Source organism: Pinus tabuliformis, chromosome J (genome assembly GCF_031772625.1).
Source record: "Pinus tabuliformis cultivar Carrire ecotype Pingquan chromosome J, CPIR1, whole genome shotgun sequence".
NCBI classification, from domain to species: Eukaryota; Viridiplantae; Streptophyta; class Pinopsida; order Pinales; family Pinaceae; genus Pinus; species Pinus tabuliformis.
In genome coordinates this window covers 1,036,348,215-1,036,420,303 of record NC_142295.1, presented here as the reverse complement: position 1 = coordinate 1,036,420,303, position 72,089 = coordinate 1,036,348,215, and the positions used below count along the sequence as shown (strand labels likewise).

The 72,089-nt window shown below is 37.5% G+C and overlaps 3 pseudogenes; 2 read left to right on the top strand and 1 right to left on the bottom strand.

The window, feature by feature from the left end:
- Window positions 1–13,861: 13,861 nt before the first annotated feature.
- LOC149230405 (histone H2A pseudogene) lies at window positions 13,862–14,455 on the bottom strand (annotated as a pseudogene).
- A 1,229-nt stretch (window positions 14,456–15,684) lies between these two features.
- On the top strand, window positions 15,685–23,849 carry LOC149230404 (putative alpha-amylase 2 pseudogene; annotated as a pseudogene).
- A 21,002-nt stretch (window positions 23,850–44,851) lies between these two features.
- Window positions 44,852–68,064, top strand: LOC149230403 (putative alpha-amylase 2 pseudogene; annotated as a pseudogene).
- Window positions 68,065–72,089: the final 4,025 nt, after the last annotated feature.

The following is a 72,089-nucleotide window of genomic DNA, read 5'->3' as shown; positions in this document are numbered from 1 at the left end:
AAAAACAAAGACCTTGGGTAATAGATGAAATATGCCCTTGAACTATGATGGGCATCCAAATATTAAATCATAACCTATTTTGTTTGTTATAAAATAAATGATTTTGGATAGTCACCCATAGCTAAATTACATGTGCTATATTTGATGAATAAGTGAAGGTGGGAATTTTAAAACTCTTTACCATCATAGATGAGAGGATCGTTAGCATATATGACCATATGTAAAGTTATAGCTCTTATATTATTAACTTAGTTGAGAGGATCGTTACAATATATGACCATATGTAAACTTTGGCTCTTATATTATTAACTTAGTTAATATATTGTTAGACCATTATGTGTTTGATAATGAAATCACCAATGAGATTGTAGTAATGTTGACTAATTGTAGTGTTGGATAACACATTTTTTATATCAAATTAACAACTATTTAGCATTTTGCTAACCACCTCTTTGGAACATTAAAGTATACACATAGGAGAAATACTTTCAAATGTGTTTTAAGGGTGTATAAAGGTACACCAAGTACACTTGGGTTGGAAGATACACATGGATTAGTTAAGAACTTAGACCATTTGAGCTAAATTATTAACACAGATTAGAAATGCAATATTAACTCATTCATTAAACCATCTATTAACCGAAAAATCACATAAGGAGTTGTTGGGCATCATCCAAGTGATTGAAAATAACCAACGAATAATTTTAAAAAATTTATATCATTACAACCATTTAAATATCTTTTAACATTGTATACCAAATATAAAAATTTCATTGATGCATTTTGTGGTTTATTTAATAGTTTCAATAACAACTTTATATGTATTATATTCTTAAAATTGTGGCAAAAATCATAGCTAAGAGGGTGAAGGGTTGTTTGTTTCTATTTCTAATGAAGTGTTTGGTTTCCTATCAAGTAGACATATACATGAAGTTATAGGTATAGTTCAAGAGGGATTACATTCTATTGAGGCAAAAAAGATTACAAGAAATGGTGGTTAAATCAGAAATTTTGAAGGATTATTATAGGGCTAGTTGACTTTATTTTAAATGATGTTTTTCCACAGAAAAAATTCCAACCTTTTGATTAATAAAAAGGGTTTACATAAAGGAGTATGTAAAGAAGACACCGAGCCAGAAACGCCATCATAGGCGCAACTCAGCAAAACAAACAGTCTCTGAAAGAGACCCGATGCAGGAGTGGAGAAACTCCCATGGCACTCAAAGGACAGGTGAGCAGCATCCTATCACCCACGACGAAGTAAGCCAACGCATGGACAGCAGCGAAAGAGCCATCGCATGGACTGCGCAGATCCATAATAGAAATCCACAAAGGAAAAACGCTAATGAAAAACTGAAAACTCTGCCCAGGCATCCACAGAATGGGAAATCAACCCAAGAAAGACAGCAGAGTATAAAAAAGAGAGCGAGGAGAAATGGAAAAAAAAGAAGACGACAACATACAAGATATATACAGGAACAGAGGAAGCGTGAAGGAGGATTAATCAAAAACAGGTTGATCAACAGTCCGAACAGACCCGTTGTCAACCTCTGAAACAGACCACAGCCCCATCTCATGCGCTACTCCTTCCTTAGAAAGACGATCCGCTTCTGAATTTCTTTCCCGATAAATATGGCTAAGAGAAATCTCCACAAAACGATTCCTGAGCCGGGAGACATCTTTAAACAGAGGAAGCAGAAGAAGATTATGACAGCGATGAGTCCCTTTGAACCATTTAACCACATTCATGGAATCCCCAAAAATCTGAACTTTTCGCACATCTCGGAGGATAAGCCAACTGAGGAGAAGATGAAAGGCCTTTAATTCGGCAAAATTATTTGAACCCTGTCCCAGACCTACTGAAGCTTTAAGAATCTTTACTTCTGAGAAATGTATGATCAATCCAGCCCCACAGCGTCCATTATTATCCGATGCCCCATCAAAATAAGCCCACGGCATGGAAAGACTTATGATTTCTTGACAAACAGCTCTGGAGGGATTTGGAGCTTGAGGAATGGGGATGCTTTCATAGATGGCCGCACCCTCAGCTGCAAGCCTTCCTATAGGAAAAGCAGCGTCCTTGAAGATGGCATGGTTCCTGGCCAGCCATGTCCCCCAAGTAATGATTAAAGGGATGGATCTTTCCCTTTCGTTTAAAGAAGAAAACCACCAGCTCTGCCAGGCCTCTAGGAGACCCTGCCCTTCCCATCGATGAGGCACTTTTATTAATCCAAGCGTTGCTGCCCAAAGACTGGAGTTAAAGGGGCACAAGAGAAAAAGATGCTGGGCAGTTTCGTCACTGTCTTTACATAGAGGACATCTACCAGGGCCGATTCTGCCTCTTCTTTGAAGGAAATCCCACGAAGGGACTTTTTGGGAAAGGACACACCAGAAGAAAAGTTTTGTTTTAGCAGGTCCTTTTAGCTTCCATAGGGATTTAGCCCACCAGCCCGGAATTTCCCACCCCTTTTGAGACATCATCCATTTGTAACCTTCCTTTGGAGAATAAAGGCCATTCTGTGCAAAAACCCATTTTAACTCATCCGCAGAGTCTGAAAGCCGCACCGAAGAGTTGACGAGGTTCCTTATATATCTGTCCCATTCCTCCAACCTGTCACCACTCAAATCTAAGGCTCGACCTTTAAGCCATCCTTGATTCCAAATGGAAGAGGCCCTGGGATCAGCGATCTGGTTTAAAGTGATTAATCCTCTGTCTCTTAAGAAGGCCACCAAATCTTGAGAAAGATGAAAATCTCCCGAACAGCCAATCCAAGGATCACACCCCAAACGGATCTGAGTTCCATCTCCTACATACCAAGCCAGCCCCTTTTCAATGATGTTAACCGAAGCAAGCACAGCTTTCCAGACCACCGAGGAATTTTTGGACGATTTATGCGGCAGTCGAATCCAATCAAGTGTAGATAATGGATCTATATATTTCTTCTTAGTCACTGTAGTCCATAAGTTCTCCGCTGAAATGATCCTCCATGTCAACTTTGCTGCAAGGGAATGGGAGAAGCTAGCAAGGTTTTTTATACCCCAGCCCCCCCATTCTTTAGGCCGGGTAATTTTGTCCCATGCGATCCACGGGGTAACTCTCTCAGACTTAGACCCTGCCCATAGAAAGTTGCTGCAAAGCTTCTCAATAGAGTTTATGATACCTTTGGGCACCCAAGTCAAACTCGCCCAATAGACTGGGATAGCCATTAAAACAGATTTTATTAAAACCAGCCTACCTGCCCGGGAGAGCCACTTGTGGCTCCAATGCTTCAGATTCGATTCCAATTTTACAAGGATCCACTGCCAGTCTTTTATCCTATAATTGTCGGGCTTCAGATAGAACCCCAGATATTTGAAGGAATCCTCAAGCGATTTAACATCAAAATTCAGAACCAAAGACACCCGGCGCACCTCCTCTCTAGCCAGACCTGCACATGTAATAGAAGATTTTCTATCATTAATGCAGAGGCCAGTCGCTTTCAAAAAAAGGTCCAAAATCCTCTTTAACGTCCTGCAATCATCAAGACTGCCGTTGCTGAAGAGTATAATATCGTCCACAAATAGAAGGTGAGTGACCCAGAGATTTGGAGCAACTTCTATTCCTTTCAATAAACCTTGACTTTTTGCTTCATGGATCAAACGACTGATTCCGTCTGCTGCCAACAAAAACAGGAGGGGAGATAGTGGGCAGCCTTGGCGGAGGCCACGTTCAGGACGGAAGAAACTGGAGGCTGCTCCATTGATCAGAACAGCTATGGAGGAAGACGAGACACAACTCATAATCCATCTTACAAACTCAAAACTAAAGCCCAAATGAGTTAGCAAAAGTCTCAGGAACATCCAGCTGATTCGGTCATAAGCCTTAGATCAATGCTATTACACATCAATGTCTTTTTGTACCTTGATTAATCATTCAACATAATCTTTTTTAAGGGACTACAAGGGATTGAGATAGGGGAGCCTTGTCACCCCTACTTTTCTTCATTGTGGATGAACCTCTCAATAAGGCTTTATTGGAGGCAAAGATAATAGGGTAATAAAAGTATCAAAATAAGAGATTCATTTTATCTATCACAACTATTATTTGTAGATGATATGCTTATTTCATTTTCTATAACAACTTTAGAAAGTATGCATTAAAATTCAAGGGGATAATAGATTTATATCCTATAGTAGTAATAATGAAGATAAATGTAGGTGAGTCGACCATTTCTTTTTCATGATGATGATATGAAAGGCGTATTTCTCAATTATTCCCATTCCAATATATTTTAATACATATTAATGGTTTAAAGTGTCTTGATTCTTATATAAAACTCAGTGAGTGTCTTAAGAAAGAGACTCAAACTAACTTGTGGTTAAGGTAGAAAAATGGTTTAATAAATGGTTATCAAGGTGGGAAAGGCTTATTCTAGCCAATTCAATGTTAGATTTTATATCAATTTATTGGATGTATTTTGGCAATCATTTTAAAAGGTGTTCTAGAGAAGATGAGGATCAATTTCATATTCCTCTCGTCAAGAGGGTTAAGGGAAAATATGTAATTGGAAGAAAAATGTAATCCCCAAGGAATTGGGAGGATTAGGACTCTCAAAAGTATTCATCGATTTTCAAAATGTGCAAAAAAGGATGGGGATTAATTTCAAGGGGTGTTAGGGCCAAGTTGTAATCCAAAAATAGGTGTAGTTTGACAATGTTGAAGATTGAAGTATTAACAAATCCATTGATTGGTAGATGGCTTGTATGGAAGGTGGACAACAGATACAGTTAAATTAGGAGAGGATCCTTGGATAGGATGTGAAGAAAATTAAACTCTTAGGAAATTTGGTGAACACAACACATCAAAAAGGAATATCCACTCTCAACCAAGTGGAAGATCCTCATCTCACTTAGATTTGGAGGCAAGAGTGGAAACCACCAAAAGTAATTAGTTTATAAAATGAGGTGATGTAGGAGCATTAGAGCTTACAAGTCATCCAACTTTTTTTAATGACAAAACAAGTTTCAATGTAGAAAAGGAATCTTATTTCCTTATTGTAAATAATTTTAATTTCTTTATTTCTCAGATAATAATGGATAGAAATAAGATTGAATAGATAAGATTTTTAAAAAGAAAATGTGTCTTTTTGGCATGAAAGATTTAAAAAATAAATTATGAGAGATCAAATGTGAAATCAAGTCATAAGAAGTGAATAAAGAGAATGAATATTTCTAAGCATATGTATGTACAAAACTAGTTTAATAAATGAGTTCACGCACAATTGGGAATCTAAGAATTCTATGTGAAATGTGATCTGATTATTTCATTTCAAATAAAGCATGGAAAAAAATTTTGTGATTGACATGTCAATCCAATCCAATAAATTTTGCATCATTAAATTAGCACAAAATTGTAGATTAATAATTTTAAGACTCTTGAAAAAAAAATATCATTGTTTGCTATTCTTAAGATCCCAAGTTCATGAGAATTTTTTTTTCGCGCCCTGGAGCGATGGTGTAGCCCATGAAGACCTAGTCTTCTGCCTGCACTTCGGTACCTCTTCTGCGCCCTAGGTCCTCCTGCCCTACAGCCCCGCAACCCTAGGCCCTCTGCCTTGCTGCAATTGCCCCTGAGGTTGAGAGCATGCGCTCCTGTTAGGCTCATTTGTTGCTGAGAGGGGCTTGTAAGCTAGGGTTTGCCCCCATGGAGGCCCCGGGCTCACCCCAGGCAAGCCACCTCCCTCCCTCTCCGCCTCCATCTGCCGAAGCCTTCTTTCGGCTCTTGGCCAGTTTGTCGTCGAAGAAAAAGAATGAAGCAGCCAAGTTTGTTAAGAGGCTCGAGGATATTCCTGAAATTTCCCTGCCACCAGAAACCCCGATCCAAGTCGCCCTATCCTTGGCTGAGCAAGCCCTCGTTGGTCAATTCACCGGTCTATGGCCTTCTCCTAAGTCCACTAAGATCTGGGTCAATAAGAACTGGACACCTTTGATCAAGAATAGTGTCACTTCTTATTTCTTAAGACGAGGGTTTTTCCTCTTCGAATTCACCTCTAAGGACGACAAGGATCTGATCTTCCAGAATGGCCCCTATTTCATGGGCCCCCAGGGTCTCTATCTCAACAAATGGACGTCGGATTTCAACCTTGCAGTCGACGTTCCCACGATTGTCCCGGTGTGGGTCAGGGTTCCAAACCTTCCAGTGCATTGCTAGAACTAGGACTCGCTAAAACACATCGACAACGCCCTCAAGAAATTCATAGATAGGGCAAATAACAAAGATCAATATGACTATGTCCGAATTTGCGTAGAAGTAGATCTAGAGGTGGGACTTCCAAAAGCCATCAAAATCAAAGTAGGAAGCTGGACCCACTTGCAGAAGCTAGATTATGAGCAGTTGCCCTTCAAATGTCGAAAATGCCATGTCTACGGACACTTCACTAGAGGATTCCCATCCAATGCTGAATTAGATAAGGGTAAAGAAGGTTGGAACCAGGTCAAGCGAGCCAAAAAAGCCCAAAAGAATGTCCAAACGGAAGAGGCCCCCAATAGGCCCCTCCTCAGCGACCCCCTTCCAGAATGGAGCAAGAAAATAAATTCGCCCCTCTAAGCTCGCAAATAGAGGAAACACAGGAACCGGATGCCCAAAAATCATCCCCCCTGGCAAAAGGGCAAGCCTTGCCGAGAGCTCCAAAGGAAACATTGTAGAAGTCGAGGAAGCTGAGCAAGAATCTGAAGGCTCGGAGGAAGAAGGCGAAATAGGAGAATCCCAAGCTTCGGTAAGGAGATCCACAAGAGGCCGCAAAACAGATCAGGAAAAAAGGGAGCAGGAAACTTTCAAAGATAAGCTCCAAGGCAGCCAGCAAACTCTCTAAAAACTATTAGCATCAAAACAAAAGATGGTGAGAAACCAGCCCCAAGGCTCCAAGGGAGCCAACCAAAAATACAAATGATGAAGATTGTCTCTTGGAACTATAGAGGTATGGGGAGCAGAATCAAAGAAGAAGCCATCAGAAGTTTAATAAGGACAGAAGCTCTTGACATACTCCTCATCCAGGAGACCAAACTAGAGGACTCCGTCTTCCTTCAAGTAAGTAAGAAACTCTGGAATAAATGTGAGGCGAAAGAAATCTCAGCTCGAGGGGCTTCCAGTGGGTTGGGCACCCTCTAGAACACAAGTAAACTCTTAGTCATTTTTGAGACCCTCAATACTCACTGGTCGTTCTTAAAATCGCAGCACTTAGACTCAAAAGAGATTTTTAGTCTCTTCAATTTGTATGTCCTTGTGAATGCTAGAGAAAACAAAGACCTATTGGGAATCCATAAGAAACCAAGCAAACCTCGTTAATCTTGAGAACACCATCATTGCCAGAGATCTTAATCTCACTCTCCAGTCAGCTGACAAGAGAGGAGGCAACATTGTTCGCGACCCGGCAAGGGAATGGACAGAGGACCTTATGCAACACTGGGATCTGCTGGACATTAAGCCAATTTCTGGCAAGTACACTTGGACTAATAAAAGAATGGGACCCGATCACATCGCTACTAGGTTGGACAGATTCTTTCTTCAAAGCTCTTTTCTTCTGCTTGGAATAGAGGCTAGAGTCCACATTCTCCCATGCAGCACTTGTGATCATAAACCCATCAAGCTGGAACTCGTGTCTCAGCGTGATCTCGGTCCTCTTCCCTTCAAATTTAGCCCGCTCTGGGCTAAGGAATCTAGCTTCATGCAATTAGTTAAGGACATCTGGTTGCAATAGGTTAAAGGCTCCCCCTTTTTCGTCTAGGAGGAGAAGCTCAAAAGAGTGAAAAGGGTTTTGAAAAGTTGGGCCAAATCTCTGCCCAATCCAGCCAACAAAAGAAAAAAAAATCAACGCACACTGGAAATTCACCATCTCCAAGCTGAAAAAGCTGATATAACAAAAGAGATTCTAAATAAAGAAGCCCAGCTCTAGCAAAATTATCACAAGGCTTGTCTAGTTGAGGAAGCATATTGGAGGCTTAAGTCACGTAGCCTCTGGCTTAAAGCAGGGGACAGGAACTCTTCCTTCTTTCACAAACAAGCTCAGGCAAGGAAATGTACCAACTCCATCTCCGAAATCAAAGATGGCACTACCATCCACAAGGATAATACAAACATCAAAAAAGCAACCTCCTTTCATTTTAAAAGTCTGTATAGTGAAGATATAAATCTGGACCAAAACTCTGATATGATGGATGTGGTCCCCTCCTTGATTACTATTGAAATGAACCATCTCCTCGAAGCTAAAGTCACCAAGAATGAAGTCAAGGATGCCCTCTTTGCCATGGACCCAGACAAAGCCCCTGGGCCGGATGGATTCTCAGCCAGATTCCTCCAAATTTGTTGGTCGATTGTGGAAAAATATCTTTACAAAATGGTTCTAAAGTCCCAAGTTTGCCAGAAAATCGAAGGCAGCACGAACTCCGCTTTTCTTGCTCTCATCCCCAAAGAGAAAGGAGCCAACTCCTTCAGCAGGTTTCGCCCGATCTCGCTTTGTAATATTGGTTATAAATTGATTACCAAAGTTATCGCTAATAGATTGAAGCTCATCCTCCCCAAAATCATTTCGGAAAGCCAAGGAGGCTTCATTCAAGGTAGACAGATTGTGGATAATTTCATTCTGGTCCAAGAGGCAATCCATTCAAGTCTGAGCCGCAATGAAAAATGTATGGTTGTCAAACTTAATTTAGCAAATGCATTTGATCGAGTTAGGCATAGTTTTCTACTGGAAGTCTTACATAAGCTTGGATTTGGTGAGATTTATAAACTGGATTCGGGCTTGCATTTCGGAGCCTTGGATTGCCCCGTTAGTAAATGGCAAAGCTGCTGATTTTTTCAAAGCCACGAGAGGGCTCAGGCAGGGGTGCCCTCTCTCACCACTTCTATTTGTTCTTCAAGCCTTAGTCCTCGGCCTTTATTTAGACAAAAAAATGATGGATTAGGAAATCGTTGGGCTCTGCATAGCAAGAGGCATTAAAAACATAAATCATGCCCTCTTTGTAGATGACACCTTGTTATTGGGAGCTGCTTCTGTGCTCATGGCCTCCAGATTTAAAGGAGTTCTGGATGAGTTTTGTATGGTCTCGGGAAGCAGTCTAAACTATGGCAAATGTCATATCTATTGCTGGAACACCACTCCCAGCTTGCTCAACTCCATTTCCAGAACCTTTGGCTTCGCAACTTCCTCAAATTGGACTTCCTTCAAGTACTTGGGCCTCCCTGTTTTTCTCAAAAGAGCCTACAGCAGAGATTGTCTCCCCCAATTGGAGAAATTCAAGATCAAATTGCTTGCTTGGAGCTTTTCTTGGCTTAACATTGCTGGTAAGTCTGTTCTCATTAAATCTATTCTTAACAGCCTTCTCTTATTTCAGTTTTCTGTCCTTCTTGCTCCCACTGGGATTCTTAGAAAAATGGAGGAGATCATTTGGAGAGTAATTAACAAAAGAATAAATAAATAAATAAATAAAAAATTGGAAGGGGGGTAAGCAGAATGAGAAAAAGATTTCGTTAGTCAACTGGGAATTCATCTCCAAACCTCTATTGGAAGGAGGCTTAAATTTCAAAAATCTTGGCATCCATAATATTGCAATGGGAGCTAAATTAATCTGGAGAATTATTGCTCCTAACCCTCGCTGGGCACAATTAGCTCTTTGGAAAAAATATTTCAAAGGCCAACACTCTCGCTGCCTAGACCACCCTCAGACGCATCCAAATATGCCCTTTCTAAAGCTCTATTTCAAAACCTCCCCTCTCATCAATGCTCATGCCTAATGGATTCCCGATAATGGAAAAAAGATCGACCTTTGGATAGACAAGATAATGAACAATGAGTCATTGGGACACTGTAGCTCACTCCAAGCACTGCAGAGATAGATGAACGAGGCAGGAATGTGTTCCCTGTGGGACATTTTCGTCTGGCAAGATTCATGTTGGGCTGGCTGGAATCTTCAAACGCCCCCATAATTGTTTATGGAGCGCGTGATCCTATTATCCAAGCTCCAAAGATTGGCTCCAACACTGGCACGAAATCGTGACTCAAGAGGATGGGGTGCACAAGATGGTGGATACACAGTATTTCGTGGTTACGCCAAGCTGTGTGAGCGCCCTCATGTGGCCACCAACCCATAACAGTGGAAAGGGATATGGCATAATCCCTCCTTGCCAAAAATCGACTTCTTCAACTCGCTACTATGCCACTCCAAAATTTTGACTGATGATAATCTTCAGAAGCGAGGATTCCATGGCCCTTCAAGGTGCTGCCTTTGCAAAGAAAACCAAGAAAGCGTAACTCACCTGATGCTTAAATGCACTTTCACAATGCATATTTGGACCGAGCTGTTGGGATCTTTGAGTTCCAGCGTCGCTTTGCCTTCCTCCATTCTTGATCTTTTTGCTAAATGGCTGCAAAGGTATTCCGGTCCCCCTCCAAAAAATAAAACTATCAGAGCTGTTTGACAAGTTTGGCTTGAGCGAAATAAAAAAATCTTCAGAAACCACGAACAAGATGCCAAGCTCGTGGTAGTTAAGATTAAATGCCAGCTAAAAGAGTGCCTGAGAGAGTATAAAAACGATTTAAGCCTAAGCTAGCAAGATATAAATTGGGACTCTTCTCTTGATCTTCAGTTCCAAAAAATTGCAAATAGTATCTCCCTTCCCAAAGATTGGCAAATAAGAGTTACAACAAAAGAGTTTCAACAATGGATTACAAATCAACCGAGACACTATTTTTTGATGGGGCTGCAAAGGGCAATCTTGGAAGAGCTAACGCTAGAAGTGTAATATTGAATCCAAATGGCATAAGGATCCACAATTTCGCCTGGGGTCTGGACATCGCTTCTAGCATTCAAGCTGAGGCTTTGGATCTTTTCCAAAGACTCAAGCTTTTAAAAGTGTTGAACATCAAGGAGGCTAATGTAATTAGAAATTCTCAGGTTATTATTAACACTATGGTGACACATGCTAAGCCAACAAACCTAAGACTTGCAACGCTGATTTACAAAATAACAAATCTCAAAGACTCATTTCAAAAACTGAATTTCTAACACGTGTTAAGAGCTAATAACAAGGAGGCAGACATTGAAGCCAACAAAACAACCCTTCTTACAGCTAGAGGTTTGCTCAAAGGCGGACAAGAAACATGGGAACCATTTCCTTAATTTAGAGAGCTGTTATGTTTTACTGTCTATTGTTAAATCAGTATGTATGTATCCACAAACTTGGAAAAATCTCTTAAATTGACCACATAATAGCAACTAAAAAGAGATATGAGCTAAGCATAAATACACAACCTTGCAAGATTGTGCAATCCTCATAGCATTAAGCTCTCTTTTTGTAATCTGCTTTTTGGCATTAAAGCTAAGTATCTAATATATCCACCACCCATTTCTGTAAAAAAAAAAAAAAAAAAAAGATCCCAAGTTCATGAAAGTGAACATAGCAAGAGTTAATTTTCCTACATCATAAAGGCATTTCAATTTGAGAAGAATACATTACTTATTTAAGATTCAATCATGTCCTCAAAAAAAGATTCCATAATTAAGATTCAATCATATCCTAAAAAAAGATTCCATAATAAATTGATAAGGTCAAAAACCTTAGTCAATGAACTTTATACACACTCACTATAAGTTTTAATGTTCTATGATTAAGATATGATCTCATACATCTAAGGTTTTAAGATTATATAGAATTTGAAATACCCTCTTAATTCACATTTTTATGTGTCTTAAGCTTAAAAAAGCAAAACAATTTGATCAATAGGCAAATTCAACATTTTTTCTCAATTTTATATAATATTTAAAATAAATTAATTAATTAATTAATTAAATACATTTTATTTTATTTATTTTTTCCATATTCTAATGATTTTATGATATAATAAATTTAAAACCTTCAAGAAACTTTTAATTATAATACAAATTTGAAAAATCAAAACATTATATCCATAATCCCTAATAACATATATCCTTCATCCCTAAGAACATAACACAATACATTCAAATAAAGATTACCCAAAGATAATATATAAGACATAACCAGCAGAACTTACAAATAAACCAAATACTGACAAATAAATCAATCTTAAACAAAATACTGACATGACAATTTACGTTACCAGATCTTGTAAAAAAGTTATAATCAAATGAATCCAATTCCAATAAAATAATAATAATAAAACAGCATTTAAAGATTGAGCTTCTGAAAATGGTAAAAACAAAAACAACCAACCATACAAACAAGATTAGCACAAAAAACCAACAAACAATCAATGTTAAGGCGCCCTAGGAACAAACACAAAGGCATAACTCTGTGCTTACTGGACTCTGATGCATGTTGCAACTGCTTTTAATATTATGTCATTGCTAGTTTTTTGTGATTCCATGCAGGTTTTTATTATTCCATGTGATGTATGTTGCAACAGCTTTTAATATTATGTCATTGCTAGTTTTTTGTGATTCCAAGCAGGGTTTTTATTATTCCATGTGATGTATGTTGCAACCGCTTTTAATATTAGGTCATTGCAGGTTTCTGGGGATTCCATGTGATGCATGTTGCAGCTACTTTTAATATTATGTAACAGCTTTTAATATTATCTCATTGCAGGTTTTAATATTAGGTCACTGCAGGTTTCTGGGGATTCCATGTGATCATGTTGCAGCTACTCTTAATATTATGTAACAGCTTTTAATGTTATCTCATTGCAGGTTTTAATATTTTCTCAGTGCAGGTTTTAATATTAGGTCATTGCAGGTTTCTGGGGATTCCATGTGATGCATGTTGCAGCTACTTTTAATATTATGTCACTGCAGGTATTTGGTGATTCCATGGGATGCATGTTGCAGCTGCTTTTAATATTATGGCACTGCAGATTTTTTTGTGATTCTACTTGCATCATTGAGTGGCTTAATAGAAAGAAGGGCATTCAGGTCATTGAATGGCTTAATAGAAAAAAGGGCATTCAGGTCCTCAATCTGCAGTCCTAGTTTGAGCACATTATCCAACTTCTAAATAGCTGGTTGGACATAACAGGTTGATCATCTCTTCAAAAACACTCTCATTGGCTATGGGGCGTATCTATTTGGAATATAAAATGGGAACACAGCTTATCCTTCAAGAGGAAAACAGACTTTCAGATGGCCAGATGTCCTAGTGGACCTAGCTAGGTTAAAGGCTTTTTACTACATTGCCACTTCTTTGGAGGATGCGTAGAACATAGTAAAAACGGCTATGTATCATTAACAGAATGTTTCATTTTGTTAAAATCCTGTTATTCTTTTCATATTCTCATGACTACACTCTTTTTTTAAATGGAGTTGTCTATAATGCAATTTTTTGGAAACTTTTCTGGTGGGTTTTTCCGGTCAAAATCCAACGGCAATTTATTGGAATCAGAAATTCGATAACAGTTTCTGCACAATCAAAGCATCCCAAAGATTTTCCACAGTGCTGAATCCAAATATGCAGTTAAAAAACCATTTTAACTGCAACAAATCAAAATTTAACCTCAATTTCTTCTGCCAGATTCCATCACCAGAATCTCCAAAAAATCACATTATAAACAACTCCTACTCCTTTAACAACTCCTACTCCTTTATAAATAAGAAAGGGCAGTTTGTTTCCTATCACTATTACTAAATGTTAATATTAAAGTAACAACAATGATTTAATAAATAAACAAAAACACTTCATTTAAAACTATACACGTTAATTTAAAAAAACTTCTAAACTACAGAAAAATAAAAGAAGCATACCTCTAAACCAAAATAAATGAGCTCCTCTAAAAATCTCCTTCAATCCTACAAGTTCAATAACACCAATGAAATGCTTGCCCTAAATTACAATCGACAAACGCCCGGCCAGTGATTAATCCAAAGCTTTCCGACAAGAAGAGGTGGTGTTAATAAAACACCATTTTCAATTAATTCACAGTCGAGGGAAGATGAATTTTTCACTTCTTGGGGGACTTTGGCGCAGAAGCCTTCTCCGTTTTCTCCGCGGTCTTCTTGGGGAGCAGAACCTGATGAATGTTTGGCAGCACTCCGCCACTGGCGATGGTCACCTTCCCCAAAAGTTTTCCCAACTCGTCATCGTTTCTCACTGCCAGCTGAATATGGCGAGGGATGATTCTGGTCTTCTTGTTGTCTCGGGCTGCGTTTCCGGCCAATTCCAACACCTCGGCGGCCAAATATTCGAGGACGGCGGCAACGTAGACGGCTGCGCCGCCTCCAACCCGCTTGGCATAACGCCCCTTCTTGAGATACCTGGCGATCCTCCCCACCGGAAACTGCAGTCCGGCCTTCGCGGTCCTGCTGACCGACTTCTTCCTGGAGCCTGCTCCCTTCCTTCCTCCCTTTCCACTGCCCTTTCCTGAACTCTCCATTTTTTCAATGCCGCTCGTTTCCCTCGTTTGATGCCAACAGAGACTAAAACACAGACCACAAAAACGAGAATAGTGTGTAATATGTTGAGTAGAAGAGAGCTTAAATAGTGGGAAGGCTACAATTTAATATGCATGGGCGGGCAATATATCCGACGGTTTTAATTTCAACGCCAACGAACGGCTATGATTATCCCTCCATCGATCCGCGTCATGTCTCATCGGCCAATCGCAATGATTTCGCATTTGTGAAAAGTGTGTCCATCATAGTCGGCTTAGAGCTCATTTTGCATGGCTGGGCGGGGAAACTAAATTCAAATTTTTTTTGACCTAGGAGTATGAAGCCAAGCTACGCTCCTAATCACATCCCTTCTTCATCTTGGCCATTTATGGGCATTCCCAAAGCACGATGTAGAAAATCCTTGTAATGGTGATGACCTTCCGAAAATTGTTTTCACACCTCGCTAATTGTTTTGGGTGTGATATGGGTATCACATATGTGATTAGAGATTTCCATAGTTATTCATGTCGTTGAGAATTTCCAGAAGAGAATTATGTAGAGGTTTCAGTTCGTCTAATGTTTTGGGTGGACGCTCTACCTATCATCAAATTCTAGAAAGCTTACAAATGTATGAATGAGTGTTGAGGAGTCCTTAAATAGAGAAAGATATCAAGTAGTTATTAGAGGAAATTAATAATTTAATCAAAAGACCATATGAAAGTCCAAATTTAAAAAATAAAATATATTGTATAAATTAATAAGAGGGAATATAGATTAAGATTATCACTAATGGGGAGTGATAAAGAGAATTTAATTTAAATTGGAGAATAATATGTCAAATGAGCAAATTACGGGAGAATATTCAAAAAAATAATCATGAATACACACACTTGCGCAGGCGAAGCTGAAAGGGACCCAACTATGAGGAATGAGGGGGAGGGGAGGGGAGAAAATTAAAGAGAAATAAAATAGGAGGAATTAGATCGACATAATGAAAGGAAAAAAGAGGAAATCTGAGAGAAGGGAAAGAAAGAGGAAAAGGTTAAACATGGGTGGGGGAGCGGAAGGGAGGCGACGCAGGGAGCAATAAAGAAATTAATGAGTGAGTTGATGGATTATCAGCTTCCACGATTGGCTTAACCTATAGCCATATTTCCTATTGAAGTTATTGGGGTGCTTCTCAATCTCGAGATCTTCCCGGATGATTCGATAATTATAAAATGGGACAAATTCTAGGATTTTAGATTGGTCAAAGCAAATGAGATGTTTGGAACTAAAAAAATGTTTGGCAATGGCAAACTTAGACAAATGGCGATGGTTTCTATCAACTATATGTTCTTTAAGGTTGACTATGAATGGTCGGCTTGTTCGACCAATGTAAGAATTCCCACAAGAATAAGGAATTCGGTACACTCTTGATCCTAGCATTGGGTCAAACTTATCTTTGGCTTACCAAAATACCTGTTTGAGTGTTTTATGGGATTTAAACACGGTTTTTTATGTTCCTTTTGGCCAAAATCTTAGCAATAAAATCAATGGTTCCTCTTATGTATGGGAGAGAGACCTAGCCACAAGGAGGAGAGGAACCAAAATCGTTGGGCTTAGGGTTAGAGGTGGCTTAGAAGGCTTTACTAATCTAAGAGGAGGTGTAGCCATTGGCTCTGAATGTTTCGACCACATGGTTTTTTCCAAAGGAAAGGAACTGGGGAGCAAAGATTTTAAGGGCCTAGAAGATAAGAGTTATTAAAACAACAGAATTTTGGGGTGTGTGCGAGTGAGAATGGGTGTGAAGATAACGGTCGACGTCGGTCTTTTGTTTATAAACCTAATGGGTATCACATGAAAAATTATTTTGGTTGCAACATGGGTATTGTATGACAAATTGTTTTATGTGCAACATGTGTATCACATTGCAAATTTCTTTAGGTGTGACATGTGTATCACATGGAAAATTACTTTGGACACAACATCGGTATCACATGGCAAATTGTTTTGCCCACGAGATGGGTATCACACAGAAAATTGTTTTACATGCGGCACGGGTAACATGAGTATCACATGGAAAATTGTTTGGTTGCGAAATGGGTATCACATGAAAAAAAAATGTTGTAACATGGGTATCACATGAAAAATTATTTCCAGTACATGATTACCAAAACAATATGAAGAGTATATAAATCGTGCACACTTCCATATGCATTTAGAGAAAGTTATTTGCCATTTTCTCTATCCAAATCAAGCTAAAGTGGAAATTTATATCTATCATTTATCGTGATCATTGTGTATTATGTGAAAACGTATTCAAAGAGCTTGAATTTAAGTTATATTATAGGTGGAAAATCAAGGAAGTTAGCACCTTTTCTTGCATCATGTAGTCCATACTACTCTGCAATTGGTATTGACCATTTATTTTGACCATCGTGTCTTATGTGAAAGAGCTTGAATTGGATATGTGGTGCAAGAGGTCAATGGTATTCACTTGTGCTGGTATTCATGTAATGTTTCAAGTGATAACATTATTGCATCTAATAGTCTTAAACTTTGTGAATTCAATATTAAGATATTCAGTTGACCAATGTCTTGGATCTATGCATTGTCATGCAGCGTATCTAGGAGTTTCCTACATTGATTGAGTTAGGGTATTGCATAAGACCCTGACTCATCTTTATCTCATGGAAAATTGTTTTAGGTGTGATTTGGGTGTGACAATTGTATCATATACAACATTGCTTTCAATGGGATGTATACCATATGTAAAATTGTTTTAGGGGCAACATGGGTATAACATGGCAAATTGCCTTAGGTGTGACATATGTACTACTTAGAAAATTGTGGTACAAAGGGTTGATGGTGTTCACATTTACTAGCATTCTTGAAGTGTTTGAGTTGATAACATAATTGCATTTATGAGTTTTAAACTTTGTTAATTTAGTATCAAGATGTTCAATTAACTAGAGTCTTGGACTTGTGCCTTGTCATGCCATGTGATGTGTCATGGAAATGGAACTTTTTGGTTGAGGCGATACATCATCCAAGTGGAAAGTTTGGGCCCATGTGATACATCACCAAAGTGGAATGTTTTTACCCATGTGAGACATTGGGGAAAGGAAACTTTTGGCCCATGTGGTGTGTCACATAATTGGAAAATTTTGGCTAATGTGATAAACCAAGGATAAGGAAACTTTGGGTCCTTGTGATGTACCATTGAAGTGGGAAGTTTTGGCCTATGAAATATATGCGAGGTTGAAGATTTTTAACTCCACACAATAAAAAGATTTATTTAGAATGAGTCATGTGTGCTTGTGTGTGTGTGTGTGTGCGCGCGCGCGTGTGTGTGTGTGTGTTCCCTTTGGTTTCATCTTCCAAGGTATGATTACTCTTCATATTCACCCAACTCTTCATATTTATCCTAAATTAAAACTACAAAAACATTTACAAAATGTTATAATACCAAGGATTAGGTATCTAACATCCCCCCTCGATGCAAAGGGGTGTTTGTAAATTCAAGCATCTTTCTCAAATTTTCAAACTTTTCTCTTCCAAGATCTTTAGTGAAGATGCATGCAATTTTCTCACTTGTAAAATAATGTCTCAAATGAATAGTATTGACATTTACATGATATTCAAATCAGATGGTACTTTGTGTTGATGTGCTTAGTGTTGGGTAAATTTATTGACTATAAATTCAGAACATCAATATGTCAATCCAGGAGCATAAGCTTAGAGACAATACACTACACTACGACAAAAAGGATTCTATCATGTATTAGAGGTTTGGTCTCTAAACAATAGACTTAGGCACACTTGCTTCTCTAAGGACAGTCAAGTTCCTACAGGTTGTCTTTAGATCTTGCCTTTGGTAGATCTTACCTTTGCACTTAACAATAATATTATTGGAAAGAATACTCTAAGAAAATTATAGTCAAATAGGTACATGTTAGAAGGTTGTCACATGCTACAACTCACTTGTTAACCACTTATCACCAATCACACATGGAAAGTTACCTGCACTTGGGCTCCTTCAATGACAGATTCATTAATATACTTAAATGATGAAAAACCATAAGTTATTGGGACCACTCGATTCGTATTGGAGGGCCCTTTCCTTTAAGACTTGTAGTCCCTCACACTTCAAGATAGAGTATATTCCCATAGCCTTGAAAGGTGTTGTAGTCGCTACAACAACACCCAAAAAATTTAACCTATATATCTAAATTTTAGGTCCCCTTGTGCTTTTCAAGGTCTTAACACATGAGGCATAAGCTTGTCAGTCCCACTTCATCCTCGTCGTTGGGGTTTACAGTATTTGCATCCAATCAATTTTGCAAAAGGTCTTTCAACATTATTTCTCTAATCATGATTTCGTAGGTGAAAGGTACTTTGTTTTATACAGTTGTGAGGACTATTCTTATACATGTCCTATATGTTCAAGTTGTGGACAAAGTTGTGAATGGACCATAAGGTTCACTCCATTAGAAGCAATTCTTAATTGGAAGTTGATACTACTAGGAGAGTGAGATCTGAAGATTCATCATGGTTCACTGGTGATCCAATTACAACATTGCAAAATTTCCTTGGCAAAAAGAGTGTTGTTTATGAGGCATTGTTGGAAGCAGACAAAATGGCAGGAAAGAAAGCCATTTTATCTGTTGCAGAAGATGGGCATCAATGGCTTTAAATACAATGTTGTAGTTGGATCATTCATTGTTGTTTTACCAAGGTTTTGTTTCCATGTTGTGCACATGAGCCTTGACAATGTTGTCATTGTAAACTTTAGCTTCCCAAAGTGATAGAGTTTCAGGTTCCTTCTAGAATCTTATAGCTTGATTATGTTGGACAAGAGACTTACAAACATGTGTATAAATCTCATGATCTTGATAATGGAAAAATTGTTCCCCTGGAGAATGTATGTTTTAACAATTTGGATGTTGAAAGTGTATGATTTATGGCACAATAAATATTGGTTTTACACAAATATTGTCAAATTGGAAGGATTGTTTACTTCATAGATTATTGTGAAGTGGTGACGGTTGCAGGTAGGAGCACCTTGTTGTGCATCTTATTTCTCATCTCTATGATATTTTCTAGGAGGCAGGGCTACTACTTTGGTTGCATCCTTATGAAGTTCTTGTCACTTCTTCATATACTACTTTGATTGAAACAATTCTAGACATGACATCAATGCATGCTATTAAAATAAAGCATCCAAACATCACAAGCTTGCGAGAGTTCTTTTCAGACAAATACACGGAAAACTCACCTTCTTTCAAGCTTGCTCAGAGAAAATTTGTTGAGCATGGTTGGATATTCCATATTGTGCTACCCACTTGAGGTGAAAGATCAACATAATGGAAACTTGTTGATGGGTGAGGAAGGACATATCATACATATTGATTTTGGTTTTATGCTATCCAATTCGCTCATTGGTTCTATCTCTCATCAGTAGCAGTTTAGATGCCTGAAGGACAAGGCAATATGATTACTACCAACGCGTGTTGAATGGTATCTTGTCAGAATTCATATTGCTCAGAGTATTTCATTCTCAGGTTTCTTGGTTTTGTTAGCCATATTTGTTGAGGAGCTTTTACTTCACCTTTAGGGGTAGGAATTTGTATCATAAGCTTCAAGTTGAACAATTTAATATCTTGTTAGAGAAAGATTTCGGCGCATATCACATAGAATTTCATTTGTCGACGCGTTTCGAACCAACTAGTGTGGTTCATCGTCAGGACAAGTTGAAGAAACAGATCTAGCTCCTCATGTTAAATAGTCTGAGCTGAGCCTCCAACAACTATCATCTCTAACGGCTAGTTTGACTCAAGTACAGGGTCAAAAATAATTATAATATTTTAATTCTTAAAAATATAAATTAAGGACCTAATAATTTAAAACTATAAGTTAATTAATAACTAGTTAAATAAATGACCCTGAAAAGCCTCAAAAATATAAATAATATTAATTTAAAAGTATTAGAAATAAAGACAATCAAAATAAATAATAAAAATCATAATTTAATTAATAATTAAAAGGAAAATTAGTTAATTAAATGACCTAATGAATAAAAATGAGACCTACAAAACTTTATAAGTTAAATAATAATTGGTTAAATGAAGAAAATAAATTCCTATTTAAAAGTATTACTAAAATGAACATTAATCAAGGTTAAAATTTTTAAGTTAGTTACTAATTTAAAAGGAAAATTAGTAATAGTAATGAATAAATTAATTTCATATAAAAGTATTATTAAAAATTTTAATTAGGCTATAAGCTAAATGAATAAACTAATGATAATTAATAAAAGGTAATAAAGAAATCAAAAGGAAAATATGATAGATCTGAAATTAGATATAAGGAGTAAAGAATTAGAAATGAAAATTAGTTACATGGAGGCCCTTAAAAATAAACAATAAGCAGTAATAGGAATTAAAATGGAAATTAGGTAAAGGACCTTGAAATATCAGAAGAAATAGGATGCTATACATATGAATGAAAAAATAAAAAATAAAAATTAAAAAAATAAAAATAAATAAATAAATAAATAATGAAAATAAAAATAAAAATAAAATACATAAATGAATAAATAAACCAATAAATTAATACATAAATAAAAAAAGAATAATACAATAAATAAATAAGAAAATAGAGATCAAAGACACCAAAAAGGACGAAAAAACGACTAGGCAGAGAGGGCTGGGACCCAACACCTACTGACTTTCCAACCATCGTCTCTATTGAGATTGCTTGGTCACTTTTCGATCTCAAGCGCTTCCCTGAATTTTCGATGATGGAAATGCGAAACCCTAGCAATAACACTGGCTTCTTCAATACAAACATGATGATTGGTTTTCTCCGCATGTTCAGCCAAAGTGGAAGACTTAGATCTCCTGTGCTTCAGATCGGCTGCGCGCTCGCTAATCCTCTGATTAATGGAACGACCAGTCTCCCCAATATAGGGGGTCCCACAGGAACAGGGGATCATATAAACACCCTTCATATCTTTAGGGTCGATGGGGTCCTTCACCGATCTGAGGGACGAACGAATGGTGTTCAGGGGCCTAAAGGACACAGGGATACTATGCCTCCTGAGAATCCTACCAATTCTATCAGTGGTCCCTTGAACATAAGGAAGATGGACACCAGGAACATGATCTTTTGGTTCTCTTTTCGCCAGCAAATTCTTGGAAGCTTTAAGAAAAGCCCTATGACCCATGTATCTACTGTAACCATTCTCCACAAAGACATCCAGCAGATGGGATTTTTCCTTCTCAAAGCTCTTCTTGTCCGAGATCCTCAGGGCCCGAGTAGCAAGGGTACTGAGAACACCCATCTTTTGAGCCGGGAAATGGTGGGAATTGGCATGAAGATACTGTTCCGTATGAGGCCCTCTCTGCCTAGTCGTTTCGTCCTTTTTGGTGTCTTTGATCTCTATTTTCTTATTTATTTATTGTATTATTCTTTTTTGATTTATGTATTAATTTATTGGTTTATTTATTCGTTTATGTATTTTATTTTTTTTTTTTTTTTCATTTTTTTTTTTTTTTTTTTTTTTTTTTTTTTTTTTCATTCGTATGTATAGCATCCTATTTCTTCTGATATTTCAAGGTCCTTTACCTAATTTCCATTTTAATTCCTATTACTGCTTATTGTTTATTTTTAAGGGCCTCCATGTAACTAATTTTCATTTCTAATTCTTTACTCCTTATATCTAATTTCAGATCTATCATATTTTCCTTTTGATTTCTTTATTACCTTTTATTAATTATCATTAGTTTATTCATTTAGCTTATAGCCTAATTAAAAATTTTAATAATACTTTTATATGAAATTAATTTATTCATTACTATTACTAATTTTCCTTTTAAATTAGTAACTAACTTAAAAATTTTAACCTTCATTAATGTTCATTTTAGTAATACTTTTAAATAGGAATTTATTTTCTTCATTTAACCAATTATTATTTAACTTATAAAGTTTTGTAGGTCTCATTTTTATTCATTAGGTCATTTAATTAACTAATTTTCCTTTTAATTATTAATTAAATTATGATTTTTATTATTTATTTTGATTGTCTTTATTTCTAATACTTTTAAATTAAAATTATTTATATTTTTTGAGGCTTTTATTTGACTATTTATTAATTAACCTATAGTTTTTAATTATTGATTTTCTTTATTTCTAATACTTTTAAATAATATTATTTATATTTTTGAGGCTTTTCAGGGTCATTTATTTAACTAATTATTAATTAACTTATAGTTTTTAAATTATTAGGTCCTTAATTTATATTTTTAAGAATTAAAATATTATAATTATTTTTGACCCCTGTACTTGAGTCAAACTAGCCGTTAGAGATGATCGTTGTTGGAGGCTCAGCTCAGACTATTTAACATGAGGAGCTAGATCTGTTTCTTCAACTTGTCCTGACGATGAACCACACTAGTTGGTTCGAAACGCGGCGACAAATGAAATTCTATGTGATATGCGCCGAAATCTTTCTCTAACTTGATATGGATCACAGAAGCCTAAACTCTATTAATTTAATATCTTGTCGCCAAGCCTATCTTGCTGAGAACAACACCACCTCAAGACTATTGGAAGGAGTCAAAATTACCACATGCAACAACATTCAAGCCACAACATTCTTATTTGCAAATCACAATTGTAAGTCACAGTGATTTGGCACTGCTCTCTGAATATGCGACCTACGAGTTCATTGTCTCTAGTGCATGCAATAAAACTAACGCACACTTCAGTCTTGCAACCTCCTGGGTTTTAACTAAGAGTCACATATATACAAGTGGCCACCAAATTTAGAAGAAAATATCTCGCACATTGCTAAAGTAAAATTTACATATGTATGGCTACCACTTGCTTTTGTTCCACTGCACCCAAAGGTTACTTGCCCTAAAACATTTATTCTCTGAACTTTGCATACGATTCAAAATATCGGCTGAAAATCTTACTAGTGGCAATGTGAAATAAAAATGTGAGAGCATGGTTGATATAGTTATCAATCATCATGTCAGAAACTCTCAGGGATTTTGGAGGCTTGTATAATTGCTATGATGGCTTATCACTACCTTGGGATGAATGTGTTGTTACTCGTTGTACTAGTGGACTTATAAACTGGATCACGGGAAATAATTTCCATGGAGTACCAAACGTTGATCACACCTAAGATTTTGTACACAAAGATATCAAAGATTGGTTAAAGTGGCTTTGGAAAAGTGTTGGTTTTAAAGATTTTTCTATTTTGCTTTTCCAATGATCTTGCAACGAAAATTGTGAAAAAATATATTGAGGCATTAGCCCTCATGTTTATTCTTGGGGAATATTGGGATTCGTGCAATTATATTCCTCCTAGCTATCACATGGATAAGAACTAGGATATCCATAAATAAAGAATAACTAATTGGATAGATGGCACTAGTGACATCTCTGCGACATTTTATTTTTACAAATCACGTGTTTAGAATCCAGTAATATTGAAACCCAATTTTGCGAACTCATATAGGTAACCTCTCCCTCAGATCACAATTCACATGTATATGTCCAATGAAGCTAGGGTTTAATTCTATGATAATGGTTCACTCTCTTTCTCTCTCCTTGGATTTATAATTGCATCCCTAGTCCACAAAATCTACAATCTCAAGGTGCGACTAACACTATAGCCTTGAATTGTTACTAGACTGAGGTCACAAATTGCACTCATATCCCCTATCAATATTGTTGTATGGAAATGTGACCTTCTCTAGAATTAAAAATTATGACCAGACCGAGATCGCAAATCACATCTATAACCCCATCAACACTGCGATTTGGAAATATGATTTGTGTTGGAGATGTAAACTACAATTGCACTATAAGCCAAACTTGTGACTAAGCCCAAATGCACCTACAGGATCATTTTATTGGACATAAAATGCATTGTCTAACACTATTAAAGGGCCACCAAGGAACATCACATAATTTTTTCATCACATGTGCAAATTCCAATTGTTGAAGATGTCTTGAAGATTGCACAAAGACTGATTATAAGGGTACATCAGGAATGGAAGGAGCCACTAGTTTTAATGATATTATTGTTGGTTGCTTGTGCCCAATGGGTGATTTGTCTAATTATACCATTATTGGAATTAACTTGGGAGTTGTTGAGAATATTGTAGCTAAGGAAGAAGTCTATGATTTGATATGTTTTGGGGAAAAGAATCATCAATGGAAACATTGTTCCTCAACCTTTACTCTTATGCATTGTGAAGAAAATATATACTAAAGAAAAAGCTACTGTTGAATCAAGACATAATTAGTGGAATGTATAACATCAGTGGATGTAATAGCCATGATGTTAATAAGAATCAATTCCTTCTAAATCTATTGCAGGTTGTAAAAATGGGAAAACGTGATAATAGTTGCACATTGTTGGACACATTCCCTAAATTGTCCAAAATTTGCTCAAAAGGGCATGATATAACAACTAGTGAAATAAAAAATTATTGGTCATTGATCAGCTTGAACATCTTTGTAAAGTTTCGTAGTCACTCATAGTTAAATGCTAAAACTCAAATGTTGTAGAGGATGTTATCAAGGTTGCAGTTCCTCATATACCCAAGCATGAAATCCCTCATACCAAGCAAAGTTTAAGAACAATACTGGGAAGAAACAAGTCAACCATGTCACTACATTCCTATCAAAGAATTTGCAGAGACATTTCAATACAAGGAGTCAACTCACTTCTCTTCCATTGGACAAGTATGGTGTCACCAAATATGAAGAGAGAATCTATATTTCCAGAAAGGACATGTTGTCGTCTCAGTATCATCACAATGACAACATTTTACGTATACGAATGCATCAAAATGATGCAGACGATGGAAATATCTATATGGGAGCCCTTCCCTTGAATTGATGCACTTGATATTCAATGATTCCTGAGATATAAATGATGATAGATTGCATCTAGTTTTCCACGAACAAAGAAATTGGCTACTTTGACCATCCTGGGCTTATGGTTTGTCAACACATATTATGAAGATCCCTCTCTCGTAGTGGAAACAATGACAACTCTATTTAAACTCATGACCTCACTATCATCTCATGTCAAGATAGTTGATATATATATTATACACCAGTTGGGATTAATTGTCACAAGATGACTCCTTGTGATTACCCACAGTACTATTTCAACCGAGTTGTGGGGTGTCGGTGTTGGTCTTAAGATTAATCTATGTGATGGCAAGTGTAGTAGCAAGCAAAAAGACATCTAATACTGCAAATGAACATCACAACCCTTTTCATCAGTTCATGCAAGTATCCATGACTTTGTAACAACATTGTCAACGAGTTCTCTAGGGTTTCCAATAACAATCTCTATTCTCCTCATAATTTCCCTTATATCATAGTGTAAATACTTCTTATCATAATGCCAACAACTATGTAGAGATCGATTTGAGCATGTAATAGGCATTAGACATTCAAAAGTCATAAGGAATTTCAAGAGTCATGAGGGTAGATGAAAGGTCATGGGAGAACGTGCAATATCACCCTCCTCATTTCTATAAATCTAACCTTATGCCTTATTCACGAGGACTTTAGCACTTGAGCTAGACTAGCATTATATAGTTGATTTGTGCTAAGGAGCTAGAGGCATTTTGTTCTTGGAAAAAAGTAGGGCGAGTTGTGGTGAGGCTAGGGTTTGGTCTTATGGATGATACGAACTTTTCCCATCCCACTACTAGGTTTTGGTGGGCTTATGGCACATGTATTTGAATTGGTAGCATTATCAATGAGAAGTTCTCCAATTTTGGCACAAGCTCCCATGCATTCCTTTCTTGGTTGTATTAGCTAACTGATATTTCAATTAAGTTTACATGTATACTTTCATGTTGGCTTTATGTCGACGAACCAATTCATGACTATGGCTTATATGCTTGTTTTGAGTTTGAGATTGTATGCTTTTATGATTCATGATATAATGCTTAGATTTTCCGAAGAAATTTGAGCATTATATCATGAATCACAGAAGCATATTTCTTTATTCCATGCATGTTAGGAACTAAGTGTGAACTAATTTGTAGCTAGTCTTTAGAATCTTCTTGCTTGTATGTTTTAATTTGATGTTAGCTAATAGGTGTCTCTTAAAGCATATTGTTCTTATTGTTTTGTCATTAGACTTTTATACATAGTTCTACTAGCTTTTTAATTGGGAGCTTATTTCATCCTCATTCTTCGGGCATCACACACTTGGCCTCACACTCATTTCTTCGCATTTGTTGGCCAAGAGAAAAAATTACAAGGTGGTAGTCGGTACCACATACCAGATGGGGCTCCTATACCAAATGGTGTGAGGTATAATTAGGACTTCACACCGGGGAGACCCCCTAACTGTTGGCGGGACATATTTCCCCGCCAACAGATTTTGGCACTAGAAGGAGGTCTAGATGACAAGATGACCCTGTGGAGTCTAGTTCTACGTATTTGATATTATATTGGCTCCTTCCCATATCCTTATTCCAGGTTTCTTTTATGATAAGATAATTCTTTCAATCTCTAGGGAGTTAATTCAATCTCTTGTAATAGAATAAATTTGATGGTGAAGGAAAATTATCTGCATCTGAGCATATCCTTCGATTTTTTATTTCATTTTTGTGTTGCTAACGATGTTTAACATAACAATGCCATATGCATACTTTTCTTTTTCACCTTTCAAGGTCGCGCCAAGTTATGGTGTAAACCATTGTCACATGCTTCTAATTATTCTTTTGAACAATTCATTAATGGGTTTATGTCTACTTTGCAAGAGTCTAATGTTGAGGATTTATTTAAGGAAATTGATGAACTCATAATGAGACCAAATGAATCTACAGACGATTTTTCCAATAGATTTCTCAACATATATTATAAAATTCCTAAGAAAGATAGGGATAGGTATGGTCTAATGAGAGAGTTTCATCATCTAGTTGGCCTTTCTGAGAGGGAATCTAAAACTGAATTGAACTTTGACAATCTGTCATTAGAGGATTCTAGTATTCTGCTCCCTAATTTTATTATGCCAACTTTTGCTTCAGGTGTAAGTCTAAGAAAACCTCACATTGTAGAGGAGGAAATGGTCCCCCCTAATTTCCTCCTTCATCTTCATTATCAATTGAAATTTATTCTTGCCCTAATATACATATATTTGTTGTTGATGAAGCGGGTAATGAGGAAACTTTCCCTGAAAAGGAGCAGAGTTGTCTTGATTCATAAGCTCAAATAAAGTCTACTAAAGTGAAGCAAGTCCAATATGATAATCACATTGGTAAGAAATCCTCTGATAATCATGTTGATGGTTCTCAAATCGATCATACTTGTCTTTAATATTTCCATGATATGCTCTTACATTTGCTTCCATGTTAGGACAAAGGCTCTATATTGGGTGCCAACAAATATTCAACTAGTTCCCTAGATCATAACATGCATGTTGATCCCTTGATCCCTCAGGATAATAGTAATGTACAAGATCTGAGTTTTGGATCTGATTTAGTTGGAATTGATGTTTCTTCACCTAAATCATTTCATCTTCCTTCATCCTTAAAAAATTACACACAGTACCCTGATTTATTTGATGAGTCTGCTACACCAACGATTTATCTAAACCATTTATATCTTTATCCTATTGGTTTCAATTGCAATCAGGCACATGGTGGTGATGTCTCACAATCAAAAATTGAAAATATTGAATCCCTTGATCATGATATTTTAAATTTGCAATCTTTAACAGGTGAAGAGGAAGGTTCTACATCTTGAAAGGTTCAAGAAAGTCCTCCAATTGATTCGTTCTTATTCTTAATCCTTGAAGAGCCTCATGTGTTAGATGCAAAATCTAATCAAATTAGTGGCTTTAACGTTTGTCATCCTATTGACGGATACCCTTGATGATAGTTTTTCATATTCACTTTTTGATCCCACTAAGCCGCCGAAATTTGATGATTCACCTTTTGAAAGTTTAGGGACTTGTCAGAAAGTTGAGGCACTTCATCTTCTGCTGATGGTTATGTCGGGTTCTCATGTTCCTGGTGAGATCTTTGAACTAGGTCAAATTAGGGTCTCCTCACAAGATTCTATTTTCAACACCATCTCGCCAAATGAAAGCTCATTTCTAGAAAATTATGATTTGAGTGATGTTTCTTCGAGATAATATTTCCATCTAATGTTAGTTGTTATGCATTAATCCTTGTATTCTAATTTGTTCACTGAATAAAGTACACCAACCATTGTTTTAAATCCTTTTGGTTCTCACCTTGCTGGTGCAGTTTGTGACTAGGTGCAGTTTGGTGTTATCTTTCATTGGAAGAGGAAAAGAATAAGTGTTGCCCACCTTTCTTCTGGTTGGCAATCCCATGTATGCAAGGGAAGAAATCACATGACTCGTATCTTTCTTGAGACTCATCCATTTGAGTCATCTCCATCTTGGAAACTAGAAGAATCTTTTCTATTGAACAACCATCCTAGAAATATTGAAACTTCTAATCAAGCCAATAATGATTTTTATGTTGTATATGTTGATGGTTGTATGCATTCAGATGTTGATCTTACGAAGTCCTCTATTGATCTTATGAAGTCATTGATGGTCGTATGCATTCGTCTGTTGATCTACCTTTTGAAGGTATAAAGGCTTGTTAGGACGATAAGGAACTTTCGCTCTTGGTGATGGTTATGTCAGGTACTCACAGTTGAGAAATCAAGTACAAAGTGTACTAGCATTATTTATTAACTACTAGAGTTATTTGTGAATTTATTAGACCTTCTTTACAATTTTATTCTTCTTCATCAGACAATTACACTTAAAAAAATTCAACAAATGGCAGTAAAGAAAGGAAGAAGAGACCACAATGCACAAATAATGAGAGACACCAATGTTTAGGTCAGAGGCCAGGGAAAAACCCTACAAAGGAGAAAACCCAACCAAGTTATTCCTTAGAGAGATCCTTCAATAGTACTTCAAAACATATACAATATTGACCACAAGATGGCATCCACAAGTGCTAAGTCTCTAATGTAAATTTCTACAACTCAATATCAAAAAGTTGTCCAATAAAGTATCCAATGAGTTCACCACTGAGAGGTTGATCCTCTCATCATATCATAGAATACAAAGCTTGGATGATAGACTTCTTGAAGCTCAAACCACTAATAGTATCACAGTCAAATTAGAACTCGGATCTAGGCTCAAATCTTTGGCCCGAACTTCATATCACTATAACAATAAGCAGATATCGAACACCAAACTTCAAATCACAATGATACTAAGAAGATCTCAAATACCAGACTTTAGATCACAATGATAATAAGCAAATTGCGAATACCAAACTTTAGATCACAATTATAATAAGTAAATATCAAATACCATACTTCAGATCATAAGTATAATGAGCAAATATCGAAGCTCCGACATCATATCACAAGTAGATTGAGCAGATCTTGAACCTTTGACTTCAAATCATAAGTATAGTGAGCATATCTCTAATAAGTGATTTCAAATCATAAATGTAATGAGTAGATCTACAGATATCATACCACTTCACATAGTAGAGCAACTGATTAGATATGTATGTTCCAATTACATAGAAAGGAGAGTGAATTAAAATATCTATACAACCATAATGTGATCTGAATGGGTGAGTTTCTAGGCAAGCCAACTAGACATCATGTGATCCAAATGAGATAGTTTTAAGGTAAGCCAACTAGCCATCATGTGATCCGAATGAGAGAGTCACAAGGAAAGCCAACTAGTTTTCATGTAATCTAAATGAGAGAGTTTCAAGGCAAGCCAACTAGCCATCATATGATCCAAATGGAAGAGTTTTAAGGCAGGTCAACTAGCCATCATGTGATCTGACTTAGAACCTCTGGAGCCACTTGAAAATATCAATAAAATAATAGTTTTCTTCTTTCCAAAAATAAATTTTGACCAAATGAACAATAATAATTATATTCTTCTCAATCACAATGATAATGATGAAGATTGACCATAGTTACACATTCTTCAACACTCCCTCTTAGCTAGGGAAGTATTCATAATTATAGTCAGGATGTCATACAAGTTGAAAAGGTTCTCTAAGGAAAGTTTAAGATTTAGATAAACATCAACAATAGTTCATCACCACCAGCATCAAACAATCAATACCAAATCACCATAGTACTATCCATATATGTTCTCCCCAAGAAACATCAATAAGTGTCCCATAACCATGGTCCCATCATATCCAAACATAGCCTACCAAAGAGACATAAATCAATCAGCTAGTACTTCAGAACTAGAGTATTTCCATATCCATGCATGATAACAACAAGCTCTCTATGAAATGAGATCCGAGCTAGATGTTGGGAGGCTCCTCTCCAATCAGGTAGCTTCTAAACCCATTTTCCTATACTGGTCATTATACTAGACACAGGGACAACAACCCCATAATAGTCTTAGTACAAGGCGCAAGAAAATGTCCATCTTCCTATATTGGTCAATGTGCTTGACACATGGATGATCCCTGTACTAGTCAAAGTACAAGACACAAGAAGATTTCCATCTTCCTATACTGGTCAATGTGCTTGACACAGGTGTTAGCACTCTGTAAATCCGTTAAGGATGTGGAAAGGGATCCTAGAGGTAACCACAAACCACTTGTAGGTTAAGGTTGAGTCCCCCTAACCTTGGAGAGGGCTCTCTCGTTGGATCAACTATCAATAAAAAGATTGATAAGATATGGATTTTAGACTGATTATTAAGCTTATGAGGTAGATGATATAAATATTTGATAAAATTGTTGGGAGTGAGGGCCATTGAAGTATAGGATTATAGCACATTAGGGCATGCGTGAGCCATCAAGAAAACAAAGGAAAGGTAGGCACGTATCTCAATTCAATTGTCGGTTGTAGTATATCGAATAATGGGGGGAAACACATAGATATTCAGTTAAATGTAACAGAGCATAAGGTTATGAATTCTGCTACACAACCTATAACCAAATATTGAGAAGAAACATGATAGAGCAATAAAGAATTCTATCATGTATTAGATCCACAGTTGCCCTGAGCATACAAAGATGAATTTAAGACAACAACTTTAGAAATGGATATTAATTAACATAAGGAAAACACAGACTTAAGACCACACACCACAAGAATCTCTGAGACTAATAACAAAGTCGACTATGAGATTTTATTAAAATGTTTACATACAGTTTCTTTTCCTCTCAATAATTCTCCATCATCTATTACATTGTATATTTAGCCTTTTTATATTATTTAGGCCAAGGGCCAGATACATTGCATTTTATCCAGCTAAGTGGTCAAAAGGTGTGTCTGATCGTTTTTAACAAAAACAACAAGATTCAGGTCAAATATAGGAACAACATTTTTATCCTTATCTTCCCGGCCTGAACAACAACAATCTCACCAAATTTGCTTTATATAGTTGTTTTTATTCCTCTTGAAAATCTTGACCTACCTGCTATGATGCCAAAAATCTTGCTAAAAATCCCTCAGATGTCTTATCGAGTCACTTCCGAATATTCTCGACCATAAAAACATGGCGGATTATAATGATTGTGGAAATGATGTGAACGCCTTTGCCTTAGCACCTTTATGTATTTCTTAGTTTTGGGACCAGAGGCGAGACCAAGAATTATTATATCAGAGTTTTGGTTGTGTGCCACTTTGAACTACCAGGGGTGTGAAACTCTGCGATGCGCCTAGCCCCCGGGGCTTAGATGGAAACCCAAGGTGAAAGACTTTTGATATATTAAACCCTTTGGCTTGAAATGGGGCCGATCCTTTATCATATTGCGATGCATGGGACCATAGTATACGGGCCTGAGTCCTTGTGTCGATAACTCCCAACTCTTTGTACTCTTTATAACCGTGGGCTAGCCCCCACATCGAAGCTCCTCTCCCGACGATTTCTAATCGACGGTTTCAACTTGGTACGTAACACACCTCCTTCAATAGTTTATCATCATTTCTTCTTAGCGCCCAGTCTTTTGCTCTTCAAGCGACCACTTTCCATCCCCCTTATCGGAGCCCCTCTCCCGACAATTCCAATTGGTAGTTGCATTCGATGCACACATTGCATTTCACTAATTGTGATCGTCGATCACCTTTTGCATGTGGCCCTTGGTCCTGTGACTCTTCATGTGCCCATGTTCAACCCTATTATTGGAGCCCCTCTCCTAGAGGTTTTCAATCGGAGGTTTCACTCTAATGCACAACAAGCCTCAACCTCCGATCGTCGATATGTGATTGCTGATGTCATCAATGACACATCATTGCCATGTCATTTCCATGTGCCAGTTTGTGAGTGGTGACACGTGTCACCAAATTTTGGCCCCTTCTAACCCTTGAAAATGTTGAATCTACCTGCCACATGTCCACCATATGGTGACATCATTGCTGATGTCATCCTCCACGTGGCCCTTATCGAATCCAATCGGTGACTGCCACACATCCCTTTGGGAGGAGAGAGAAAAGGCTCAGCCTGCCCTGTTCTGCGATGAATTTCCTTTATTATTTTATTTTTGGACTTCCCGACACTTTAGCACTAGAGTCCTGTCCCTGACAGTTTTATCACATATCGCATTGCGCCACCTCCGAACTGCGGGATCTCTGATTGTCGACATGCGACATACAAGACTCGCTGATACGCTAAACACCTCCGAAATGCAGGATTTGAAACCTTCGATCACTAATTTGTGATATCAATGATCGCTAATTGGTGTTTTTCTCTGACCTCCACTACTTGCCTCTTCAAACCTCCGATATGCAGGATTCAGGACCCATACTTAGGCATTTTCCCTCTATTTTCTAGTTTTGAAAGGGGAACTTCAAACTGCTATAACTTTTGATTCTGGTCCTTTTGGGGATTTCTATATACCATTGGAAATCTTATTTAGAGAAATTTCCAATGGAAAGGGCCCGATGAAACATTGGGTCCTTCTGATATTTTAAAAATGACCTCAAACTTTTGTGTCTAGCCCATAAGACCTCAAGGACTAAATAACTCCTTGGACAAGCAAACCTTTAGGCTATGACACCTAGTGATTCATAGGCTAAATTGACCACAATTAATAGTGAGAGGATAATACCACTTCTTCCTATTATAGAGCTCTCACATCGGCTCCACTAGGGATGACATCCTCCCTGTGAGGTGCCAAGAACAAAAAGCATACTAGTGGCCTAACCATTGGGCAACAGAGTCAACATAAAAGCTGAAAAATTAACTGAATGACTGGAAATTGAAAACTTTAAAGGAAATAAAAAAAACTTTACAACACATCACCAAAGTCTTAGGGCCTTCTCCTCGGGCTTCAAACCATGATGATAGTTGTATGTTGTTGATGAAAATATATACACTAGGTGATCTCTTCCCTCCAATGTAACCAGTCAAGCAAATGGCTACTTGACTGAGTTTTGCTCACAGTTCCCATGAGCAGGCAGAAGGAAAAAGAGAGTGGAAACTCAAAACTCAACTGATCCTGAAAACCAGAATCCATAAATAGCACAGCTTCCCACAGATCCTGCAATAAACTGGCCATGGGAAGACAAACCTCTTCTTTTGATGGCTCTAAAAGGCCAGCAAAAGAATCTTCAAAAACATAATTGGTTACCTTCACTTGATGATCAATAAGAGGACTATGTTATGGAGGAAAGGGAACATCCAATTCATTTCTCTTGTCCTCTTCAATTGAGGCAACCACCTTATCCACAACGATGATGTGCATATCCAGGACAATTTGTTGTTCTTTAGTAGACTCTTCATTTTCTGTAACTGGAGGCAGATCTTCATGTGCAAGAGGTTCTAAAACAACCCCTTCTCTTTCACTTCTTTCCTCTCCTTTAGCTGGATTGGTGTGTTGAATTTATTCCCTAGGTTCAAGAAGACAAACCTACTGCATTTCATCATCGACCTTTATATGATCAGTTTCATCTTCGGTTGCAAAACTTTGTTTCCTGTTGGGAATCTTCATAAATATCTAGGCAACATACCTCTTATGTTTTCTGTTCTTGACAATGGGAAGAAAATTCACAAAGGGATTCTTTAATTTCATCATCCATAAATTCTTCATCCCCGTAAATATTCTCCAGATATTGGAAGAATTATTTAAAACATGCACAACATTTTTCAGCAGGAGGCAGGTGCAAGCAAAATTCTTTTAAATGCTCATAAAAGACCGTGTGAAAATCTGTAAGAGAACACAGACTGGTAGGTGACAAAGCTTCATACTAGGATCTAGTTTTGTCTTCTAAGGTTTCCATAAACATTTTCATTAAACAGTCCTCGGGAAGCTTAATCCCAAGCTTATGTACATGCAAATGAAACTTGAATAGATGTAAAGCAACATCGTCTCCTTTTTTATCTTTAAATAATGGGAGATAGGTCAACCAATCAACACGAGGCATATGATTCAGAAAACCAGGAATACCAGATCTATCCATAGGTGCATACCTGGAATTTATTTGTGCAAAAACCATATTAAAAACTACTGATAAAAATTAATGTCCTCTGATTAGTGGAGTCACTGTGAATGTTTAATCTTCTATATCCTTTGAATTTCAAAGTCCCCAGGTGAATGATTCAACCATTTATGCGTCTGTCTATTGTTCACCACCAACAAGCAGATTTGCAACTTTGATAATCTTTCCCAGAGAAGATTAACTTTTGTTTGTTCCCCGACAACGACGCCATAATGTTAGCACTCCGTAAATCCCTTAAGGATGAGGAAAGGGATCCCAGAGGTAACCACAAACCACTTGTAGGTTAAGGTCCGACCCCCCTAACCTTGGAGAGGGCTCTCTTGTTGGATCAACTATCAATCAACAGATTTATAGGATATGGATTTAGACTGGTTATTAAGCTTAGGAGGTGGATCATATAAAGATTTGATGCAATTGTTTGGAGTGAGGGCCATTGAAGTATATGATTATAGCACATCAGGGCATGCATGAGCCATCAAGACAACAAAGGCAAGGTAGGCACATAACTCAAGCAATTTTCGGTTGTAGTATGGGGAAGAATGGGGGAAACACATAGATATCCAGTTAAATGTAACAAAGCATAAGGTTATGAATTCTACTACACAACTTATAACCAAATATTCAGTTTAAACATGACAAACCAATAAAGAATTTTATCACGTATTAGATCCATTGTTGTCTTGAGCATACAAAGATGAATTCAAGACAACAACTTCAGAAATGGATGTTAATTAACATAAGGAAAACACAGACTTAAGACCACACACCACAAGAATCTCTGAGATTGATAACAAAGTTTGTTCTAAGCTTTTATTAAAATGTTTACATACAATGTCTCTTCCTCTCAACAATTCTCCATCATCTATTACATTGTATATTTATCCTTTTTATATTATTTAGGCCAAGGGCTAGATACATTGCATTTTATCTGGCTAAGTGATCAAAAGGTGTGCCTAATCGTTTTTAATAGAAACAACAAGATTTAGGTCAAATATAGGAACAATTTTTTTATCCTTATCTTCCCGGCCTGAACAACAACAATCTCACCAAACTTTCTTTATACAGTTGTCTGTATTCCTCTTGAAAATCTCAACTTGCTGGCTATGATGCCAAAAGTCCTGCTAAAAATCCCTCAGATGTCTTATCGGGTCACTTTCGAAACAGTCCCGACAATAAAAACATGGCGAATTATCATGAGTGTGGAAAGGATGTGAACGCCTTTGCCTTAGTACCTTTATGTATTTCTTAGTTTTTTGACCAGAGGCAAGACCAAGACTTATTATATCGGAGCTTTGATTGTATGCCACTTTGAATTGCGTGGGGTGTGAAACTCTACGATGCGCATAGCCCCTGGGGCTTAGGTGTAAACTCAAGGTGAAATCCTTTTGATATATTAAACCTTTTGGCTTGAAATGGGTTCGATTCTTTATAATATTATGTTGCATGGGACCATAATATATGGGCATGTGTCCTTGTGTCAATAGCTCCCGACTTTTTGAACTCTTTATAACCATGGGCTAGCCCCCACATCGGAGCTCCTCTCCTGGTAATTTCTAATTAGCGGTTTCAACTTCGTATTCAACACGCATCCTCCAATCGTCAAACGTTGATCCCCCTTTCTTCTTAGCGCCCGGTCCTATGCTCTTCACACAACAATGTTCCAACCCCCTTATCGGAACCCTTCTCCTCGCAATTACAATCGACGGTTTCATTCGGTGCACACATTACAATTTGTCGATCACCTTTTGCGTGTGGCCCTTGGTTCTATGACTCTTCATGTTCCCACGTTCAACACTCATATCGGAGCCCCTCTCCTAAAGGTTTTCAATCATAGGTTTCACTCCGAAGCACAACAAACCTCAACTTTCGATCGTCGATATGCGACTGTTGACGTCATCATTGCCACGTCATTGCTACGTGTCAGCCGGTGAGTGGTAACACATGTCACCCATTTTTATCCCCTTATGACCCTTGAAAATGCCAAATACACCTGCCACATGTCCACCATACAGCCACGCCATTGTTGACATCATCCTTCGTGTGGCCCTTATCAGATCCAATAGTTGACTGCCACGTGTCCCTTTGGGAGGAGAGAGAAAAGGCTCAGCCTGCCTTGTTTTGCAATGAATTTACTTTGCTATTTTTTTTTGGTCCTCTCGACACTCTAACACTAGAGGCCTATCCCCAACACTTTTATTTCATATTGCATTGCGCCACCTCCAAACTATGGGATGCGGGATCTTTGATCGCCAATATGCGACATATAAGACTCGTCGATACGCCATACACCTTCAAACTGCGGCATTTGAAGCCTCCAATTGTTGATTTGCTATATCGACGATCTCTAATTGACATTTTTCTCTGACCTCCACTTCTTGCCTCTCCAAACCTCCGATATGCGGGATCCGAGACCCATACTTAGTCATTTTCCCTCTATTTTCTAATTTTGGAAGGGGAACTTCAAACTGCTATAACTTTTGATTTTGGGGTCCTTTTGGGGGAGTTCTATATACTGTTGGAAATCTACTTTAAATAAATTTCTAATGTAAAGGGTCTGATGAAGCTTTGAGTCCCTCTGATATTTGAAAAATGACCTCAAACTTCCCTGTCTAGACCACAAAACCTCAAGGACTAAATAACTCCTTGGACAAGCAAACCTTTAGGTTATGACACCTAGTGATTCATAGGCTAAATTGACCATAATGAATAGTGAGAGGCTAATACCATTGATTACTATTATATAATTCCAATAGCAGGGATGATATCCCTATACTAGTCAAAGTGCAAGACACAGGGAGAATCACTGTCCAAGATGTTGTCTAATATGTCAAATCATTCTTCCTATACAAGTCACATTGTCTCAGGGACTACAACCTTATACAGGTCAATGTGACATGAGAAGACTAACATGATTTAGGTAGATCAACCATTAACATCATCATCAAATCACTAACATCCACTAGTTGTCATATCTTAGCTAGTACCAAACCCATTGCAAAACATAAATATCAACTAGTTGCCATATTCATCAAGAAGACAGTTTCTACATCATCTGATGTAATAGCAAGTATCATAAGGATGATAACCTCTTAACAAAAGTGTACATGAAAAGATGTTTCTTCTCCCTCTTACTGAGGCAATCCTTAGCTTTGTCCTTCTCTAATATTTCCATCCAATCATTCTTTGAAAGTCATCAAGGCATACATAAATCTGGCTTATATATGATCTCCTTCTGAGTTTATATTCCAACTGATCTAATATCTCTGAACCCAAGTCCTCTTGTCAAAAACCTTGTTCTTCCATTACTTATTTATGTTGCCAGAACCTTGGCAACCTTCATTGTGTACCTGCAAACCTCTCTAGGAGGCAATGAAAGAACAACTAATCAAGGAATACAACCAAGCACAATATATAGAGACAAGAGAAACAACAATAGAAACAATAAAAAAGTACTTATCTCTTGAGAATGTGTCAGCTCCCTCTTGATCTCAACCTTCTTGGATTCAGTCAAGCTTGTCCATATCATCATCAAGGAGCCAAGGTTTCTTCTTACAGTTTAGTAAACAATCTTAGGGTCCATGAGTCCTAGGCTTCCTTCTCCAAGCCCTACCTAGGGTTTACAAACCCTAAAAAAATCAATGTTCAAAACTCTAGAATCTAGTCCAATCCACCAAACCCTAGAATCTGGCCAAGACCTTCAGTCTTCCAAACCCTAGATTTTGCGATGTCATCAAGTTCAACCTTTCAGTAAGATATCATATCAAGTATCAAGTTGTGTACTCTAGTCCTTTTGGTTTTAAAGAGGGGCTTCGACTTCTTTACATGACTATCTAACTTAGCAAACAATGTGACCTCATCATCCTGCCTTAAATCCAAGGACCTTTTTGCAAATAATATACTTGGCCTCTTTAGGCTCAGATTCAATGCAAGGCATTTCTTGCATAATATTTCCTTAACTTCGTAATGCAAATTTACAAAGACTTGCATCTTCAATGCATCCCTGAATTCATTCTTGGACTATGGCTAAACTTTAAGATTTATCGTAAGCATATGAATGACTCGGTTCAAGCAATCACAAAGACTTCTTGGGGAAATATGACCTTACACATCTTTTTGCCTTATATTTAAAATTTTCATTTCCCGAGATAAACTTGAAACATACCTTGTATTGGATCTTTGTTATTATACTTCATTTAGCCACTTATGAAATTAGTCCATTAGTCCTTGATTTTCTCATACTTAAGCCGTCAAATTAACGTGGATCTTTGGCCAATATTAGACAGGTTGACTCCCAAATCAGGTCGTCTTTTTGTAACACATTTCGACCTTTCTTTATGTATAGAAAAAATAACCCTTTTAATTTGTGAACCCTCCATAATTCAGTCCACAAGGATCTTTGCAACGTCACCTAATTCTACCTATCATCTTGCTCTATGCCACATTAGATCTCAGAGATATATCACAAAATGGAGGTCTCCAAGATGTCTTATAACTATGTCTTAGGATGCACATTCAAACAAAGATATGCCATATAGATGAGATATCCACAAGGGCCGAAACATCTGCCTTCAAGTTCAAATGATGCCACATAAAGGGTGTCTCAGATCTGTGTTGTACCACAAAGATATATTTTCCTCAAAGCAATATTGTTTCTTAGAGATACTTTTGCCTTATATATGTGCATTGGGCCTCACAAGTTTCGGTCTCTTCGGAGCTAGAGAGAGCGATAATATTTAATTATGATCTACGAATTTGATCTCCTTATCCTTCCCGTCCAAAACAAAAACATATATGCACCTTTTCCACAAAATATACATGCACTTTAGATCCATACTTTTTTCTAATTAAGAACCATATACAATTTGCCAAAACAAGGCATAATGGTTGAAAAGTCTTCTGGTTTGAGTCTTTGAGGTTCAATTTAAAGTTGTAACATATTAGTGTTGTTACACGTCTTTTTGTCACCATTAGGCAAATGACAACAAATCTAGATCTCTCACTATCCGATGAACTCTTGCAAGCAATCCCCTACAATGTTGGTAGAAAAATCATTCTGGAAGCAACAATAATCCTATATTACATTGCTTAAAAACCTAATTTCAAGCATTGTCACACTTTTCCTTGCCATTACCTGCACAAACACAATTATGATTATTATAACTTTCACAATCTTGCGCTCTGTTCTCCACTAAAAGGTGTGACAGTCTCTTACTGTAGGTAAAAATAAAAAGCAATTTCTAGAAGCTTTGTTGGAGGAATATTTCCCAACTAGAAGGCCTCGAGCCCCGACTCACTTGGGCCTCATCCCTTGGTTGACAGATCAAACTCCCTCTGTTTGAGGAACCCTAATCACTCTCTTCATGGATCCCATCCCTTGAGAATAGGATCTCAACCCTCTTCCTCTTGGCCTATAAATTCAACACTGAACAGAGGAAAAGGGTGGAATTTTTTATGTAAACTTGTGTTGTCAAATCGAGGTTGGAATCTTGTCACTTAAAGGAGGACTGGAGACTATTGGAAGGAGGTTTAAACATCAAGTCTAAGGTTGTATTTATCCTTTTCATTCAATTATAATACAAAAGAGTGTTTCTTTCTCACTATATTGTTCAATGGCACTAATGTGTTGCTTGTTTATTTTCATTTTTCATTTTTCCATTGGTAATGATACTAGATACTAGTCTCCTTGATCACTAGTATAGGTTTTATTGAATCATTTATATATCATATGCCTTTGATCCTTTGTTTGTTACTGTGTTTGCAGGTTTGGATTCTAATCATTGGAAAGATGCATCAAACCATAACAAGGATCTTCATCAAGGATTTTGTTTGAAAGGTATGGATTTCATACTCCATTACTCCTACTTATGATTCAATAGAAATGGACCTAGGGAAAGATTTACTAGTTTGTTTGTTTGTTACTAGATCCAATAATTGAGTCTAGGTAGATCTTGTCTTGTCAGCAAGACGAGATTTGTCCACCTAACAAATTTCCCGCCATACTAGGGAGCATTTTGTTCTTCAATGTGCCTTCTTGTGCCTTCCACTACCATGATTGACTGTGTTTAGAAATTTGAGAAGTTAAATTTTTGGATCTTTGGCTATCTTTTTTATTTTTTCTTTGTTTTTCTCGAGTTGTGCACTTTTCTTTCAGCAATAGAGCGCAAGTTGTGCAGTTTGTCTTCAGCAATAGAGCGACATCACACTGGTGTTAATAGCTCATTTGCGACACACATAGAAAAATTGAAAATTTAGGGTTTTTTCAACTCTTCTCTATTTTGGTCAATACTGAGAGGTTTGTCCAATTTCTTAATATTTTTTGGGTGTTTTTTGCTTGCATTTTTGCAAGAAAAAAAATTCCCCTCAATGGCCGAGGGGGGCTAAATTGTGTATGAGTGTTAATCACCTTTGAGTGTCATCTCTTTTGATCTTTGGAATTTTCACGAAATTTCAATTTGAGTTCTCTGTTAATGAAATCTCATATTACATTTGATTTCATTTGGGTTGCATAATTTTTGTGAAATTTCCTTTACTTACACTTGATTGGTTCTTTCATTGCATTAGTGAAAGAAGGTATTGTTGTGCATAAGTAGTCTTGTTATATTGTTCTTTCGCTAATCTGGAATCATTTTGTATTTTTTTTGAAGAATTAGCTTGCATAGTTTACAGTTTCATGGTCTTGTTCATAGATTACAGTTGCATGATTTTCATCAAATTGTACATAGTTTACATTGCATGGTTTGGCATCTTTTTGGCTTTGTGTTGAAGGTGTGTTTTTTGAATCATTTTGTGCGTTTTGGTGAAATGAAACTTGATGAAGATAATATCTTTGTATTTTTTCAAAAGAGAATGAAATTTCCTCCTTCCCATAAATATAATTTCATCAAATTGAAGAGGTTGTCATTTCATATTAGCTACATCAATTCAAATTGAGTTACTACACAAGTTGATTACCATACACATTTTCCCTTAATGAAAAGTGAAATAATAAAATAAATTAAAACTCACCAAGGCATTAACTAATCACATCATATTTAGTGGATCTAGGTTAGAAGATGTGTTCCAGCTTTTGAAAATGCAACAAGAAAATCTAGTTTTGACTTTGCCTTCATCAAACTAGATTAAAATTCGAATTTCAATTTCGGCAGAATACTTGGAGGTAGTTAACTAAGGTGACATGCCTCTTGTCACTCAGTCACTTAGTTAACTCAGTAAATTTGAGTTCGATACACTTGAGTTTAGTTCTACATGATTGATTTCTAATTTGTAGCATTCTATTTCAGTTAATTTGAGTTCTTGTCAGTTTAACTAGTTCTAACTGCCAAAAGAACTAATGGAGGTCAAGTTGTGGGTGTGTAACTTCAACCACACTGAATGATCAACCAGTTAAATGATCAATCAACACAAAATAATTGTTGCATGTAGAGAATTCGAGTCACCTAATTGAGATTGGAGTTCAAAGGCAGTGTACTATCAGTTGTAAACTAATCCAAGTTGTACAGGTGGTGCACACAATCAGAGGATTGGCCTATGGTAATGGCACAATTCCTTGGTGTGAAATTGCTAAATAATACGAGAAATTTCCCAAGGAAATAGGAGCTTGGGAAGGCTGGAAATTGGCTAAGTTTTGGGCCAGGTTCACTCAGTTAGGCAGAGGGATAAACTATACTAGTGCAGGGTGTTCTCATGCTTGAGAAAACATTGCTTTTCTTCTCTATTATTTGACTAATGCAATACAAATAGTAAGTGGTTTTGAGCAGTTGTTTTCGCCTAGATACATCTCTATGTATGTGTGATGTTTCCTTTTGCATGACAATGGTTCTTGTTTTCGTTGGTGAATTAACTTCCGCAGATGAGTAAAGTAGCTTCAAGTCTTGTGATTTAGTAAATTTCATGAGTAGATTTGAATCTACACATTAATTTCTACATCAATTACTACACAAGTCGATTACCATACACATTTTATCTTAATGAAAATTGAAACAATAAAATCAATTAAAATTCACCAAGGCATTAATTAATCACGTCATATTTAGTGGATCTAGGTTAGAAGACGTGTTCCAGCGTCTATAAACATAGGAGTTGTCATTAATTGTCTACATTACATTCTGTGGGTAATCGATATTCCACATACGTAAGTATATTAGATTGTTCTCCACGTACCCTCGGGTGTATTGGATGGCGCTCCATGTATGAAAATTATATCAAAATGCTTCCTATCATACACTGTGCACTAGACAACACTAATACAAACAAAGCTTCCACGTACTCTCGAGTATATCAGAAGACCCCCTTTAGGTTGCATACCATCCATATTTAACCGAGTCAACCACCTTGTTGTTTGTGATGCACCAAACACAACATTTAGGGATATTTCCTGCACGTACTGGAAACAACATTTCATAGTTCACAACAACTTGGTAACCTTTTATACCTAGGATCCCTCCTAACGGGGATCCTAGTCCTTTTCCTTACTTCAGAAATGTTCGTCCTCCTTATATGGCTACGTTGTCTCTTCTTGAATTAATGATAGGTTTGTTGATATGGTTGTTTTCAAAATTTTTGGCTTCAAATACCCAAGTTGCTTCACCTCAACTGGACAGTTCACCATCTCAACATCACCAACCTCACATTGACCCTTTACTTTCTTCACCCAACATGTATTTTTCCCTTTCTTCTTCTTTGCCTGGGGAAGGTCTTAATTGTAGTAACCAAGAGGCTAAGAAGAAGAAGAAGAAGCAATGTAAGAAATGGGTAAATCAACCAATCATGGCTGTGGGAGTTTATAATTTTGAGGAACCCTCCAACATGCATTGTAAGCCAAAATACCCTTGCAAGATTTGTAAGGAAGACCACTTCCTTATCAATTGTGCTGGTATTCCTAAGGTCTTGGAAGTATGGTTTGAAAATTCTTATCAACTTACTGTTGATTCATTAACCAGTAATTGTAAGGTTCCAGGGAAAAAGGGTAAAGTTAGGTTTCCTTGTAGGTTATGCGAAGGGAGTCATAAAACTCACTTTTTCCCTCATATGATGAAGCCTCTAAATTTTTGGAAAACCTTTTTGTTTCTCAGCAACAACTTCCAATTGGTTACCGCAAACTTTCTCCCAACCTTCCCTCAGTTGATAAAGTGATTGATCCCATTCCAAGTTCGATCAATCCCACTCTTCCCTTGGAGAGTGCAACCCATATCACTCAGGTTGATGAACCCTTGGTTGATGAAATGGTCGAATCAATTCCATCTTTAGTTGATCCCACTCTCCCTTTAGAGAGTGAATTTAATACAACTCAGGTTCCTCTTGTTACTTCAGATTCTACCACAAAAGGGGGAATTTTATCCATATGGAACCCCATCCAAGTACCGAGGTTATTTCCTTTGATTATAATAGAATGATAGAACCTTGTATCCCTTTTCACATCCCTTTCCAAATCATTGTGAAATCTTGTGATAAGAACGTGTGTCATACTATTGTAGATGAAGGTGCTTATATTGGCATTTTATCCTCAATTTCTTAGCAAGCTTTGGGTTCCCCTCAACTTCTATTTCTTACTGAGAATCTATTGGCTTTTAACAAAAGAACTAGTGAAACTTTATGATTCCTTCCTAAGTTACCCATTACTCTGGAAAGGAAAACTATCTATATTGATCTTATGGTAGTCCAAGGCCCCTTGGATTTCAATTTGCTTATTGGGCGAGACTATGTCTATGCCATGAAATATATCATGTCCACAATATTTCGAGTGATGTATTTCCCTCACAATGGAAACATTATGAATATTGACGAACTTTCGTTCGTTGGTCTTGATTCAACTACCAACCATCCGACATCCCTGAATGTTCCTTACATGGAAGTGGTATGTACCCCACCATGGGTTAATTATGTGGAAAATTGTTCCATGCTTTCACTTACTGATGAAAATGAGCCTATGGTTGTATGCTCAATTTATGTTGACTTAATTCCATTAAGTGACACGATGAACCCTTCAATGGTGACATTAGAGCTTGATCTTCTTACCCCTATTAAGTCCCTTGACATGTATTACTTCCTGAGAATTGTGCTTCCATCTAATGAAGACCTCTTGGAACCCATGGTTGAGGTGTGTACCTTGGCATGGAATCCATGACAAGGTTCCATGAGCACAATTTATTTTCTTGTGTTAATCTCGTTAAAAAATGAAACAAGGTCTGAACATGATTATTTTCGTTTCAAGCTAGTATAAAAATGAAACCAACCTATGAGCAGAGTTCCTTTTCTCATGTCAAGCTCTTTAAAAATGAAATAAGGTTTCATATGATCTCATAAATGAACCTTCATTTCATCCACCTATCGGTAACTAGTAGTCTACTTAGACAGATCAAACGAAGCTCAGAGGTCATGTTCCCATTTAGGTTATGATTGGGCGGGCATTACGAACTTATCTCAAGCATATATTTCCTTCTGTTTCAAACTTGTGTAAAATGAAACAAACTTATCTCAAGCATATATTTCCCTCTATTTCAAGCTTGTATAAAAATGAAACAAACTTATCTCAAGCACAATTTTCCCTTTGTTTTAAGCTTGTATAAAAATGAAACCTATTTCGAGTCCATTTTGATTATTATTTTCAAGACTCATTAAACTCATGAAAATTCTAAGCTACTTTGTTGTTTTTCATGCTCGTAAAACACACATGAAAATGTCGAGTTCTTTCCATCTTTTCCCAGCTCGTTAGTTAAATTGAAAATCAACAGAGTATACTTTTATCATTTTTTTGGACTTTAAAATTTACGAAAAAGTGACACCTTGGAGTTATCTTTCAACTCTTTTCTGACTCTCGCAACATGAAAATATTGTCGACTATACTTGTTCATTTCAAACTCGTAAAAGTAAATAAAAGAATGTCTACTTGGTATAAGTTTATCCCTTTTACGGACCAAGTAGACTAGTTACGAAAAATGTATACTTTAGTCGATCATGGCTAAAAGAGTTATCTCTTGCATTATTTTACCCTTTTCCAGGTTTGAGAGACTAAATTTACGAAAAAGGGCATTTTGGATTTTAAGTAAGTTTTTCTCCTGACTCCTTAAACATGAAAAGTGTCGAGCTTCACTTTCTCTAGGGTCATTAAAAATTTACATTGAAAGAACTGCATGAGTTTCCTTTTGCCTCTTTTCAAAATCTTAAAATATGAAAATGAACTGAGTTGCCCCTATATTGGACTCGTAAAATTAAACAATATAGGACTCGTCAATCATGATGATACCGAACCACTCTTTCCTAGGGTTTGTTAAAAATACTCCGAAAGAATCATCCAAAGAATGAGCTTACAGGACAAGAATATGTTATCCTCCTCAAGCTTGCATAAAAATAAAGAGGTACTTTCCAGTAATGGTGGGGGAAATGGGAAAGAAACATTTATTTTTGTATTGTGAAAAGGTAGTATGTCACTCTTGAACATGACACTCTGTCACTTTTGTGTTTGGGTTGGGAAATCCATTTGCCTCTCAGTTGATCATACCTCATTGAAAGTCTTCATGATGGTTCTTTGAGTCAAATTTTGCCAAGTTGAAATGTCGCATCGCCAATATGTTCAAGATAAGTCCAACCTCAGTCAAAATTACATTGGAAATCATAACATTCAATCACATCGGCCATCCCTGAGTCAGTCCTGAATCACTCCAAATTTGTTCTTCAAAACTTAACATGAGTTTCGTGTTGCAAGCCCTCCTACGATGGATCACTTCCTATCGAATTCAACTCATTATCTAGGAAGTTGATTTAGAAACCTCCTTTGGTACCTTGAAGCATGCATGCCTCAATGATAGGTTTTTCGCTTTCGATGACAGGTTCTCATCATTGACCTTCAATGGAATGATTCTATGAGTGTTCAACTTCAATACATTTATTCACACCTTGTAGATTGTACTGGAGTACCTTGAGAACCATTTTCATTATTGGTTGTTTCTCTCACACCTATTAACGGTTCACATCATTGATTGGTAATCAGGTGGTTTCTACCATGTTCGACTTCAAGACATTCACTCGCATGGTTAGATTCATACTATGGATCAATAGAGATGAAGACCAAGACCCTGGATCTAGTTTCATCCATCCAGGTTACATGGAGTTTTTAAATATTCATGATTGTAAATATAGATCCATATTTGATGGTTGCGTCCATACTAAGTCTATTATTGACATGGATCTTTGTACATTTCCATACTTATTATTTGAGATACTTGTACTCTGAGTATGGGAATGCCTACCTCAATGATGATTATATGAAGATAGTGTATTGTAATCCTTGATTGTTTGTTTCAGGTCTCTGACCAATTGGTCTCTAATACAAAATTTTGCACGATAAAGTGCTTCGGTCCTCAAACACCTTTTCTAACTTTGCACTTTAGGGGGCAATCTGTTACACGTCATTTTGTCACCATTAGGCAAATGACAAAAAATACAGATCTCTCACTATCTGATGAAATCTTGCAAGCAATCCCCTATAATGTTGGAATTAAAACCATTCTGAAAACAATAAGAATCCTAGATTACATTGCTTTAAAACCTAATTTCAAGCACTTTCGCACTTTTGCTAGCCATTACCTACGCAAACATAGTTATGATCATTATAGCTTGTGCAATCCTGTGCTTTGTTCTCCACTGATCGGTGTGACGGTCTCTTAACGTAGGTTAAAACAAAAAGTTATTTCTAGAAGCTTTGTTGGGGGGATATTTCCCAAATAGAAGGCCTTGAGCCCCCACTTACTTGGTTCTCATCCCTTGGTTCATGGATCAAACTCCCTCTCTTTGAGGAACCCTAATACCTATCTTCATGGATCTCATCCCTTGAGAAGAGGATCTCAAACCTCTCCCTCTTGGCCTATAAATTCAACATAGACCAAGGGAAAAGGGTGGAATTTTTTTATGTAAACTTATGATGTCAAATTGAGGCTGCAAGCTTGTCACTTAAGGGAGGATTGGAGACAATTGGAAGGAAGTTTGAAAGATCAAGGCTAAGGTTGTATTCCTCATTTTCATTCATTTATAATACAAAAGAGTGTTTCTTTCTCACTATATTGTTCAATGGAGTTGATGTTTTGCTGGTTTACTTTCATTTTTCCATTGGTAATGATATCAAGTACTAGTCTCCTTGAACACTAGTATGCGTTTTATTGAATCATGTATATATCATATGCCATTGATCCTTTGTTTGTTATTGTGTTTGTAGGTATGGATTCTGAGCATATGGAAGATGCATAAAACCATAGCAAGGATCTTCATCAAGTATTTCATTTGAAAGGTATGGATTTCATACTCCATTAATCCTTCTTATGATTCAATAGAAATGGACCTAGGGAAATATTTACTAGTTTGTTTATTTGTTACTATGTTTAGTCATTGAGTCTAGGTAGATGTTGTCTTGTCCGCAAGTCAAGATTTGTCTACCTCAAAATTGCATATGTGTGTGTGTGTGTACATTTCTTCAGTGAATTCGCTCCTTAAACATAAACTTTGGACAATGTTTGAACTTCAAAAATCACGTGAGACATTAGTTCTCCATTGAGATATAAGACTGCGATATTTTTTATCATTGCAATAATGAGGGATGGTAGAGGGTTATTTGATCTCATGATCCTGAGATATTTAAACCTCTTAGAATAGACGATTTCATCTCAATGGTCTCAATCCTGCATATTTTATTATTTGAGATCTTACATTAATCATATTAGGTCTCCTGAGATTAGATCTCCAACTGGGCCTTCCAAGAATTCACTATAGCTTTGATACCATGTTGAGAAATCACGTATAAAGTGTACTAACATTATTTATGAACTACTGATAATTATTTGTGAATTTATTATATCTTCTTTACAAATTCTTCTTCTTCGTCAAATAATGACACTTCAGAAATTCAATCAATAATAGTAAAGAAAAGAAGAAGAGATCACAATGCATACATAACGAGAGACACCAATGTTTAGGTTAGAGACCAGGGAAACCCCATAAAGTGTAAAACCGAACCAAGTTATTCCTTAGAGATATCCTTCAATAGTACATCAAGACATAGACAATATTGACCACAAGATGGTGTCCACAAGTGCTAAGTCTCCAATGTAAATGTATGCAACTCAATGTCAACAAGTTGTCCAATAAAGTGTCCAATGAGTTCATCACCAATAGGTTGATCCTTTGATCATATCACAAAATACAAGGCTTGGATGATAGACCTCTCGAAGCTCAGGCCTCTAATAGTATCACAATCAGATTAGAACTTGGATCTAGGCTTAGATCTTAGACCTATTTAAGATCACTATAATAATAAGCAGATCTTAGACACTAGACTTTAGATCACAATGATAATAAGCGGACCTCAAATACCAAACTTCAAATCACAATGATAATAAGTAGATCTAGAATACCATACTTCAGATCACAATTATAATAAGCATATCTCGAATACCAGACTACATATTACAATGATAATAAGCAGATCTGAATACCAGACTTCATATCACAATGATAATAAGAAAATCTTGAATACCAGACTTGATATCATAAGTATAATGAGAAAATCTCAAACCTCTGACATCAGAACACAAGTATAATAAGTAGATCTCGAAACTTTGACTTGAAATAATAAGTATAATGAGAAGATCTCTAATCACTAATTTCATATCATAAATGTAATGAGCAGATCTACAGATCTTAGACCACTTCACATAGGAGAGCATATGAGTAAGATATGTGTGTTCTAATTGCATACAAAGGAGAGTGAATTAACCTCTCTATATATCCATCAGGTGATCAAAATGAGAGAGTTTCTAGGAAAGCCAACTAGCCATCATGTGATTCGAATGAGAGAGTTTCAAGGCAAGCCAAATAGCCATCATGTGATCCTAATGAGAGAGTTTCAAGGCAAGCCAACTAGCCATCACGTGATATGAATGAGATAGTTTGAAGGCAAGCCAACTAGCCATCATGTGACCCGAATGAGAGAGTTTCAAGCCAGGATAACTAGCCATCGTGTGTTTCAACTTAGTGAGTTTCTAGCCATCATATGATCCAACTTAGCACTTGTGGAGCCACTTGAAAATATACAGAAAATAATAATTTTCTTCTTTCCAAAAGTACATTTTGACCAAATCAAAATCATGGAGAAAATGCTTGAAACAATAATAATTTTGTTATTCTCAAGTACAATTATAATTATGAGGATTGGCCATAGCTACACCTTCTTCAACACTCATGTCCTTGACAAAATCCATGTACAAGATCAGATTAGGGCTTTCGCGCTAGATTCTTCTTGTATCCTAGTTATACCAAATGGATGCCCATCTTTGTAAGATTTTAGGGTTTTCAAGTTGGTCATTTTGAGTACCATTAGAGAACTTCTTACTGGCTAAAAGAGTCTTATCTAGCGAATTCCTTTGCAAGCATGTGACTTCTCGTCACTCGTGTGCTTGATTTAGGTTTAAGAAAAGATGAATCCATACCGTGGAGAAATTATGAGGGTTTTCAAGTTTATCATTCTATTTTTCAGGATAGAGTTGTGGCCTAGTTAGAAAAATATTTTCTGGCATGCTTCCCTACAGCCAAGTGTGACCTTCTTGCTATTGTGCATGATTTAGAGGTAAGCATTTTTGTTTTTGCACAATACTTCATACTGGATTTAATCGTTGAACTCTTTTTTTTTACAGGGCGGGAACAAATGTGGTGGATGAATTGGAAGTTTGACTTCACATGACCTAATCTCCTTTATGGTTAAATTAAGATTTTAGGTTTAGACTAGTTAGGGTTTGCTTGTTTGGGTTTTAGGTTTAGACTAGTTAGGTTTTAGACATGCTTTTGTTGTATTTTCTTCAGTGCGGGTAGTTTGATTCATTTTCTAACATTACACACTTATTTGTTACTCATATTCCTGCACTACTCTTGAATGTATCACATGTAGGAATTGTTTGCATAAGCATTGCATGACCCTTTTCATTACAATTAGCTAATTTTTCTTGCATTGCATTGTAGTGCACCACATTGTTTTTCCTATATTACATGTAGCTTGGTTCATTGCATTACATGTAGCTTGGCTCACTGCATTACATCATGCATTCAGTTTGCACTTAGCACCATCGCTACTTGCATTGCATTTGCTTCCTATTTACCTAGCATTGCCTTTATTCCATATTCTCATGGCACTGCATTAGTTTTCACACTTTCATTGAAGCCTTGTTCTCTACATGCTCCTTGCAAACCTTCGATGTCGTGATGAGCTTCCTTATGCCTCTTTGCACATGGTGAAATCCTAGAAGTGATTCTTTGTTTCCCTTATTCTTAGCTTTAGGCAGGAAGGCTATTGATTCCTCCTTTTGAACAACATTAGGATCCATAATAGTTTGACTTGAGGAGAAGAACTTACACGAGTATGGAAGTCCACTAGGACAAAGAGGAAAGGGAGAAATACAAGGTTCACATAAAGATAGAGGGTCTGACTTATTCATCAAGCAAGGAAGGGATGGTATACATAGCTAAGATAAGGGATTTGTTTTATCATGAAAGTCTGGAGGGGTTACGCAAAGTCCATGCACTACTTCCCGATGAAATAAAATCTGGCGGTTGTTCATCAAATTTTCGATGAAATTACGTAGGCACTCCAATGAAACATGGCTCCTAGTTTTGTTAGTGTAATTTCATTGAATAATCTGAAAAAACATGTTGTCATCGATATCTAACACCCATTTGTCGGATATCCTTTGTTAGTACTCTGATGAAACATGGCTCCCAACTTTGTCAATGTAATTTCATCGAATAATCAAACAAACATGTTTTCGTCAGAAATACCACACCCCTTCATGGGGTATCCTTAATGAAATCAATCATTATTTTTGACACATAATCATCAAATATCCAATGAATGTTTGTGGAAAGTGCATAAGATATCTGACAAACAGTTCCATCAAAATTCTGATAAAGAACGTTAGATTCTCAGATGGAAGTGCATCAAATATTTGACAAAACTTTGCATCAAATATTTGACATAGAATGAGGCTATCAAACAAAGGTTCCATACCTTCGACGAGTATGTTTTTCGAAATGCTCGTCAAATATCCGACAAATATTTATGTCAAATGTCGAATGGATGAGTTCATCGGATATTAGATGAACATATAACTATTAAAAAAATTAATAGTCTACTGAGGTCCACTTTTCCTCAAAATTGGTTGTGTCTAAAGTCCATTTTCGTCAAAATTGGTTCTATCTGGGGTCCACTCTGAAAAATTTCATCTATCATAGCAATTGGAAATTATTTTTCTAATTGTTAATTTATTTAAAAATTTATCTGTTGTCTTCTATGAGAAATACCAAATAATTCACACTGATTTTCACAAATAAACTGCGGAAATAAATAGCATTGGAAACTGAGAAAATCTAGTGCGCACACACATAAATTTTACACAGTTATTTTTGGACAAATGTCACCAAAAAAACCCCAACTTGGGAAAACCAGTGCAGCAACTAAGGGTTTTTATTATTATGTAGCAGTGAAATTATGAGTACAATCTGGATGCCAAAAACTAGAAATCCACAACAAGAAAATCTAGGAAAGATATTCCCTAAGCAACCCCGGTACTCGTGCTGCCTGCACCCGTGCATGCCTGCACTCGCGTTTCTTCACTGGGAATAACTCAGCCTCTTGTTGTTACCTCTATGGATCTGGAAATATTCCTCTGGATCACCGTCCTACCCCTCACTAACACTGCGTCCCTTTGTGGCTCAAACTCTACTGCTGCTAGCTCAATCTACACAAGGAACTGCTGCTCCAGTGTCTCGTTTCCATCACCACATTGATTCCTTCTTATAACTTCCTGTTGGGACTCCAATGGCCAAGATTAAATATGAACCAATGGATCATATCATTCTATATCGATCCATGTGAGTTTCTAAAGAATTCTCACCTTGACTTAATTAATTGTGATTAATTAACTAGTTTTTCTAAGTTTAGACTTAGGAAACATTAAAAATAGGTTAATAATCTAATTAATCCATCTCTAGGTGGAATTTCCAAAAACAATTTATGGGTTATGGATATCTCATGTATTCTAGCCTCTCCACCAATTATTGTGACTAGAACACTTTCAATGCTACAAAAAATAACACTCCCTATTAGCGAGAATTGTGTTCCAATGCTTCACATCCTGCCAAAACACCCTGTCTCTGTACCATCTCATGTCATGTTGCTGATGTCTGGCCATACTGCCCACCAACCACTGCGCAACTATGATGTTGCATCCATGCTTTTGCTGACACTTCCATCTGCTACCAACTCTGCATTGCAACTCCCTCTCATTTGTTGTTGCTGCAACTGCAACTATTGCAACTGAGAATCATCTGAAATACTGAATCATTTGTGTTTGTTGCATCTGTCTCATGAGTCCTGATTTCTACTAGCCGCTGCATTTCTTACTTAAGAATCGACATTGCTACTGACTCTAATACTGAGCCTCCTTCTCTCTTGTCAATTCAGCACTACACTCCTCATCATCTGACTTCTACTAGTATCTGCAACTGTCACTCAGGAATACGATTGCAATTATTGACACTAGTCCATCCTGCTACTGAATACTATGGGCCCCCATAGCAAGGTAATGATCCATGAGGAGGAAACCTCAAGGATCCCGCCCAAATTTCTTCATCTCTCTGGGGCTACATCACCAAATCACCCCACCTCACTCCTGGAGGTATGTCTACGAACATAACGAAATTCGATCTACTCATACTGCAATAATGAATCTGATCTCCCATATCCTGTAGCACTAGATTCCATAGGGTTTCTCCCTCTGAAGCTAGACTCCCTCTGAGTTTTGATATCCCAATGGGAAATCCCTTTTCTCCCTCTTAGCAATGCGTATTGTCCTCCTACATCGGAAACTGGATTGAAAAGCTCTATGATGGGAATATTTTGGCTGGAACTGCACCTACATATTGCAATTGGGAAATTCACATTGCCTGTGTCACTGCAACTAGTTTTCCAACTGTCTCCCAGCTACTAACTACAACTAACTATGCAACTGTCATTTGAATGACTATATGCATCTGTTGACACTTAATCTGCTACTGTGGGATTGTGGGCCCCTGTAGCAAAGGTAATGGTCCCATTGCAATAATCCATAATTGATCTAATTGATCTCCTTGTTGCAATTGCATTGGACCATACACATTTGACACGTTGGAGTTTCATACTCCTCCTCCTCCTAGATCTGGTGCCTCGCTATCTCCTTTTGAGCCTAGTCCATGACTGGGACCCTTCTTCATTCTGCAACTTGCACTAGACAACTCGTACTTCCTCCAACACCTATCTCTGGTAACTGGAAGTAAATTTGCTGCCCAGATTTGCATTCTAGCTAGCCCGCATGGCCTCTTCAACAACCTCGTATGACCATCTCTAGAAAGATGCAAAAAAAAACTTTGAAACTCAAATAACTAGAGAACTAAATAGGAATCTCCTCCCTTACCTACTCAACTACCAGCTCTAAAACTCACACTCCTTCCTAGAATGCACAAAAATACTACTGTCTACCTAGCTCTACCTTTAACTTCTCTCTGAGACTACTTGCTTAGCGTTTCTGAATGTCCTTCTCCGGAAAATGGCACACTAACTGCAATCCCAACAACTTGAACTAACTACTTTGGCAAACTAGCACTGCTTGTTGCAACTGGAAATCTAGGATCTCCTCCAGAAAAGCAAATCTGGAAACCCTTTGAGAAATATGGAAACTCCTCTCTCTATGTGTGCTTTTATCTTCCACCTGACGCTGATTCTACTGCTGCAAAACCCTCTGTGTCCAACTAAGGAATCTGCTTAACGAAAATCTGAGTTGTTGATGCTCCCTCTGACTATTGGAATCACTGTCATTACCAAATTGATTTTCTCTGCCAACCTGGACTGAAAAATCAAACTCCTGCACCAACAATTCGAACTGCCAATCTGGGTATTGCAAAACTTTTGATAATTTCAACTTGCTGCTCCCTCTGATTTTTTTCTTTTCTCTCCTCTGCTTTTGAGCTTCCCGGCTGATCACTCAAGCTCTTAGACCATGTGAAAATTCCATCTATCACAACGATTAGAAAATTATTTTTCTAATTGTTAATTTATTTAACAATTTATCTGTTGTCTGTTACGACAAATACCAAATAAATCACACTGCGATTTTCACAAATAAACTATGGAAGAAAATAACGTTGGAAACTGAGAAAATCTAGCACACACACACATAAATTTTACACAATTATTTTTGGATAAATGTCTCTAGAAAAACCCAACTTGGGAAAACCGATGCAACAACTGAGGGTTTTTATTATTATGAAGTAGTGAAATTCTGAGTACAATATGCATTATGGGAGTTTTGAGGTCTAAAATGGGCATCCTAAGGAAATTATAAAATAATAGTGGAAATAATAAAATAAGGTTAGATTACAACATCAAATTTTAGAGGGAAAAAAGGAAAAACTAATTTTTCAACTTATCGCCCTATGGGTTTACTCAAATTTCGAGCAAAAACACTTGTTGGATGAAAAATTTGATTCCTTATCCAAGGAGTACCCATGTTGCATATTTTCGATGGACCCTACTACATGAAAAATGAGAAATACATGAAAAACGTGATTGCAATCACGTTTTTTCATGTATTTCTAATTTTTTGTGTAACGGGTTCCATCGAAAGTATGCAATATGGGCACTCCTTAGATGAGGAATTAAATTTTGCATCCAACAAGCACTCCTGCTTGAAATTTGAGTAAAGCTTTAGGGAGATAAGTTGAAAATACGAGTTGAAAAAGTAGCTTTATTATTTTATTATTTTTTAATCTTTTTACTTGTTTACTCCAAAAATGGTGAATCATCTCTTGAAACCTATTGGTTCTTAAAAGTTTATTTTGGTTGTACATTTTTATTAGGAGGTCCATTTTAGACCTCAAAATTCCCCTAATGAATCCTGAAAAATGGAAATCCACGGCAAGAAAAGATGACAAAGATATTCCCTAAGCAACCCCAACACTCGTGCTGCCTGCACTTGCACGTTCTTTCATTGGGAATAACTCAACCTCTTGTTGCTGCCTCTTAAGATCTGGAAATCTTCCTCTGGATCATTGTGCCTACCCCTCACTGACACTGCGTTCCTCTCTAGCTCAAACTCTACTGCTGCTAGCTCGATCTACACAAGGAATTGCTGCTCTAGTGTCTCGTATCCATCACCACATCGATCCCTTCCTATATATTTATGTTAGGACTCCAACGGCCAATATTAAATCTTAATCAATGGCTTAGATCATTTCTGGATCAATCCGTGTGAGCTTCTAGAGAATTATCACCTTAATTTAATTAATTATGATTGATTAACCAATTTTCATAAGATTAGACTTAGGAAACATTAAAAAATAGGTTAATAATCTAAGTAATTCATCTCTAGGTGGAATTCCTAGAAAACGATTTTTGTGTTATGGGGATCTCATGTATTCTAGCCTCTCCACTAAGTTTCGTGACTAGAACACATTCGATGCTACAAAAACTAACACTCCCTCTTAGTGAGGACTTTGTTCTAGTGTTGCACATCCTACCACAACACCTTGTCTTTGTACCATCTCCTGTCATGTTGTTGATGTTTGGCCATACTGACCACCAACCACTACGCAACTCTAATGTTGCATCTGTGCTGCTACTAACATTACCATACTACTGCCAGCTCTGCATTGCAACTCCCTCTCAACTGTCATTGCTGCAACTGCAACTATTGCAACTTAGAAGAATATGAAATACTAAATAATATGTGTCTACTACATCTTTCTCCTAATTCTTAACTGCTACTAGCCACTACATTTCCTACAAAATAATCTGTGCTGCTGCTGACTCTATTACTGAGCCTCCTGCTCTGTTGTCAATTCATCACTGCGCTCCTCAGCATCTAACTGGTACTAGTATCTGCAACTGTCACTCGGAATATGACTACAATTATTGACACTAATCCATCCCATTACTGAATAATGTGGTCCCCCATATCAAGATAATGATCCATGAGGAGGACACCTCAAGGATCCTGCCCAAACTTTTGCAGCTCTCTTGGGCTACATCACCAAATTACCCCACCTCACTCCTGCTGGTATGTCTGCAAACATAGGGAAATCTGATATAATCATATTGCAATAATGAGTATGATCTCCCTAGATCCTGAAGCACTAGCTTCCATAGGGTTCCTCCCTCTGAGTCTCGATCTCCCAATTGGAAATCTCTTTGCTCCCTCCTGGCAACTTGTACTGTCCTCCTACACTAGAAACTGTATTGCGAAGCTTTACATTGGGAATATTATGGCTGGAGCTGCACCTGCATACTACAACTAAGAAATTCGCATTGCATGTGTCACTATAACTAGTTCTGCAATTGTCTCTCGAGCACTGACTGCAACTAGCTATGGAGTTGTCATTTGAATGACTAGCTTCGTCTACCGACATCGAATATGATGTTATGGTACTGTGGGCTCCTGTAGAAAAGGTGATGGTCCTGCTGCAACAATCTGGAATCGATGTGACTGATCCACTTGTTGCAATTGCATTGGACCTTGCCCATTCGACACAATGGAGTTTCATACTCCCCCTCCTCCTGGATCTGGTGTCTCACTATCTCCTTTTGAGCCTAGTCCCTAGCTGGGACCCTTCTTCATTATGCAACTCACACTAGACAACTTGTACTTCCTCATGTACTTGTCTCTGGTAACTGGAAGTCAATCTGCTACCCAAATCTACATTCTAGCTAACTCACATGGTCTCTTATGGCAACCTCGTACGACCATATCTAGAAAGTTGCAAAAAAAAAAGCGAAACTCAAATAACTGGAGAACTAAATAAGAATCTCCTCCCTTTCTTGCTCAAATTCCAGCTCTGAAACTTGCACTCCCTCATAGAATGCACATAACTACTACTATCTGCCTAGCTCTGCCTTCAACTGCTCTCTGAGACTACTAGCTTAACATTTCTGAATGTCCTTCTTCGAAAACTGGCACACAAACTACAATCCCAACAACTTGAACTTCCTGCTTTGGCAAACCCACACTGCCTGTTGCAACTAGAATCTAGTATCTCCTTCAGAAAACTGAATTTGGAAACCCTCTGAGAAATTTGGAAATTCCTCTCTCTGCGTGTTCTTTTCTCTTCCACCCAACATCGATTCTACTGTTGCAAAACCCTATGCGTCCAACCAAGGAATTTTCTCAGTGAAAATTTGAGTTGTTGTTGCTCACTCTGACTATTGGAATCACTATCCTGGGCAAATCAAAGTTTTATGCTAACCTACACTGAAAAATTGAACTCTTTCCCCAACAATTAAAACTTCTGATCTGGGTACTATGCAACTTATGATAATTTCAGCCTGCTTCTCCCTCTGAATAGTGAAATTCTCTCCTCCGCTTCTGAGCTTCCCAACTAATCACTCACTCTTTGATACCCTATGAAAATTTCATCTATCACAATGACTAGAAATTATTTTTCTAATTGTTAATTTATTTAACAATTATTTGTTTTTTTTTTTTTTACAAAGTCGGTTGCTATATTAATCTCTGAAAAAAAGAAGGGAGTCAGGACTCCTGAAATACAATAGATGCCGAAGTAAGTCAGGATCGGAGGAGTTACATAGCATAAAGATCTCCTTAATCCTGCTTATTCTGGTTTTGAGAAATTCTCGACAGGAATAGATTCTTACAAATTGGAACAACAAAAATTGACATTGGCAAATCATTTCTGATCCATACTAATGTGGTTGTTATGCCATGCTATGTATACCTCCGACATTTCTTCACCTTCCATATGATTGGCGCTTGAAGGATTTGGGATTTCGTTGTTGGAGATGTTCTTCATGTAATTCAGAACCGCAGTGGGCTCTTCCGCCTGGCTGCCTCTTATAGACCGATGATTGAGCTGTTGAAGAAGAGGAAGGATCCTGTGCTGGAAAAGATCGATAGCAGTGGAGAACTGCCTATGAGTTCTAACAGATAAGGAAACAAACAAGTCCTCTCGGCCACCAGAGTTCTGCGAGATAGCAAACAGAGGATCTATTGAAAGGAAGGACGCTGAGTAATAACATGGAGAAAGGCGGGATGGACGAGGGTCGAACTCGGGGAAAGAAGGGGAATCCAGGGAAAGGCAAAGGGTGACTTGGAAACTACTCATAAAGTTCAAAGAGGCGAGAGTGTGAAGAGAGGAGGTAACGATATTACTTAAAAGGAGCAGCACTTTGAGAGGATCTGATATGCGCCAAATCCTGTTACAATTAATGGTTTTGATGGATGTATGGGAAGCCTGAGACCACTTCTTTCTGTTAGGGAAAACTGATTTGATGTAAGGTAAACATAATCGGATCATGGCAAAGGTTGATGGTTCTCCTCAACGTTGCAACATAAACTGCCCATAATCCTTTTGCAAGCCTTGTTGGCGTGCTTGTCAGCATGCTTATTAAGATTGCAGAGGATGTGATGATACTGCAGGTTGCCCAATGTTTGGTTCAAGAGCTGGCATCTCTAAATGAACTTCTGAAGGAGGATGTTGGGAGACTCTTTTTTGTTGAATCATAAGGCTAATAACAACCGAGGAATCTCCAAAAATCTTTGTTGTTCTTATCCCTAGCCTGCTGAGCTTCGTTAACCCCTAATAAAGAGCTAACGCTTCTGCCCTATTATTGGATAAGTTCCCAAGACCCCATTCATAATAGAGAACGCATTCCCCATTAGCATTTAGGATCAAGCCTCCTGCTCCAGCTATTCCTGGGTTTGACTTAGATGCTCCGTCAAAGAACAGGTAGTAGCTGTTGCAATTTTGTAACCAGTTGGCAAACTCCTCCTCTCTTAACCTGATTTTCCATGAATGGGTTTCCTGACTACACTGATCTTTCCCTATATTGCCTTTATGAATGCTGTTGTTTTTATCCAGGATGTAACTAATGAAACTTCTTTCCTCAACACTGTACTTTGTTACATCAATGTTACTATGGGTTTTGACTGAAATGGTTTCGAGAGCAAGATTCTTTGCCTTATTACTTACAATTCTTGATGCCAAATTTTTATCCTTAAAAATTTTCCAGTTTCTTGCTAGCCAGATACTCCATAGCATGGTGTAGGGGAGAGTATTCCATACTCTCTTCACTAGGTTGCTTCTCTTATTGCCCCAAGGACAACTCTTTTTCTAGGCAAGAATCACTTCCCCTATAGATTGCTGGGCAGTCCATGGTAACTTATCAATGAGGGATAAATTTTTCCAACAGTCAACAGCATAGGAACAGTCGACAAAAATATGGTGCATAGTTTCTTCAGCGCCACAGCAGTTAGGGCAGCGAGAAGGGCCGTTAATACCCCTCTTTTGCAGGTTCTCTGCTGTTAAGATTTTCCCTTTTAGAAGGGCCCATGTAAAGAATTTGATTTTAGGTAGCGCCTCTGATTTCCAAACGATTCTCCAGTGGTTCCATAATGGCATGGGGAAGGTGTTGTAGCTGATATGCTGGTGTCCTGCTTGAATAGAGTAGTCCGATCCTGAGGGGTCCCAACGAAAGCCGTCCTTCTCATTTTTTTTGATGGGAGCTTTACTGTGGAGCAGAGACAGAAGAGCGGATAGACTAAAATTAAGATCACTGGGGATAGCAGGAAAGGACCATCCAATCCAGATATGAGACAAAGGATCCCGTCTAGAGGTTTGATCAAGATAAAAGATCCCCATGTTGTTGAGAAAAGTCAGAATAGGAATAGCTTCATCATGTCTGTTTATTGGCTGTTGTCCCAAAATTTTATCAGCCCCAATGTTTATGCTAGTTCCACCCCTAGGAACTTTGGAAATATTATGAGTCATGAGAGTGATAGATTTTTTGCAGAGTCGCCAAATTTTTTAGGAGTCCCTATTGGGGATATCAGAGTCTAGAAGCTGTTGTCTGGGGGAATTCAAATATTTGGTTTCTAGAACCCGTTTCCACCATGCAGGTGGGGGTGGGGGGAGATATTGTGCAAAATTGCACAATATCTCCCCCCACCCCCACCCTCATATCCAGTGATGAGCCTCCAAACAATCTTCCCTCCGAAGGCAAGATTAGTAAAAGTGGGGGACCTAATACCGAGACCTCCTCTGTCCTATGCCTGAATGACTTGTTTCCAACTGACAAGGTTGAATTTCTTCTTGTCGTTTTTTCCTCCTTGCCAGAGAAAAAGGCAGAGAACAACTTCCATTTTGTGGAGAAAGGAAGCTGGGGCTTGGAAAAGAGAAAAGCGATAGAGGGGTAGAGAAGAGATACCTGATTTAAGAAGGATGAGACGACATGCTGGATTGAGCCACATTGAACCCCATTGTTGAACTTTCCTCTTCATCTTGTCAATGATACTGTCCCAAGTTCCTGCCTTCAAAGGTCCTAGGCTCACTGGCATGCCCAGGTAAGAGAAATGAGTCCAATCTAAATTGCAAGAGACTCCAAAAATATTTGCAATGTTGTGAATGACCTGATTTGGAGCATTCCATCCATATATATAGCTTTTTTGCTGGTTGATCAAGCCTCCAGAGTACCCCATAAATTGATCAAGAAGAATCTTGAACCTCCGTGCTATGGTGGTGGAGGCTCCTCCAATGAGCAAGGTATCGTCAACGAACTGTGAGTGGTTGATATTCTTGGCTCCATTCCCGAATTTTATACCGGTGATGAGACCCACTCTTCTGTTGTGGTTCAAAGCTTGACTAAAGGATTCCGCCATGAGAATGAAAAGATAGGGAGAGAGGGGGCAGCACTGTCTGAGACCCCGGGAGGATTGAAAGGCTTCACCCGGTCTTCCTATTTAACAATTATTTGTTGTCTACTACGAGAAATACCAAATAATTCACACTTTGATTTTCACAAATAAATTGTAAAAGAAAATAGTGCTGGAAACTGAGAAAATCTAGCATACACACACACATAAATTTTACATAGTTATTTTTGGACAAATGTCCCTGGAAAAACCCAACTTAGGAAAACTAGTGCAAGAGATGAGGGTTTTTATTATTAAGCAACATTGAAATTCTGAGTACAATCTGGATGCTGTAAACTGGTAGTCCACAACAAGAAAAACTGACAAAGATATTCCTTAAGCAACCCCGACACTTGTGTTGCCTGCACTCGCATTCCTGCACTTGCATGTTCCTACAATGGGAATAACTCAACCTCTTGTTGTTACCTCTCCATATATGGAAATCTTCCTCTGGATCACTATTCCTGCCCCTCATTGACATTGTGTCACTCTCTGAATCGAACTCTACTGCTGCTAACTCGATCTGCACAAGGAACTACTACTCTAGTGTCTCGTCTCCATCACCAGATTGATCCCTTCTTATATCTTCCTATTGCGATTCCAACGACCAAGATTAAATCTTAATCAGTGGATCAGATCATTTCTAGAGCAATTAGTGTGAGTTTCTAGAGATTTTTCACGTTGAATTAATTAATTATGATTAATTAACTAGTTTTCTAAGTTTAGACTTAGGAAACATTAAAAATAGGTTAATAATCTAATTAAGCCATCTCGAGCTGGAATTTCCAGAAACGATTTATGGGTTATGGAGATCTCATTTATTCTAGCCTCTCCACCAAGTTTTGTGACTTGAAAACATCCGATGCTACAAAAATTAACATCCACTTGATCTAGGTGGATCCCTAATGGCTCAAAAATTAACGTCCTTGGATTGCAACGACATTGACGTCAAATCGAAGAGCTCATCATAAGATTTTTAATGGCGCAAAAAGCTCCTTAATTTGACTCTGTATGTGGAAGTTACGCTCAGTCAAAGTTCTGGTCAAAACTGGGCTAAAAGATAGGTTTAAGAGAGGGCAGTTAAATTTGGAGTAGCGCCAAAGTTGGCAGTATGGCTAAATTTAGCGGGCTTCCATATAAATGTAGAAACACTGCTACATTCGGCAAAACTGCCAAATATGGAAGCCCCCACTAAAGTTAGTGGCAGTTGAAATGGACCACTAGGGTGCTACCACGTGGCCAATTGGGATGGTGCCACATGACACCCGAAGAATGCCCAAAACAGGTCTTAACCCAATTGGTAGATAGTTTGGCGGTATTGACAATGTTGGAGCATTTAGTTTAAACATTGGATTTATATAACTGACAGTTGGAACCAAATGACGATCATAACCATATATGGCATTTGTTTGCCTGACCTAACCGTTTTAATAACCGCTTGTTGGTGGCAAGCAACAAATATAATCGAAACCATTATTTAAACGATAATGATATTGTTATATATGTGATTTGAAAAGTTCGTGGGTGTTAAAATTTGGTGACATACAGTTGCAACAAACTCTAAACGTCAACGGTCACGACGGGGAACCGACGATAACAAATCCAACCAAAATTAAAATTGGTGACTGTTCTAAAAAGTTGGCGATGATTTTTAGTCCGATAGTTAAGTTATATAAATATATCGTGTACAAATTCCAAACACCGGCGATTAAATGCTACCAACGGTTATGGTTCCAACGTTGGCGGATTTCCAACTTTGGCACACGGTTTATGGTTGACGGTTTCAGCATAGAACTAAAACAATGTTCATATTAACATCCGATGGTCAAATGACAACAATTAGCGGTATGTTATATTCGTCAAAATCATTTGATAAAATGGGTCAACTGGTTTTGAACCCCCAACTGTCCTATCGTTAACGAATGATTATGGTTGGACTTAGGGTTAGAGGTGGCTTGGAAGGATTTATTAATCCAAGAGGAGGTGTATCGATTGGCTCTGAATGTTTGGATCATATGGTTTTTTCCAAAGGAAAGGAACTGGGGAGAATAGATTTTAAGGGCCCAAAAGGTAAGAGTTTTTAGAACAACATAATTTTGGGGTGGGCGCTAGTGAGAATGGTTGTGAAGATAACGGTCGATTTTTTTTTTTCCTCCGCTCCCCTGTAAACCAGATGGGTATGACATGAAAAATTGTTTTGGGTGCAACATGGGTATTGTATGGATTTTTTATGTGCAATATGTGTATCACATTGCAAATTTATTTAGGTGTGACATGTGTATCACATGGAAAAATGCTTTGGACACAACATCGTATCACATGGAAAATTGGTTTGGACACAACATCGATATCACATGGAAAATTGTTTTGGCCACAAGATGGGTATCACACGAAAAATTGTTTTGGGTACAACATGGGTAACATGAGTATCACAAGGAAAATTGTTTGGGTGAGAAATGAGTATCACATGGAAAATTATTTTTGTTGTACCCACATGAAAAAATATTTTCGCTACATGATTACCAAAACAATATGAAGAGTATATAAATCACGCACACTTCCATATGCATTTAGAGGAAGTTATTTTCCATTTTCTGTATCCAAATCAAGCTAAAGTGGAAATTTATATCTAGCATTTATCTTAATCACTTTGTATTGCGTGAAAACATATTCAAAGAGATTGAATTGAAGTTATATTATAGGTGGAAAATTAAGGAAGAGAACACCTTTTCTTGCATCATGTAGTCCGTAGTATCGACAATTTATTTTGATCATTGTATCTTATGTGAAAGAGCTTGAATTGGATATGTGGTGAAAGAGGTCAATGGTATTCACGTGTACTAGTATTCTTGTAATGTTTCAAGTGATAACATTATTGCATATAATAGTCTTAAACTTTGTGAATTCAATATTAAGATGTTCAATCAACCAATGTCTTGGATCTATGCCTTGCCATGTAGAGTATCTAGGAGTTTCCTACATTGATTGAGTTAGGGTATTGCATAAAACCTTGCCTCATCTTTATCTCATGGAAAATTGTTTTGGGTGCAATTTGGCTATGACAATTGTATCATATGCAACATTTCTTTGGATGGGATGTATACCATATGTAAAACTATTTTAGGGGTAATATGGGTATAGCATGGAAAATTGTCTTAGGTGTGACCTATGTACTACTTAGAAAATTGTGGTACAAAGGGTTGATGGTGTTCACATTTACTAGAATTCTTGAAATGTTTGAGTTGATAGCATAATTACATTTATGAGTTTTAAACTTTGTTAATTTAGTATCAAGATGTTTAATTAACTAGAGTCTTGGACCTGTGCCTTGTCTGGCCATGTGATGTGTCATGGAGGTGGAACATTTTGGTTGAGGTGATACATCACCCAAGTGGAAAGTTTGGGCCCATGTGATACATTACCAAAGTGGAAATATTTTTACCCATGTGAGACATTGGGGAAAGGAAACTTTTGGCCCATGTGGTGTGTCATATAATTGGAAAGTTTTGGATAATGTGATAAACGAAGGATAAGGAAACTTTGGGTCCTTGTGATGTACCATGGAAGTGGGAATTTTTGTCCTATGTAATATATGTTAGGTTGAGGATGAGTAACTCCACACAATAATTTTTTTTATTTAGAATGAGTCATGTGTGTCTATATATATTTGTATGTGTGTGTGTGTTCCCTTTGGTTTCATCTTCCAAGGTCTCTATATCTTGCCTTTGGTAGATCTTACATTTGCACTTAACAATAATCTTATTAGAAATAATACTCTAAGAGAATTATAGTCAAATAGGTACCTATTACATGTTTGTCATAGATCATAACTCACTTGTGAACCACTTATCACCAATCACACACGGAAAGTTACTTGCACTTGGGATCCTTCAGTGGCAGACTCATTAATCTACTAAAATGATGAAAAACCATAAATTATTGGGACCACTAGATTCATATTGGAGGGTCGTTTCCTTTGAGACTCGTAGTCTCTCATGCTTAGAGATAGAGTATATTCCCATAGCCTTGAAAGGGGTTGTAGCCACTACAACAACACCCAAATTTTATAACCTATATATCTAAATTTTAGGTCCCCTTGTGCTTTTCAAGGTCTTAACACATGATGCCTAAGCTTGTCGGTGCCACTTCATGCTCATCCTTAGGGTTTACAATATTTACATCCAATAAATTTTACAAAAGGTCTTTCAACATTATTTCTCTAATCATGATTTCATAGGTGAAAGCTACTTTGTTTTAAGAAGTTATGAGGACTATTCTTATACATGTCCTGTATGTTCAAGTTGTGGATGAAGTTTTGATTGGAAAATAGGGCTCACTCCATTAGAAGAAATTCTTAATTGGAAGTTGATACTACCAGGAGAGTGAGATATGAAGATACATCATGGTTCACTAGTGATCCAATTACAACATTACGAAATTTCCTTGGCAAAAAGAGCGTTGTTTATGAGGCATTGTTGGAAGGAGACAAAATGGCAGCAAAGAAACCCATTTTATCCACTGCAAAAGATGGACATCAATGGATTTAAATACAATGTTGTAGTAGGATCATTCATTTTTGTTTTACCAAGGTTTTGTTTCCATCTTGTGCACCTGAGCCTCAACAATGTTGTCGTTGTAAAAATTAGCTTTCCAAAGTTATAGAGTTTTAGGTTCCTTCTAGAATCTTATAGCTTGGCTATATTGGACAAGGGACTTATAACCATTTGTATAAAGCTCATGATCTTGATAATGGAAAAATTGTTGCCCTAAAGAATGTATGTTTTGACAATTTTGATGTTGAAAGTGTACAATTTATGGCGCGATAAATATTGGTTTTACGTATTGTCAAATTGGAAAGCTTGTTTACTTCATATATTATTGTGAAAGTGGTGATGGTTACAGGTAGGAGCACCTTGTTGTGCAACTTACTTCTCATCTCTATGATATTTTCCAGGAGGTAGGGCTACCGCTTTGGTTGCATCATTATAAATTTCTTGTTACTTCTTCATATACTGCTTTGATTGAAACAATTCTAGACGTGACATCAGTGCATGCTATTAAAAGCAGGCATCCAAACATCACAATCTTGCGAGAGTTATTTTCAAACAAATACACAGAAAAATCACCTTCTTTCAAGCTTGCTCAAAGAAAAAATGTTGAGCTCATGGTTAGATATTCCATATTGTGCTACCCACTTTAGGTGAAAGATCGACATAATGGAAAATTGTTGATGGATGAGGAAGGACATATCTAATTCGCTCTTTGGTTCTATCTCTAATCAATAGCAGTTTAGATGCCTGGTGGACAAGGCAGTATGATTACTACCAATGTGTGTTGAATGATATCTTATGAGAATTCATATTGCTCAAAGTATTTCATTCTTAGGTTTCTTGGTTCTGTTAGCCATATTTGTTGAGGAGCTTTTGCTTCACATTCAGGGGAAGGGATTTGTATCATAAGCTTCAAGTTGAACAATTTAATATCTTCTCACCAAGGCTATCTCACTGAGAACAACACCACCTCAAGACTATTGGAAGGAGTCAAAATTACCACATGCAACAACATTCAAGCCACAACACCCTTAGTTGAAAATCACAATTGTAAGTCACAGTGATTTGGCATTGCTCTTTGAAGAATTTCACCTACGATTTCACTGTCTCTGGTGCATGAGATAAAACTAACGCACACTTTGGGCTTGCAACCTCTTGGGTTTTAACTAGGAGTCACATAAATACAAGTAGCAACCAAATTTAGAAGAAAATATCTCGCACATTTTCAAAGAAAGATTTACATATGTATGGATGCCACCTACTTTTGTTCCACTGCACACCAAGATTACTTTCCCCGAAACATTTATTCTCTGAACTATGCATACAGTTCAAAATATAAGCTGAAAATATTACTGGTGACAATGCGAAATAAGAATGTGAGAGCATGGATGATATAGTTATCAATCATCATGCCATAAACTCTCAGGGGTTTTGGAGGCTTATATAATTTCTATAATGGATTATCACTGCCTTGGGATGAATGTGTTGTTACTCGTTGTACTAGTGGACTTATAAACTGGATCACAGGAAATAATTTCCACGGAGTACCAAACGCTACTCAAACCCAAGATTTCGTACGCAAAGAGATCAAAGATTGGTTAAAGTGGCTTTGGAAAAGTGTTGGTTTTCAAGATTTTCTATTTGACTTTTCCAAGGATCTTGCAATGAAATTTGTGGAAGAATATATTGAGGCATTAACCCTCATGTTTGTTGTTGGGGAATATTGGGTTTCATGCAATTATACTTCTCCTAGCTATCATCTGGATAAGAAATAGAATATCCATAAAAAAATAACTAATTGGATTTATGGCACGAGTGACATCTTTGCGACATTTTATTTTACAAATCACGTGTTTAGAATCCAGTAATATTGACACTCAATTTGCGAATTGATATAGCTAACCTATCCCTCATATCACAATTCACATTTATATGTCCAATGAAGCTATGGTTTAATTCTATGATTATGTTTTTTTTTTCTCTCTCTCTCCCCTTGGATTTCTAATTGCGTCCCTAGTCCACAGAATCTATGATATCAAGGTGCGCCTTGCACTCTAGCCTCAAATTGTGACTAAACTGAGGTAAAAAATCACACTCGTATCCCCTATCAATATTGTTGTATGGATATGCGACCTACTCTAGAATTAAATATTACGACTAGACCGAGATCACAAATTGCATGTATAACCCCATCAACACTGCGATTTGAAAATGTGAATTGTGCTCAAGATGTAAACTACGATTTCTCTATTAGCCAGATTTGCGACTAAGCCAAAAAGTACCTACAGGATCATTCTGTTGGACATAAAATGTAGATTTTCCTGTAGATTCACAACTCATGTAATGTACTAAAACACAAGACAAGAATCTACTCTACTCTTTAAACAATAGAAACCAAGAATTGATGAAAACAATAATCGACAAGAGGAAGATAATCAAAGACACATAACACAATTGTTTCTCTGGGGAAAGCCACTGCTCAAAACCCCGACTATCTATTGCATTAATCATAAATCTGAGTGATAATACAAAGCTTGTTCTCACAAGAACAATTCCACACAAGTATGATCAACTCTCTGCCTCACAAGCCCGCACTAACCAACACTTAGCCAATTTATGCTGCCTGTTGAGCCCCTATTTCCTTGCGCAATTCCTGTGAGAATCAACCCATATTTAATGTGGGAAATCCTTCCTCAAAACTATGCAATCCAAACTAGGTCCTCTTCCTGATTGCATGCATGATCTGTACAACTCAGATCATTCTACAACTGATAGTACATTGTCCCTGCACTCTAGTCTCAACTGGGTCTTTCTCTGAATCGACATGCATGAGTTTCTCATTAGGGAATCTTCAATTAGATGGAGTAGCACCTGAGGATGCACTAATGCACCAACTCACTACTAGACCTCTACTAGTTCCACAAACAGTTAGAACTAGTTTAATTGTCTATAACTCAGTCAAACTGAGTTATCTAATTACAACTCAAATAAACTCATCTTGGACCCCTAAAATTTAGGGAGAACATATACATGACTACAAAAAGACTTTCAACTCGAAATTCCTAAGCTATTTAAGTCAATTAAAATTAATTAACTATTTACAAGTTGCTATGATAATATAATTTGATTTTCATTCACAATTTAATTCAAGGACAAATTAAACTAGAATTTCTTGTTGCCATTTCTCAACTCTCCCTCTCAACAAGAAATGGATTATCAACTACCCGGATCATGTCTATGTAAAACTCAAATTTACATCTTGACAATGCCTTTGTCAGTATCTTGCTCCTTTGTGGGAATGTACTCCAACAACATAATCCGCCTCAATACACAATCTCTAAGATGATGATATCGAATATAAATATGCTTGAAGCGATCATGGAAAAATTGATTTTCAGAGAGTTTGATACAAATTTGATTATCGCAGTAAATCACAGTTGGATACATCTACTGACCAAACGAACCAACCAGAATCTTCCTCATCCATATTTCCTCACATGCTACTTGACTTGCAGCTATGTACTTTGCCTTTGTTGAACTGAGTGCAATTGATCTTTGTTTCCTACTGTACCAAGAAACTGCCACTAACCTAATACTAAAGACCCCTCCTGATGTTCTCTTCAAGTCGAATGGACTCCCTACCCAATATGCATCGGTGAAGCCTTGAAACTTCACTCCCTCTATCCGTCTGTACTACAATACATACTGAGTAGTGCCCTTGAGGTATCTCAACACATGATTTGTCACCTTCCCATACAGCTTGGTAAGCCTAACCATCCCTTGACTAAGTTGGTTAACCACATAGCACATATCCGGTCATGTGTTCACCAAGTACATGAGTGAACCCACAATATGCCTGTAAATAAAAGCTTCCACTACTTCCCCTGAAATAGCATCTTCCTTCCTCCAATTACCCGCTAGAGGAGTCTCCATGGGTTTTTTGCTCTCCATGCAAAATCTCCTGAGTATCTCATTGGCATACTTGCCTTGAGACACAAACAATTCCCCATCACCCTACCATACTTCCATGCCCATAAAGTAATGCATGAGCCCCATGTACTTTATCTCAAACTCTCTTGCAAGGTCCTCCTTGCAAGACTTGATCAGCTGATCATCACCTTTCAGAATCAAATCGTCAACATACAAAACTATGATCAACAATTTACCTTCCACCACTATGTGGTACAGTTTCACATCCGATTCACTCTTGGTGAACCCCAACCCGATAAAGTAGCTATCGATCCTAGTGTACCAAGCACGGGGTGCTTGCTTAAGCCCATACAACGCCCTCTTGAGGCGATACACATGCGACTCACGATCGAAGGTCTCAAAACCTTCAGGCTGCTCTATGTACACCTCTTCCTCCATCGTACCATTAAGGAAGGATGCCTTTACATCCATCTGAAATATCTTCCAATCCATCTGCGATGATAGTGCCAATATAGATATGATCGATGAGTACCTTGCAACATGAGTAAAGGTCTTATCATAGTTAATCCCCTCTACCTGTGAAAAATCACGGGCCATAAACCTGGCCTTATGCTTCTCCACACTACCGTCTGCAACTTGCTTTACCTTGTAAATCCATCAGGAGCTCACCACTGACTTGTCCTCTGGTCTTGGGACCACATCCCAAACATTGTTACGAACTATGGAGTCATACTTCTCCACCATGGCATCAATCCAAACTGGCTATTGCACTGCTTCCTCAAAGAAAGATGGCTTTGTCTCAACACATCCCCTCATAAGAGCCATGTATCTAGTGTACCTCTCAGGTGACCTCCTCTACTTATGCTGAGATGTGAGTGCTTCCACATTCTCTCGTGCACCTTGCAATAGTTTTTCAACCTCTCTGATGCACTTTCTACCATCTCTGGAAGACTCTGCTTAAGTGGATATCTCCACTCCTGGATCCTTTGCGTGTGGTTGCTCCATGTCAATTTGGGGCTCCTCAACCTTAGTAGCTAAAAGATCCTCAACTTAATGTAGCTCAAACTCCCTCTCAAGGGAAACTCACATGGCCTTCTCCTCATCGAATTTGAGATCCCTGTGAACCACTGTCCTCTTACTGGTCAACAAGTACACCCGATAATTGTGAGGTGTATCAATGTACCCCACAAATATCCCCAACTTTTCTGACGGCTCAAGCTTCTTCCGTGCATCTTTGGTCACATGGAAATATACCAATGAACCAAAAATCCTAAAGTGACCAACATCTGGCCTCTTACCGGAATAAGCATCCTCTAGTGTCTTCATCCCAAGAATCTGATGCAGGCTATGGTTTTGCAAATAAACAGTTGTGTTTCATGCCTCATCCCACAAGTGTAGTGGTAGGCCCTGATCATGCAACATAGCTCGTGTTTCCCCTACAATGCTTTTGTTCTTCCTCTCGACCACCCCATTCTGCTATGGGTTATGGAGTGATGTCAACTCCAATTTAATCCCTCTGTTGCACAGAAGTTATTAAACTCATTTGATACATACTCACCACCGTTATCACTCCTTAGAGCTTTAACCTTATTGCCTGACTCTTTCTCGGCCAATGCTTTAAATTCACAAAAGTTTGATCCTTCTTCTGCATGAAAAATATCCATTATTTACGAGAAAAGTCATTAAAAAATATAAAATAATACCTGTGTTTGGCCGTGGATGTTGTCAAGAATGGTCCACACACATCTGAATGGACTCACTCTAGAATTGACTCTCCTCGACTATCTCTGTCATGAAAGGAAGCCTTGGTGTATTTTCCCAAAGTACACCCCTTGCATGTATCAATTTTCTCTAGTGTACCTTGGGAAGACCAGTAGAGATTTGCTGCATGATTTTCAAAGCCCCATGATGCAAGTGACCCAATCACCTGTGCCACAACTCGCCAACATCTCGGCTCCACATC